This window comes from Seriola dumerili, unplaced genomic scaffold (genome assembly GCF_002260705.1).
Source record: "Seriola dumerili isolate Sdu_G_001 unplaced genomic scaffold, Sdu_1.0 BDQW01000002.1, whole genome shotgun sequence".
Lineage (NCBI taxonomy): Eukaryota > Metazoa > Chordata > Actinopteri > Carangiformes > Carangidae > Seriola > Seriola dumerili.
Genome location: NW_019174257.1, coordinates 1,448,332 through 1,518,409, shown reverse-complemented (window position 1 = coordinate 1,518,409; position 70,078 = coordinate 1,448,332). Strand labels below are relative to the sequence as shown.

At 40.2% G+C, this 70,078-nt stretch overlaps 2 protein-coding genes and 1 long non-coding RNA gene across 4 annotated transcripts in view; 1 reads left to right on the top strand and 2 right to left on the bottom strand.

The window, feature by feature from the left end:
* Positions 1–11,382: 11,382 nt before the first annotated feature.
* LOC111217999 (rho guanine nucleotide exchange factor 18-like) lies at positions 11,383–56,029 on the bottom strand. Of its 2 annotated transcripts, XM_022740121.1 has the most exons (31): positions 55,942–56,029; positions 49,996–50,156; positions 48,614–49,233; positions 48,102–48,258; positions 47,217–47,343; positions 47,054–47,108; positions 45,792–45,866; positions 45,076–45,184; positions 44,513–44,702; positions 35,872–35,939; positions 34,985–35,030; positions 33,334–33,541; positions 32,549–32,655; positions 31,311–31,451; positions 30,714–30,964; positions 30,353–30,478; positions 30,107–30,224; positions 29,727–29,981; positions 29,398–29,474; positions 28,988–29,166; positions 28,677–28,750; positions 28,153–28,338; positions 27,776–27,922; positions 27,275–27,390; positions 26,626–26,694; positions 26,388–26,435; positions 25,881–26,162; positions 25,602–25,751; positions 16,947–17,298; positions 16,228–16,347; positions 11,383–15,727 (listed from the first exon to the last, which is right to left on the bottom strand). In XM_022740121.1, exons 2-31 carry the CDS (start codon positions 50,014–50,016, stop codon positions 15,384–15,386), a joined length of 4,818 nt encoding a protein of 1,605 aa, XP_022595842.1. In that variant the 5' UTR covers positions 50,017–50,156; positions 55,942–56,029; the 3' UTR covers positions 11,383–15,383. The 2 variants fall into 2 exon arrangements, with proteins under 2 accessions (XP_022595842.1, XP_022595913.1); XM_022740192.1 differs by lacking the exons at positions 44,513–44,702; positions 45,076–45,184; positions 45,792–45,866; ... (4 more) ...; positions 49,996–50,156; positions 55,942–56,029 and adding exons at positions 41,099–41,146; positions 41,633–41,655.
* Positions 39,089–42,637, top strand: LOC111218146. The gene is made up of 3 exons (XR_002664974.1): positions 39,089–39,121; positions 39,899–39,980; positions 42,253–42,637. It is a non-coding gene; the product is annotated as an uncharacterized LOC111218146 (long non-coding RNA).
* Positions 56,030–64,411: 8,382 nt separating the features above from the next.
* The window catches only part of LOC111237924 (insulin receptor-like), a 79,828-nt gene continuing 74,161 nt past the window's right edge, over positions 64,412–70,078 (bottom strand). The window contains exons 15-23 of the mRNA XM_022767620.1: positions 68,722–68,878; positions 68,387–68,483; positions 68,052–68,119; positions 67,645–67,874; positions 67,044–67,154; positions 66,721–66,883; positions 66,458–66,587; positions 66,140–66,274; positions 64,412–65,695 (exon numbers count right to left, since the gene is read on the bottom strand). Of these exons, the coding sequence (XP_022623341.1) occupies positions 65,341–65,695; positions 66,140–66,274; positions 66,458–66,587; positions 66,721–66,883; positions 67,044–67,154; positions 67,645–67,874; positions 68,052–68,119; positions 68,387–68,483; positions 68,722–68,878 (1,446 nt within the window). The 3' untranslated portion in view covers positions 64,412–65,340. The remainder of the gene's footprint in view (positions 65,696–66,139; positions 66,275–66,457; positions 66,588–66,720; positions 66,884–67,043; positions 67,155–67,644; positions 67,875–68,051; positions 68,120–68,386; positions 68,484–68,721; positions 68,879–70,078) is intronic.

Genomic DNA, 70,078 nt, shown 5'->3' with positions numbered 1-70,078 from the left:
TTTTTTGCCATACTATACTATGTCATTTTTCTCACTTTAAAGCCTCATTAAACTATGACGTCTCCATATATTACTATTCTATGACGTTTTCTGATGTTTTTATGCCTTATTATACTATGTTGTATTTTCACTTTTTTTGCCATACTATACTATGTCATTTTTTCACTTTTTTTGCCATACTATACTTTGTCATTTTTCTCACTTTAAAGCCTCACTGTACTATGATGTCTTAATATATTACTATTCTATGATGTTTTTTGATGTTTTTATGCCTCATTTCACTATGTTGATTTTTTACTTTTTTTGCCATACTATACTATGTCGTTTTTCTCACTTTTTTTGCCATACTATATTATGTCGTTTTTCTCACTTTTAAGGCCTCACTATATCATGACGTCTTCATATTTTACTANTTCACTTTTTTGCCATACTATACTATGTCGTTTTTCTCATTTTACAGCCTCACTATACTATGATGTCTTCATATATTACTATTCTATGATGTTTTTTATTGTTTTTAGGCCTTATTTTACTATGTTGATTTTTCACTTTTTTTGCCATACTATACTATGTCGTTTTTTCACTTTTTTTGCCATACTATACTATGTCGTTTTTTCACTTTTTTTGCCATACTATACTATGTCGTTTTTTCACTTTTTTTGCCATACTATACTATGTCGTTTTTTCACTTTTTTTGCCATACTATACTATGTCGTTTTTTCACTTTTTTTGCCATACTATACTATGTCGTTTTTTCACTTTTTTTGCCATACTATACTATGTCGTTTTTTCACTTTTTTTGCCATACTATACTATGTCGTTTTTTCACTTTTTTTGCCATACTATACTATGTCGTTTTTTTCCATTTTTAGGCCTTACTATACTTTTTCACTTTTTTTGCCATACTTTACTATGTCGTTTTTTCACTTTTTTTGCCATACTATACTATGTCGTTTTTCTCATTTTAAAGCCTCACTATACTATGATGTCTTCATATATTACTATTCTATGATGTTTTTTATTGTTTTTAGGCCTTATCTTACTATGTTGATTTTTCACTTTTTTTGCCATACTATACTATGTTTTTTTTCTCACTTTAAAGCCTCACTATACTATGACGTCTTCATATATTACTATTCTATGATGTTTTTTGATGTTTTTATGCCTTATTTTACTATGTTGATTTTTTACTTTTTTTGCCATACTATACTATGTCGTTTTTTCACTTTTAAGGCCTCACTATAGTATGACATTTTTTTCACTTTTAAGGCCTTACTATACTATGACGTCTTCATATTTTACTATTCTATGACGTTTTTATGCCTTATTTTACTATGTCGTTTTTTCACTTTTTTTGCCATACTATACTATGTCCTTTTTTCACTTTTTTTGCCATAGTATACTATGTTTTTTTTCTCACTTTAAAGCCTCACTATACTATGACGTCTTCATATTTTACTATTCTATGATGTTTTTTGATGTTTTTATGCCTTATTATACTATGTTGTTTTTTCACTTTTTTTGCCATACTATACTATGTCATTTTTTCACTTTTTTTGCCATACTATACTATGTCATTTTTCTCACTTTAAAGCCTCACTATACTATGATGTCTTAATATATTACTATTCTATGATGTTTTTTGATGTTTTTATGCCTCATTTCACTATGTTGATTTTTTACTTTTTTTGCCATACTATACTATGTCGTTTTTCTCACTTTTTTTGCCATACTATATTATGTCGTTTTTCTCACTTTTAAGGCCTCACTATACTATGACGTCTTCATATTTTACTATTCTATGATGTTTTTTGATGTTTTTATGCCTTATTATACTATGTTGTTTTTTCACTTTTTTTGCCATACTATACTATGTCATTTTTTCACTTTTTTTGCCATACTATACTATGTCGTTTTTCTCATTTTAAAGCCTCACTATACTATGATGTCTTCATATATTACTATTCTATGATGTTTTTTATTGTTTTTAGGCCTTATTTTACTATGTTGATTTTTCACTTTTTTTGCCATACTATACTATGTCGTTTTTTCACTTTTTTTGCCATACTATACTATGTCCTTTTTTCACTTTTTTTGCCATAGTATACTATGTTTTTTTTCTCACTTTAAAGCCTCACTATACTATGACGTCTTCATATATTACTATTCTATGATGTTTTTTGATGTTTTTATGCCTTATTTTACTATGTTGATTTTTTACTTTTTTTGCCATACTATACTATGTCCTTTTTTCACTTTTTTTGCCATAGTATACTATGTTATTTTTCTCACTTTAAAGCCTCACTATACTATGACGTCTTCATATATTACTATTCTATGATGTTTTTTGATGTTTTTATGCCTCATTTCACTATGTTGATTTTTTACTTTTTTTGCCATACTATACTATGTCGTTTTTCTCACTTTTTTTGCCATACTATATTATGTCGTTTTTCTCACTTTTAAGGCCTCACTATATCATGACGTCTTCATATTTTACTATTCTATGATGTTTTTTGATGTTTTTATGCCTTATTATACTATGTTGTATTTTCACTTTTTTTGCCATACTATACTATGTCATTTTTTCACTTTTTTTGCCATACTATACTATGTCGTTTTTCTCATTTTAAAGCCTCACTATACTATGATGTCTTCATATATTACTATTCTATGATGTTTTTTATTGTTTTTAGGCCTTATTTTACTATGTTGATTTTTCACTTTTTTTGCCATACTATACTATGTCATTTTTTCACTTTTTTTGCCATACTATACTATGTCGTTTTTCTCATTTTAAAGCCTCACTATACTATGATGTCTTCATATATTACTATTCTATGATGTTTTTTATTGTTTTTAGGCCTTATTTTACTATGTTGATTTATCACTTTTTTTGCCATACTATACTTTCCTTTTTTCACTTTTTTTGCCATAGTATACTATGTTTTTTTTCTCACTTTAAAGCCTCACTATACTATGACGTCTTCATATATTACTATTCTATGATGTTTTTTGATGTTTTTATGCCTTATTTTACTATGTTGATTTTTTACTTTTTTTGCCATACTATACTATGTCGTTTTTTCACTTTTAAGGCCTCACTATAGTATGACATTTTTTTCACTTTTCAGGCCTTACTATACTATGATGTCTTCATATTTTACTATTCTATGACGTTTTTATGCCTTATTTTACTATGTTGTTTTTTAACTTTTTTTGCCACACTATACTATGTTATTTTTATCACTTTTAAGGCCTCACTATACTATGACGTCTTCATATTCAATATTCTATCACATTTTTTGATGTTTTTATTCCTTTTTTATTTATTTTACGATGTTGTTTTTTCACTTTTTTGCCATACTATACTATGTCATTTTTTCACTTTTAAGGCCTCACTATACTATGATGTTTTTCTCACTTTTAAGGCCTCACTATACTATGATGTCTTCATATATTACTATTCTATGATGTTTTTTTATGATTTTATGCCTTAGTTTACTATGTAGTTTTTTCACTTTTTTTGCCATACTATACTATGTCGTTTTTCTCACTTTTAAGGCCTCACTATACTATGACGTCTTTATATATTACCATTCTATGATGTTTTTTTTGATGTTTTTAAGTCTTATTATGCTATGTTGTTTTTTCACTTTTTTGCCATACTAAATGACATGTTAAAAAACATGTCGTTTAGGAGCGACATATTTTTTAACTATACTTTTACTATAGTATGACGTTTTTATGGCTTACTATACCATGATGTTTTTTTGCATATTTATGACTTACTATACTATGATGTTTTTTGATGCTTTTATGATTCACTACACAATGACAATTTTGAAGTTTTTATGCATATACTATGACATTTTATGCCTTATTCTACTATGATGTTTTTTTTGGCGTTTTTATGCCTAACCATACTATGATATTTTCATGCCTAACTGTACTGTGACAGTTTTTGATGTGTTTACGCCATATTATACCATGACGTTTTTTGACGTTTGTATGCTTTATTATACTCTGATGTTTTTTTGACATTTTCACACCATACTATACCGTGACGTTTTTTGGAGTTTTTATGCCTTACTATAGAATGAGCAGATGACTGGAGGCTTTTAACAGTGAATGCAGTCAAAAGGTGAATCAGAGGCACTGTGCATGTGTGCACGTGTGTGTTTAGCCCCTCTTTTTATAATACTGGAGTACAGTGTAATCTGAAGAAATACACCACATTAAATCTTGAATGCCTTTCTTTTTTGGTCTGTCTCACAGCTGCTCTTACATACTGCTAATTTGTAAGTAATGGACTGTAATTAAGAATATTCAAATGCTTGTACATGTAACATCAGAGGGATATGTTGTACTTTTTATTCCACTACATTTATTTCAGTTTTAGTCACTGGTTATTTTTTGCATACAAAGATTTTAGATACAAAGATCAACTTAATATCAACTTAATTAACTTTTAATCCATAAATTAAATGTGATCCATTGTTGGATCATTGTCCATTGAATAAATTACCCAAAGTATAAAAAGTAGTGAGAATTAGCTCCACTGTAACCAACTACAACAATGAATGCTTCTTACACATAAATGCATCTGTAGAAATGATCCAGTAGTGTAGCTTTATATAAAGCAATATAATGGCAGTTTAATTTTTATTTTTTGTGCTTTTACTTGTAAGGTTGGCTTTTTAATCAACTTAACAAAGACATTTTTTAACAAGTCACAAAATGTTCATAAAGAATGCATCTGCAAACTGTTCAGTGATGACTTCTTTCATTTGGTTTTAAGCATTATAAACGTTTTCATGGTCATGTTCAGGGACTCAGAGCACTGAGTTAAGGTTGGGTAAAGATGGTGGTCTTGATTAAATATTGAAAAAGCCACCCTGGAGTTTAGGCATGAGACATGTTGTGTTGACGTTATTAATATTTAATTCAAACCACAATCTTCTCCTAACCTCAGCCAAAGTGCTTTTGATGCTTAAACCTAACCACCAACCACCCACCCTGACCACCACCCCTTCAGCCTGTGTGTCGTACATGAACATAACACTTTGCTTACTAAAAAAAATACACTGTTGGGTGACGTGGTCCTATAGCAGCTTTGTTTCTTGCACAACATATTTAGCAAAACAGGTGAAATTAATATTATTTGTAGGAGACAGGGTTATGTGCACAGAGCAATATATACAAATTGACACATGGCAAACCGTTTTAGATTACAGGCTTGTTTTTTGACTCCTCTGGAGGGAGACACTTAGGTACAGTGGTGATGAGGAATGTCTAATTTTGTGTTTTTGAGGCATTTTGGTCCTGTTTTCGTTTTACATTGGTGTTGGGTTTCTGTTTTTGTGTTTAGTGAAGGATGTAGACATGTTGAATGAATTAGATCAGCAGATTTTCAAATTCAATTTTTCTTTTTTTCTGCACACTGGCACACAAACCCAATGAGCTTTGTCTCATTCTGGTGTTGCAGCAGTTAGTGGCCTTTTGGTCTTTTGGCAGCGTCTTCCTGTCTCCACTCCCCCACTCCCCCCTCCTCCCCCCAACAACAGTGGCCAGACAGCCATCCAACCCTGCCTGCCAGCTCTGGTGGGAGGCTGGCGACTGCTCCGTTCCAGCTCCTAAATCAGAGAGGCTGTGTTTAGATCTCCCCTGTAGAGCAGCTCTACACTTGCGATGAGCTCTGCTGCGCTCCACTCTTCCAAGATGAAAGAAGGAAGTGCTGAGGAAGCTGTACGCGGTTATCCTCACCCCAGTTCGTCCATTTAGAGCTGAGTTTGGATCTTTCTGGTTTAGCAGCCTGTCTAAATTCTCCCATTTCTCCTTCATCTGCTAGTGTTACGTTAAAAAAAGACGATCAAGGACAAAGAATGTTGTGGTGGTTTTGAAGATGCAAAAGCACTCATGGAAAATAATCAAAGCGCTTTTGATGATGTTGAAAGGCTTGTACTGGACGAAAGTGCACCACCTTGGGCTACATTCTTCGAAAGGGACAACAAATCCTGACAGAGAGCTCCTCAAGATAATACAGAGAGGTTTAAGTGTACCATCAACAAAAGTGCATCTGCTTTACCTGACAGTGAGAGCCTACAGCTCCCTTTTACTTGCCTTAGATTCATGTCAAATCACTATCTGGATTTAATGGCTCCCTGCGGGCTCTTTGTCCTCTTTTACTATAGATCTACACATATTTTCCACTTTGTATTCCCATTTTCTTGAAAGCAGTACACATATTCCCCCATGTATGTTTGGCTCAGACTTTCAGAAACATCTTTGTTGATGACAAAGAAACTTTTACACATAGCTCCTATTGGGTCTTTCCAGGGAGAAAGTTAGCAAATGAAATTGCCCACTTCTTCACATTGGGTTTGGAGGAGGGTTTTCCATGCTTGCTGCCAGGAGGCTATTTGTCTTGGCACCACTAGCGTTTAACTTAAGGTACCAGAAATGTGTGAGAGTGCGTTTGTGTGTGTACTTTCGACTTCTTTGAAAATACCACAGAGACCTCCCACACTGCATCAGCTCTGAACAATACTGCATCCTGAAGCGTGGATGGAAAATGCTTAAAGCGTTTTACTATGTAAATGAACTGAGTATTTTTTGTGAGTGAAGCACTTTGTAGACTTGTTTTTGTACAATAATGTATTGATAAAGTTTATTATTATTATTATTATTGTTACTGTAGCTGTGGGCACTACTTGAATGTATCTGATCTTGGTAATTATTGTATTGTAGTGTAATTATTGGCTTTATATAAATTGTATATACTACTACTGAGTTCAGTAGTAGTGAATTCTTCATTTTTCAAATAGGAATAGTTCAACATTTTGGGAAGTACACTTACATGCTGTCTTGCCAAGAGTTAGATGAGAGGACTGATACCATGTCCAAACACTGAATATAAGGCTAAAGCCAGAAGCAGACCCTTCAGGCATGCAGCTGGCCGCCATTGTCATTAGATGTTGATAATAGGTTGAATATAGGTTTTGACATTGGGTCCAATGTCAGAACAACATTGAATGCCAACATTAATTTAATGTAGATTACTTACGACAGTGTTCTGTTAGGCACGTTGATGTTAAGTTATGATGTTAAGCAACCAAAATCCAAAATCTTTCAAATGTCTCATGCCATTTTAACATATAAAATACTGACATTCTAGTCGTGATTAAAAACCCAATGTTTGCCAAACACATTAGTGTCTCAATTCAGGGCCGCATCCTTTGGCAGATGCAGTCCACGAAGGTGTGGCCCTTCGCAAACATCCGCAAAGTCTGAACGAAAAATGAGTCGGTCTGGAGCATGAAGAATTTTCGCTTCGCCTCACCATCTGTGCCTGTCTTTACCATCCATTTACAAATTGCATATCCTGTCGCCTAGCAACCGTGACAACACAAAACTTTTTTTCACAAAAACTTGATAATATAAGGTCCTTGGTTTTAACAGTTGTACCATTAGCTGTTGATCTGGGCTGAAACTTGATACTTTCATTCAAAAGTGTAATGCTCAGGCTCTCTGTCGGTGTTGTTTGCTGCCATATTATTTTCATTACCGGCACACAATGAATCTTGGGATAGGTTGGGCCATGAATGATCCACCTATTGGATCATTTGTGGCCCAGGAAAATATGGTTGCATTCTCAGCTGCATTTGAAGGAGCCTTTGAAATGGCACAGCCTAGTCACACTGCTGTTGCACAAATGCAGCCCCCAAAGGATGCAGCCCCTGAATAGAGACACAGCTAATGTCAATTAGCTCACATTGAGTTTTGACGTCAACCTAATTTACGTTTCAAAATTTAATGTCTCTCCAGAGTTGATTGAGTCCAACATATTTCTGACGTCATATTTATGTCCAGTGGCAGTTGGGAGGACAAAAAGGGTTAAATAATGGTTTGGTGGTTCAGATCGGTGTCCCCCTGCTTTAAGTGTTTATGCTAAGCTAAGCAAACTGGCGGACACAGGTATCGATCTTCTCATCTCACGCTCTGCAAGAAAGCAAATAAACATATTTAAATGTATTTTCCAAACTGTCAAACTATTTCTTTAATATAAGACTAAGTATTGTTTTATAATTGAGTATCATAACTCTGAGAATCAAATCAGTTATGGGCTGAACTGTCACAATGGCAGCATTCATCACTTCCTGATGCAGTATAGTGAGCACACGGACACATGGGAATAAAACTGGACTGACCAGTCACTCACCAGGCTACAGCTGACTGCAAAATGCAAATGTTGTGAGTACAAAGGGCGAGTCAGCAGTGCGCACACTTCCTTTATAATCCATCTGTCCCTTTCAATTCACCTGAGGCGTCTCTTGTGGCAGAACAAAAGCCCTCCACCTGATCTGATTCCTACCTGACATAACCTTTCTCTGTGGAGGCCTTTTCACTCTTGCCCCCCTCACAGGGACTACCTTTGTTGATGCAAGATGGAAGATCAGGTGAGCAGGTGGGGGGAACAATGATTCTCATTCATCCAAAGCAAAACTATGAGCCAGACAGCATGAAATCGCTCCAAGTTTACATATCAGACTTTACGACCCATGATAAATATCTAGTGTCCAAGGAGACACACTGATGTAAATACACAAAGTTTCTCCCGGCCACCAACCTTCATTGCTCTTTATCAAACAGTGAAAACAAGGAATCAAAATGCCTTATCTTGGACAGACTTCTCTTTTCTAGAATATACCACAGCCTGCCAAGGAGGGTGTGTAAGCAGAGTTTGAAGCAGCCTTGGCTGAGAGACATGTTTTAGTGCCGGCTATCTCTCCGTAATCACCTTGGGTGTTAGCAAAGAGGGCAGATAGAGTCCGCTTTGTGTCTTTTCAACAAGAGGATCTTTGTGTCAGCCAGGAGCAATGAAACAAGACTCAGATAAGCAGCCAACAAGCACATTCCTTCAGAACATCACTTGCAAAAACAGCAAGCTGGAGGTTACGGAGGATGTAGTCTGGTTTAGAAACATTGCTGATGTAGTTTACAAGCAATGGTTCCCAACCTAAGAACCCCACAAGGGGAAGGGTCACAAGATGATTAACAAGGTTTTTTTTTAGCCATGCTAGCAGTGTGGGTCCATGACATTGTCAGTCGGCTGGTCCAGACTGAAATACCTTAAAAACTACTTGATGGATAGCCATGAAATCTTGAACAGACATTCATGGTATCCAGAATGTGTATCTTACTGACTTTGGTGATCCTCAAACTTCCACTAGTGCCACCATTTGTAGCTTGGAAGGAAATGTCTCAATAACTATTGGATGGATCTATATGAAGTTCGGACAATAGCATGTTGACAGCATCATTTAGTTCAAAGCACTTCTGTGCTTAGTATTGTCACCAAATCCAGTAAATAGACCAAAACCAACAATGTGTTAGTCCATTTCTTTACAAGTTCCACCGTCTGTCTGTGGCGCTAAAGTGCACTTTTGGGTATTATATTCAGCTTTACACATTCCACCATACACATTTGTGTGCTCTTGTGAGTAGCAGTAACAGCAGGATGGAGTATGTGGGATTGACTAAAAACAAAAAAATACAGTGCTGACATTCATCATAAAGAAACAACAATGATGCCCAGTGCATCCGTGTGGCTCACTGATGTGATTTTAATAGTTTTTGAACAACTGAAGTCTATGGCAATACTTGTTAGTAGGATCAAAAGGGGCTTGTTGAAGAAAAATATAGAATATTACCAGACCTAGCCTTTAAGCACAGCCTCACCAACACTCCAGCATGGCTGTAGAGTGGGTAACTTTATGTTGTCTTCTGCTTTCTTAAAACTATTCAAACAAGAAAACAAAAAAACATTGTTTGGTTGAAATCATCTCAACCAATGAGACACATGTAAGGGTCACAAGGAGACATTGCTTCATCTTGAGGTTGGGAACCCTGAATTTGAATTCTGGTGTCAGTGGCCAAGCTAGACTCTGTTAAAAGCCTAATGGCTCATTCCAACCTGCATGGTGCCAAAGCACAAGGAAGCTGTTAGATCTGAGTGGAAGAACAAAAACAAATAGAAACCAACTGCTGAGATGGAGTCTATCAAACTAAGATTTTTCTGTGTTTTATGAGCCTGCAGGGAGGTTCGTCTGCACGTCAGTCTCTGGGGAGAATCTATTTGTTTAAGTCTGTGGTGGGAAGAGCCTCTGTCACAGAATAGCAACAGCCAAGACTCCTGACTTCCTGCAAACTGCATCACATAAAACGCCTCCGAGCTGTGAGGCGGTTGAGTTGAGATGGATTGGAGGCATTAGATGAGAGGGGAAGAGACAGGGAGACATGCAATGGGCAGAGCAGTGGAAGGAACGAGACAAAAACAACAACGGAGACAAACGCAGCTTCCCTCCACAGGGGAAGCAGCCTGGAAAAATAATTGTTGAGAGGAGACAGAGAAAAGCCACTAATGACAGCAGACAATAAAAACTGGCCACTACTGTAGCGTCTTCCCAGCCAGAATGACAATAACGCAGGAACTGGCAGTCCTGCTGTTAGCAAGGTCTACAGAGGGATTGAACAGCCTCAACCACAGCACCTGAAAATAGAGCTTTGTCTGGGAATAGACTGTTATTAGGTCGTCTAAACACAGAGTCAATAACACTTACTGCACCTCCTAGACACTGAGGAGGAATGGCTATGGTGCTAACTAATTGGGTGGTCAGGATTATTTTGACGAGCAGTGAGTAGAAATCTAAATAATGAGGCAGAATTATATGTTACACGCTCATGTGGTAGTTGCTGAGGGGAAAAAAACAAGAACAAATCCTTGTAAATACAAATTCACACGAATGGGAATCAGCCATTGCATGCTTGACTAGCCTGAACAGCAATGATTCAAATACGCTGCAAACCAAACAATTAGCTTTTGTCGACTGCGATTTAAAAACTCAAGACAATGAAAACAAAGAGAAAAATCTTTTCAACATTTTTTTTATTACTAAACTCTCTCTAAGGCAGCAAGTTCGTGTCCACATGTCATTCTAACGTCTCGCAGTGAATAAAATAAAACAGTACAAAAATCAGTTTTGCTGTGTGCTACAAACGTCATTAGACAGCTCTTGGTAAATAAAAGTTCACAGACAATAATAATAAGCATTATAAATATTCATTTTCCCCTTCAAGTATGCTACTATCCAAAGTGACTAGTGTAAAATTGGCAGAGGAAATAAAATATGTTCATGGTTATTTACACATTACAGGTCCAATGTGTGTGTATGAGAGTGTGTGCGTGTGCGCGTGTGTATAAAAAACACGATTGAAAACAACTCGGTTAGAAATGTTTCCACTGTGTTTTTGGTGGTGAGTGCATACACACACACACACACAAACACACACTCAGATACACACAGACACACACACACAGTGATGTGACTGACTGGCTTCCAAGTTTTAAAACAGAGCAAAAAGGTTAAGTAGTTCAGTACAGCAAAACAACATTTAAGACTTGAGTTGATCCAAACAGTGACAGCAACAGGCAGCATCCACCTCTCCTGTCGAGGCCCATTATAATCCACAGATAAAAGTCTCGTACCTGGAGCAGAACTAAAGTGCTCTTACACCACTTTTCCTGTTGTTTAACATCTCTCACTCACGGAATTAAAAAAGAGACACGGGGAAATACAGGAAAATGAACAAACATGTAAATAAAAGTTAATTATTTAGCTTGGAAAAAAGTTGTTTTACAAAAACAATGCTAACTCAAAAGTGGACCTACTGGCTTCTTCTACAGCTTTCAACCATATCATATGGTTTTCATCCGTGAATGGAGTTTGTTCAGTTGTCATATGTGAGCTAGAAGCCGTCATGATATTATCAATAGCAATTTCAACACTTCCCGCTCATGTTGGGATTTTTAAGCACTGGCTGAAGACTGTGAGAGATGGGTGAAAGCTCTGGGGGAAAAAGCTAGTAAGTGGACCTTTATTTGGGATTGTTTTGTCAAAATCTGGAAAGCCTTTTTTAATTTGGGTTCAACCCACTGAAAACCAGCAAAAGTATGTTCACATGCACATTAACAGCCCATGGTTCTTTGCGATGATGAAGTGCTGGCGTACATAAATCCAATATTTATTCAACAGAGTTAAGTGAGTCCATGTACTGATCATGGAAAAAAAATCAGACACTATAGTTAGGATGTGCCGTACTCTGGCGTACCTATTTGATTTATTGTCGACTTCATGGTTTGTTGTTTGTGTAGTTTGACACATTTGTGATTTGTGGATGTGAGGCTGCAAAACAAACAGGAAATCCAAAAATTAGACCTGAAGCAGGATATGAACTGGACTACAATGTGCTGTAAACACACTTGTTATGGACACTCCCTGGAGGGTGTTTCTACAAGTAATAACACTTTGTGGATGACCACACAACCAGCACAGTGTTATTCATCCTTCATACACGAGCACAGACAGGAGCCCAGTCAGCCGAATGTCTCTTTGGTTTAACCGACTGAAACGAGCAGATGGTTTCGTTTTTTATGACTGCTACATAATCTTGGTGAAACATCACTCATGAGTTGTAGGACAAATACGACAGACACTGCACCTCGACTTCAAAGCTACAACATCAATGCAGATCAGGAGATTAAATATACACACCTTCCATTTTTGTTGATTTATACAACAGCAATGACTGATTGTGGTTTCATAAACTGCCACGAGTTTATCCAAGCAAAGGCGTACCATACTGTACATACACACATGGGTTTGTATCTTAAGTGTATATATACATATACACAAACAGACTTTTGGCTGACTTTTGCATCTTGATTCATGTCAAATATCTGTTTCTAATACAAGAATGTGTAGGATGAGGGCAGCCGGTGCAGAAGAGATCAGGTACGGTATGTACAACAATATACATAATATACATCAACACTTAGAAAACTTGCTCAAACTCCAGACAAGACAAAAGACACAAAAGACAAAAAGCTCTTCTAATATTTTTTTCTCCAGAGACACAGAACGCATCAATGTGTCAACTACTTCAGGATTTAAAGGAATCTCATGTAGATACAGTGAGAAGTAATGGGATGGACATCCCCATATTTCTTCTGTGAAGAAAGATAAAGACTGAAATCTCAGACAACAGCTGATAGTCTTCTTTTGCTGCAGGACCACTGCACAGTCACAGTACCGCTTTTCGCTCAGGCACAGAGATTTAAGACTCAGCTAATGAAATGTCATCAGCAATCATTAAAACACATCGTCAATGAGACCTGAGGGCCTCGATTAAAACGGACATCTTCATATTTAACTCAAAGATATAGCGGCTTTGCAATTTTACAAACTGTCAAGTCAGCAAACTGAGCTCCAGAGACACAAGCTTTCAAAAAAAATGACTTGTCAATCACATGAACTTTTCATTTCCTCAGTTGGGTGAAAAATGAGGACCAACGTGGAATGAGCAGGGGAAACTATAAACTTTAAAATGCTTCAGTTTTCTGTACACTCCTCGCTTTTGTTTGTCCTATGAGGCTCTAGAAAACTCTGTACATGTATACAGAAGCCACGTTACAATAACTACAGTGGAAGATATAAAACTGCGTTAACACTGTGCTCCGTTATGCACATTCAGGCCTTGTTGTCATTGTCCGACTTATCTGAATGATCTTAGCCGTTTACCTTTGGGATTAACAAACAGGCCTTTATTCTACTGGAGCAGCTAATGCAAAATCATGATGTTCTATTTTCTATTGATGTGATGATGGATTTTAATATTTTCAGTGCATTTCATCTCTGTTGTAACTATTACTTATGTTCTCTTTTAAGCCTACATTTTCTCTTTTCTTAGCATCTGTCCAGAAATATGAAGCAGTTAAAATTTCTACCTTTAAAAGAACATACAGCATTAAATGTCCTGAATTGTACAGTACACTACAGCTCCACTAAAATACTAACAAACAGGTGTTTCTTAAAGGGATAGTTTTTGGGAAATGTACCCTAGGGTGTGACAAACTCATTGAGGCCTTTTGGATGTCTACAAGATAAACTGAATGGTGCCAAATTTAGCCAAGTTTAGCTAATTTCCTGGGTGTGTAATGGGATCAATAGCAGCTCAGCTACAAGTCTGAAACATTGTCCTTTAAACTTAAAAGGTTGAGGACTAATTTAAATAAAGTACATACTCAAATTTACATAAATCTCTGTTGCAAATGTCTGTATTAAAGAAGTGACCTTTTATCAAACAGCTGACAAACCAGCCATAGTTGCAGAAATAAAAAAGCTACTTGTGAAAATGCTGTAATGGGAAATATTGTTAATGGGTTAAATAAAACTGTTTAATTTTTAACCCTCAGTGTTTTTAAGGAGAGCTGCTTCTATGAAATGCAGGAACAGACCTAGAGAAAGCTACACTGACATTACTGTACAGAGACACAAGAAAGGCATCCCTGAGTTTGTCCCACTCTGCTTGGGCTGGAAAAACAGTACAACTTGCCAAAAGCCAAATTATCCCTTAATTGAAACGAAGTAATATTAAACAACAGTGTGAAAAAACAGGTTGGTGACCAATTGCAAGTCAGGTTTCGGAACCACTGGCAGCACTACAGATGTAATCCACAATGTCAGCCATCTGCAATAAGCATGATTAAGCAGAACAAGAAGAACTAAATTAAAAGAACCTTCACAACTGTACAACCAAACAACACACATTTCGTCCACAAAAGTTCATTCATAAGTCTGGAATGGAGTATTTACACTGTGCAAATGAAACATCAAGAAGAGAGTGTCCGTGTATTAAGAGTTCTTCTGAGTTTCTGTTGAATCATTTCTTGTGGTTCCAGGTCCAGTAGAAGCAGAGGTTTAAGGCCGGGACTCCGCCGCTGCACCTTTCACTTTGTACATGCTTCACTAACCAGCCTGACCAGAGTCTCCTGAAATGCACCCAACCGTTTTTCTTTCACATTGTTCCTTTCAGTCAAATTACCTTCAGCCCTTGCAGCTAAAGTCTTTGGATTGTTGCGACTTCATTTAAACCTTTTCATACTTGTTTCAAGACACCTTTGTTCTGCCAAAGGTTCCCTCTTCATACTTGTTTAGAAAAAAAAATTAAATAAAGAAGAAACCGTTTAAAAGAAAGTCCTCTTTTTTGAATAAAATGTTGCGATTTTTTTTCTGAGCCACTGTAGCTCTGACAAAGGCTCTCTGCAATAGACTGCTGCAACTTTGTACATACATTTTAACTACCTGATCTCAACAGTCAATAACAACACACCTGCCCACACTGATCATCGTCACTTTATCACATATAAGTGGCTCCTTGCAATGGACCTTGTGGTTGATTGGGGATCAGTAACCATCCCAAAATAGTTTTTCTTTTATCGTTTTTGTGATCAGTGCTTGATCTGAGGGCAGCAGAACTGGAGTTTAGAAAAAGATGACGTCCTCCTTGTTGAGGTCCTCTGTGGGGATCTTGTACGGAGGCGGCATGCTGTGACTGTGGCTGTGGCTGTGGCTGTGGCTGAGCCCGTGATTTACCGGGACTTGGGCCTGGGTGTTTGGACTGAGGCCCTGCGGCTGCACGTGGGACTGGAACTGGAGAAATCCGCTGCTCTGTGAGTGGGGAGGCATGGTGGAAGTCTGCATGGAGGGCTGAGGATGGGACTGTGCAGGAGGCATGGGGGGCTTCTGAATATTTGCAGGGAGGGAGGTGCTGACCGAGGAGGTGGTTTGGCTGTCTGTTCCTGCGCTGTCTGGAGGACTGAGTTGATCTGTCAGAGACATAAAGTAAAGGTCATTACAGAACAAGGGATTACACTAAAAATAGCATAAAAACTACCGACACATTAGTCAATTGTACTCGTTTAATACAGCAGGGCTTACTCACTCTAACTGAAATCTATCACATGTAATCCTGCCAGTGTTTTTTGTCAGTGGTAATTGCAAGGGCACTGGATTAAAGTGTTAAAATGTCTGTGTCAGCAGTACAGCCTGCCATTAATCACAGTGAAGCATGTGAAATTGATAGGTGTTTACACAGGGTGAGGCTGGGCATGAAGGCTGCTTTAGAGAGGAACGTGATCGGGTGGAGTCGGGTTTGCCCAGGTGGAGAATGTGTGTGTCTCATGTTTGTGTGTCTGTGAGAACAGAAGTTTAATAATGCAGTAGGCAAGGACAGACAGGAGGAGATTGTGTTTGGGTCTGTCCTAACGGAGTGAAGGAGGGAGAGTGTGTGTTCACGAACAGTATGTGTGTGTGTGTAAGTAAGTACCCGTGTGGTGATGCAGGGCTGTCAGCGAGAGCTGCTGGTGGGGGCTGATCGAGCGCTTGGCCTTCTGGGCATTTTCGTCTCGGCCAGACAACTTCAGCATCTGCTTCATATCCACTGAGGCTAAGAGGAGGGGGAGGGGGAGGGGGAGGGGGAGGAGGAGGAGGACCAGTGGAGGGAGGAAAGGGGAGAAAAGAAAACAAGAGACAAACAGAGATAGAAGGTGATTTAATTGTAAAATTAGATTGCATTAGCAAACTGGAGGAGTCTGGCCCGGCCCCAATTTAGACAGCTAATGTGACCCTAATGATCCACTTAAATGATGCTGATCAGGTCAAGCTCATGTCAGGCACAGATGGCTGGGATATCAGTGACAGTGAGGAAGGAAAACCCAGAATACTGCTCTGATAAAGATCACCAGCAACAGTAAGAGAGAAAGGAATAAACCTCAGTGCAACATTCATAAAACATTTTTAAAAGGGTACATTTTATTATCCTTTTCATATTAGTATTAGTTGGTGTATGTTCAACTGTAAGCAGCTGCTTTTAGTAAAATACATTTCAACAAACAGTCCTGTCCGCCCAGGGAGCTGCAGGCCGGGAGAAATAACTGAACACTTGAATGAGTTATGTGGATTCAATCTGTGACTATGCAGTACCGCTCAACCATCCTGCCATCTATTAATCATGTGAAACTCCGTATCTGAAGTCTAACTCCTTACCTGTGCTGTCAGTGCGATGTGAAGCTTTACCACTCTTGCCTCCTTTCCCTTTGCCGCTGCTGAAGGCGGCTAGCTTGGTGGGGATCTGCTGCTGCACCCCGACCAGTTTGTGCTGCTGGTTGGTGGTGCTGAAGAGATGGAGCGGCACTTCTGTCTTCAGTGGCAGGGTGGAGGAGCCCGTCTCGCGCCGCAACATCACTTCAGGGCGCTCTGGATAGTCGGCTGGCGCTACAGACAAGCTGGCGCGCACTAGGGGCTTCTGAGGCAGGGGCAGGTCGGAGGCGCTGGTGGAGCTGGTGAGGCCAGACGACATGAGGAGCTCCCCGTTCAGACTGCCAGACAGAGGAGCCACCTGGAGGAGGAAGAAGACTGTATGTTATTTGCTGAGACATGAGACATGAGTCTTCTTCGAGTGTTGCAAACATCATCATATAAAACTTCAAATTCAGTATTCAAGTTCACAAAGGACAGCTCCCAAACTACACTGTAATTATCCATATTTGTGGCTGGATTCAGTTTGGAGTCAAGAGTTGTGGAAGGTCATGTTTGCGTGTGTGTGTGTGTGTGTGTGTGGTGTGTCGCAGGTGTGTTGTGGGTTATGTATGTTGTATGAGTGTATTTCTTTTGAAGGAAAAAAAAAAAACTTAAAAACAACTTCTTAAGAGTGCAGAAGACACACACACACATACATTCATATATATATATATATATATATAAATACTATTATATTAATAATATTCTGCGTGATGCCATGTGTCATTACAGAAAGACAATCTACTGAGGAGAATGGTATTTATGGGCTAAAGAGGGAATCAGAAACACATGTGAGTCTTTCTGCTGAGCACACACTTTGGTAAGTTTGGTAACAGGCTTTTGATGTATTCCAAGAGGCTCAAGGACAATACACACACACATACACAAACACACACACACACACAAAATGAGAAACATAAAACCCTTAATAGTCCCTGTGCACATAAAGACATGCCTAACAAAACAGGCAGAGCTGTTAGACAAGCAAGGGAACAAGAAAATGGCTCTCATGACATCAGTGGATGAAAGACACTGACTGCATTGTCCACTTAATTGCTAGACTGAAGGAAAGAAGATCTAGAGATTGAGTCAACATCATCATCCAATCTGCATCGAATGAGATGGACCAGGAGGATTTCTACAACAATGGAGTGGTGTAGTGTTTGTATGGGTTGGTAATCCCACGTGTTGCATTACATGAACTATAAAAAGAATCTTTTCACTGGGCTATTGTAAAACGTCCTACACCAACAAAAACCAAAGTTTAAACCCTTCAATAACACTGTTGCACAATGTGCTGCAGAAGGCTATTTGTCAAAACATAAAATACAGTCAGGCAAAAAGAAGTTCAGAATATACTTTGCATCTTTGTACAGCCACATGATAATATTTGATGCTCGGGTTGATAAAAATCCAGGAAGAAAACTGAAGTTTCTGAAAAACCAGTTCCCTGAAGAAATTCTCAAATATATGGGGCCCATTCTTTGCCCATATAGACAAGACATAGCAGCATTTCAGTGTGTGTCTGCCTGTTAAGCATTACAATGTAATATCACTTTTGTAATTACACGTATAGTAAACGTAAAACTTCAAGTTGTCTCCGTGTTTGTGACCCAACTGCAGGTCAGATCAATCACCCCCAATACATGCATAATGAAAACTTTATCCCTTTGGGTCATGGTTTGATCAGTGTGTATGTTGAAGGCTTAATATTGTTTGGATTGGANGTAAGCAGGCTGTGTTGTGGGTTATGTATGTATGTATGAGTGTATTTCTTTTGAAGGAAAAAAAAAAAACTTAAAAACAACTTCTTAAGAGTGCAGAAGACACACACACACATACATACATATATATATATATATATATATATATATATATATATATATATTCTGCNCACACATACACAAACACACACACACACACAAAATGAGAAACATAAAACCCTTAATAGTCCCTGTGCACATAAAGACATGCCTAACAAAACAGGCAGAGCTGTTAGACAAGCAAGGGAACAAGAAAATGGCTCTCATGACATCAGTGGATGAAAGACACTGACTGCATTGTCCACTTAATTGCTAGACTGAAGGAAAGAAGATCTAGAGATTGAGTCAACATCATCATCCAATCTGCATCGAATGAGATGGACCAGGAGGATTTCTACAACAATGGAGTGGTGTAGTGTTTGTATGGGTTGGTAATCCCACGTGTTGCATTACATGAACTATAAAAAGAATCTTTTCACTGGGCTATTGTAAAACGTCCTACACCAACAAAAACCAAAGTTTAAACCCTTCAATAACACTGTTGCACAATGTGCTGCAGAAGGCTATTTGTCAAAACATAAAATACAGTCAGGCAAAAAGAAGTTCAGAATATACTTTGCATCTTTGTACAGCCACATGATAATATTTGATGCTCGGGTTGATAAAAATCCAGGAAGAAAACTGAAGTTTCTGAAAAACCAGTTCCCTGAAGAAATTCTCAAATATATGGGGCCCATTCTTTGCCCATATAGACAAGACATAGCAGCATTTCAGTGTGTGTCTGCCTGTTAAGCATTACAATGTAATATCACTTTTGTAATTACACGTATAGTAAACGTAAAACTTCAAGTTGTCTCCGTGTTTGTGACCCAACTGCAGGTCAGATCAATCACCCCCAATACATGCATAATGAAAACTTTATCCCTTTGGGTCATGGTTTGATCAGTGTGTATGTTGAAGGCTTAATATTGTTTGGATTGGAGCAGTCAATATCTATATACATTTGTTTATTAGACTAGATTTTAAGATTTATGAACATTTCAAAAAAGAAAGATGTTCTTTCTCTGAAATTGAATCCCAGCAGGAAACATAAGACAGAAAAACGTCTCCATTAAAATACAGATGATGAGGAGGAGGATGACCATGAAAACATTTGTTATATCTGATAAAATAAATGGTTCGGCTAGTAAACAACATTTTATCAATTGGTGCCACATTAATTGTCACATTAATTTGGAAGTAAACCAACAACATGTGGCTACCGACACAAGCTACCTTTTATCTGATATTTAATAAAAGGCTGATATCACTATAATCACCAAACAAGTAGGTCAGTTCACCAAAAGTTTTGACTAAAGAAAATTAACTAAGTCTGGAAAACCTCAAACTCCTCTGCTCTGTATGCAGTCCACACGCTACAAGATTGATGATGACGCAGAATACTTCCTGTGGCGATGGGGGACGCATGATGACTGTGTTTTACAAGGCATGAAGGGCAGACTCATCTGACTGTGACAGTGTGTGTGTGTGTGTGCGTGTGTGGAGACTGTAGCTTCCCCCCAGCTCTAACAGCAGAGCATGACGGGGTGACCCGAGGCAGAGAGGGGCCCTGCAGTTGGGAAAGTCTCCATACCTCCTTTCTCTCCTTCCACCATTCTTCCTCTTTCAGCACTCACTCATCTTGGAACACAGATGTTCCATTGTCCGCAGAACAAGGTGATCGGCTTTAACTGGCATAAACAACAGGTTTCCAGGGCAGTAAACTGTGCGGAAGCTGCAGAGCACAAAGAGACTTGACTGACAGCACATAAACAATTAGCACTGGCTGTCTTCCAGAGGCTTCTGTTAATGACAGGCTTGGGCTAGCTAATTACACAGCCCAGTTCCTCTCATCCTGAAAACTGCCTGGATACTCCCATATCACCCATTTGATTAGTCATTAAGTTTGTTTCCATGCAAAAATACCACACACTGGATGCTTTTAGCTGCTTAAATATGAGAATTTGCCGCTTTTCCTTGTCTTACATTATAGTAAATAGATTATTTTTGGTTTTAGATGGTTGGGTGCACAAAACGAGACATCTGATAACATCACCTTGGACTTCAGGAAATTGTGATGGACATATTATGTAGTTTTCTGATGTTTTATAGATCAAATGATGGAATGATTAATCAAGAAAATCTGCATATTAATGTATAATGAAAATAACTAAGTTGTGCCCATGAAACAATTAATTCATTAATTAAGAAAGCTGCAGAGAAAAGTGCACCTTTTAGTCTACATGCAAGTATTTTCTTTTCCCTCACAGAGCAAATGATTGACTTCAACTCTGAGTAATTTGACAATATTCTAGGTGAAGACAGAACAGTACTGCACACAGTGTTCATCCAACAGGTGGGAAGTAGCTACAGTGACAGATGGTGTAGAGAAAAAATATCTGCCCTCAAACTTGGTGTTGTGTCTCAGCCCTGCAAAGCAACTGCAACTGTCATGTTCTCGTAGTTACACGGGCTGATTATAGAAGAAGCAAGCCACAAGCATCTAGGTGTGTGCGTATATGGTGAAGGTGTCGTGCAGCTCATTGGGGTTTTTTCATCAGACCACAGGAACACACTCAGACAGCAGCATTGTAAATCAGCCTGGGAACTGAGGCCGAAGAAGGGAAGAGATAACTCAGCGTGTAGAAGACACTAGCACAGCTCACTGTTTATGACTGACCTTTTGACATTTCACCCTTCCTATGTTTTAGCAACGTTCTCTGTCATGTTCTTGTAGTTACACCAGGTAGCAATTCAGTTTTACATTTTTTTGCTCTTGTTAAAAAGTAGGATGACCAATGGTTATTCACATATCCCTCAAAACGCTTTCCCAGCAGGCTGAGGATTTCATTTTTAACCTTGTAGTTGCCCAGCTTCTACCCTTTATTTTTCAGTCCATCAAATAAGGTTGGAGTATGTTTATTTCTTATTTTTTCATTGAATCTTGCTGTATTGTGCAAGTCCTTTCTCTGTCATTCAAACATCAAAGAGTACAGCTCAAGCCTCCACTATACACACGCTTTATGACTTCACTTTCACAGGACTCTTATGCAATCAAACCCAAGGCTCTGTCCTGGTTCATGTCATGATCTTACTTGGCCTCTTGGGAGGAGGCCATAAGGAGGCAAAGTAAGATCAAATGAGGTAACGCATGAAAGAGATGTTCCTCTGAAGTCAGGACATGTCACAACTGGAACCGTTCTTACTCAAACTCTCACGTTAAGAAACGCAAACAACCATGGAGGCATGTCTTTTTTTATGAGGTCTAATCATAGCTCTATGGGCTTGCTGATGAGTCTTAATGTTGGGTGGTGGTGATAAATGTCTGTTGATATCAGGCTGGCTTAGAGCCTGGAATAGATCCTGAGGTCACAGCTGATGAAAAGATCGTTTGATGTGTTTGACGCAGAGAGGGAACAAACCGCATCCAAATCTCCCGAAATCACAGCCAAGAAAGTCCCACATCCGAGCCAACAGTATAGAACTGCAACCCATACATCCGCATGTGTACAAAACACACTACTTAACTGGTCTAAAACAAATATTATGGGCATGATTTAATGGGATGCCGAGTGGTGATACGGTCTAGATCTGACCTACTTCGGTTCCTATCTTGCACTCTGTGTAACAAACAAACATCACAAAGCAATCTTCCTCACCATCGCTGTAAATACCCGAGTCTCTGCATTACTCATCACAACAGATTAGGTCAATTCAGCCCGAGGTCATTCACTTCACAAGACCAAAGGCTGTGGTTTTCCAGGAGTCACTGTGAATTGTTCGAGGTACAACTCATGGTCAAAGGCCTGCCTTCTGCAGTCAGTAATGAGATGATAAATGCAATAACTCATGTCAGCTGGTTGTGTTTGTGTACGTCTTGAGTTAGGACTCCAGTTAACTGAGGAGTGAGGCATTTTTTTGAAAGGTCTTCTTACCATGAAATCTTTGGAATGACACAGAAGAAAATGGATGGTAGATAGGCAGCCAGATGTCTGAGAATTTTGTGAGTAAAGTTACTGTAAACAGATAAGAATAAAAAAGGGGGAAATGCATTTGCAAAAAAAAAGCACTGTAGCTTTTTTTGGGACATGTCAGGACTTGAGTGGACAGCGTTGTGTCATCCGTCAGCTACTCAGCTTGGTATGCAGGACAAAGATGCACTGGCCAATCAGAGATACTTGTCAGGCGTCAACCGGGTAGGAATGCCAGACAGCAGAGAGGGACTAAAGACATCACTGGAGACAGACTCAATCAGAAAAACACATCTTTATGGGAATGTGGCCACATTCGGTCCAGACCACCTCCGAATGTTGTCTGAGTGATCAGATCTCAAATGCGTCCTTAATGTGTCTTGGATGCATTCACACCTGTACTTGGAGCTGTCCACTCGTGATCAGATCACCCGAGACGCATGTTAATGACCAGGGCCACTGACTCATTGAGCCGGTAATTTTTCCTTTCTTATACATGACAGCATTAGTCAGCGTGAACAATGCCATCATTAGGTGTGTTTTACATGATCATGTGTGTGACTCAGCTACAACAGCCCTAAGTAATGTTAATGATCCTCTCCCACTATTATCAATACCAGATTACTGGTTTTAAAATTTACCCACCATTTTAATCTGAAATATCTTTTTTTTTTTTAATTACTAAATCAGCCATCAGTTACTAATGTACACCACACAGGAGAATCATGTGAAACACCACACGGATAGCTGCAGAGTGGAGGGAGCAAGCCAAATAAACAATTGTGATGTGACATCAGGTGACCTGATGACTGTCCACTATAAAGAAGCACACTGTGTGTAAGGTTTATGGAGTGTGTCATTTTGTCTTAAAACAATGTCTAAATATTGCAGGGTAGTTTTGCAGTACTATTTGTGAAAGTATGATAAAATCCTGAAAAATTCTTTAATATTAATTGCTGCATTAGACAAAGTCTGTTTTTTGTTGCAGGACTGTTGTATTAGACTGCATTAGTTTTAGTCATGTGTACCTAATAAACTGCCAACTGAGTGTGTAAATCTTGATATGGATTTCAAAACTGTCATATCATTCTGTATCTTGGTTTGTTAAGAAGATAAAATCTGTCAAGATAAAATGTCTAGTACTACAGTTGCCTCATGACAATCAACCAAACTGCAACAGTCATACAGGCCTCTAAAAACACTAAAGGCTGATATTAAGTAACTTCACTGAAGCTCCATGACAGATCTGTTAGCACCAGGCGTGAAATTACAGTCAGTGGATCTTTCTCAAAGTTCCTCTCCCATGAAACTCACAAACAATGGCTCGCATTGTAGTGCATGGAGAGATAGAGAAGAGGGATATAAGTGAGGAAACACAGGAAGGAGAGCAGAGAAAAAGAGGTGAAGAGAAAGACCACTCTCTGCGTAGATGGATTGTGTGGTTGAGTGGTTAGACATGTATTCAGTTGTATGTCTGTTTGTCATTACGCTCATCTATAACACAGGTTGTGGGAGCTGAAACCAGTGCTTCTTTTCCACCAGTAAGAGGCTGAACTCAGGAACTAAATATTCCTTAAGCAGCACATTCATGTTTCTCCTGCACCACAGTGGTCATGTTATGCGAATTACACTCATTATTTAAGAAGCAACAATTTGCGATGTCATGTGTATGTGTGATGAGACAGGAAAACTGATGTTAGGAGGGAAATATATAACTTGAAAAGGAGATTAAGGAGACCAGGTCAAAACCAAAATTGAAGACGTGGAACCGCTGTAAACAACTGATGTCATGGCATCCTATTTGTATTCTGCCCTTTTTTAAAAAAGTCTCTAAATCTAGCAACAAATGTGCTGAGTTGGCAACATTGCAGGCTGTAAACACCCACTTTTGCACCAATTAATTCATAAAAAAAGAGCAATGCCAACTCAGTCACGTGGCATTCGGCTGATCAATGGGGGAAATATGATCACTCAAGTCTAAGACTCAGTCAGTCACACACTCACGGCTGCCCCGCTGTTGCGGTCCAGCCAAAGACAACAGAAAGGCAAGATGTGACATGTTTCAGCTGAAAATAAAGAAGAATGGAAACACTGTAAATGCAAACAATCTTGTGTGACTTTAAAATGAAATAAAACACTTGACTATGAAATCAAATGTCACACAATCGTTGCAGCTGATGTATCAAAACATGTAATAATATAAAACAGAAGAGAGACAAGGTACGTAGGTTTGGAAGAAAAAAAACAAGAACACAAAATGGCCAAAGAGAAAGCACGAGGGACAGGAAACTGCTCCCGGTATTACCTCTTCCTCTAAAGCAGCTCGCCCTTGTCCTCATTTCTTTCCTTCTCACACACGACTTCAAAAGGGCCATTAAACCAATCTAACGACCTTCAATTTAGAGTTTCATATTTTTCAAAAGCATTTTTATAATCAGAGTTACCTATAAAATAGACTAATCAAAATGTGTATACAATTAGTCATCAATCAATAAAACTGTGAAAAATACCTTGAAGTTATGATATGAAGTGTATCTGAAATAAATCACATTGTATCATAAACTGAACAAATATATAATTTGTTAGCTTAAACTTCATTTACATGTTTCCACACCTGTCTTTGGCTATGAGGGTTCACAAGGCGTAAATTTCACCAAATGCTAATGTGGTGACTGTTTGTTGACAAACGTGTGAACACATCTGTGTATGCAGATGCCCAATATAGTGTGAACAGAAATGTTAAATGTTGTTTTCACTAGCAACAGTTAGCTTGATAGTCTTTTACTGTATGATGATACAGTATTTTGTTTCACCATTATTTGACTCCCTCTCCACCACAGGTTCCCCACCTCAATGGTCTTCCTCTTGATCTTCTTCTGGTGTTCCAGGCGTTCCTTTTCTTTCTCCACAGCTCTGGTGGACTCTCTCAGTCTCTCCAGGTCCTGCTGGTACGTCTCCCTCTGCCTGTCTAGCTCCTCCTTTTCTTTTGCCAGATGTTCCTGCACCAAAACAACAACAAGCAATGTTGGAAAGTTTCTGTTAAATATTTACATCTAATGAGCAAAATCAGGCGCAGAGCGATGGAGCCAGAAATTCAGGTAGAGGACAGAGCAGCAAGTGCATTTCACCTCCAGCCGCTTGCACTCCTCCTCCCTTTGTCGGAGCCTGGCCTCAGTGGCCTCGACTTGCTGGCGGTGCCTCTCCCTCTCCTTCTCCCAGCGCTGCTGCTCCTGCCGGTGCTGAGACTGCAGCTTGTGGAAGCTGGCCAGCTCTTCTCTCTGCAGGGCCAGAGTCCGCTGCTTCTCCTGCTCCAGGAGCACGTTCCCTCGGTGGCGCCCGGGCAGGGATGCCCGCTCTGTCAAAGAGGCCCGCTGCAGCTCGATGTAACTGTCCTGCTGTGATATGATGGCCTGGGGCAGAGGCAGGGAGAGGAGAAAAATAACATTTGGTAATTAGGGAACATATATTAATATTGTCCTGAGACAATTATTTATTTTCTATTACAGTGAAACAGAAAGTGAATTGAATTGTTTGTTATGAAAGTTATCAAGTTACAAACCCCAAATAATCAATTAAATTTATTTATTTGTTGAAAATTTCAGATACAGCATAAACAGTTGAGAGGTCTGTTTTACCTGCAGACTATAGAGCCTTTGGGAGAGCATCACCACTCTGTCAAAGAACTGGACCAGAGACACAGACGAAGTTATCATAATCAAATAATCACCAGCATTTCCAAAACAATACAAGATTTCACTGGATTAGTAAACTATTCATGGGTACATCTTTTCAGTTCAACAGTCATGACTGTGAAGATCAAATCCTGCGGTTTTTGTGTAAAACAAAGTGACAGATCAGAAATGGAGAGTTTACCTCAGCCTCAGGGAAGGAGTTGGACCAGATGCGGTTCCATCTGGCAGGAGAGCAGGAGCTCTCATCAACCTGAGCAGTCAGACACACAGAAAGTCATACTAATGATATAACATCACAAACACACTGTGAGTACTGTGCTGTACTGCTACAGATAGTAGATGCTGAAAACATTTAGAACATATGAAATTTGTTATGGTAATATATGAAAAGTTTTCTTCATTTCTGTCAATTCTACACATCAAAATCCTAAAAAGGTTCTATTGAGCTATTGTTCATAGCCAAGGTAGTGGAATAAATACAACATTTACTATTATGTTTGGCAAATAATGTCATTATTTATCATGTTTTATGTATGTTATGAGTAAAACTGGCTTTGATTTTCACACACCGCTCATTGTCATCAGCATGTCATTATATTTTGTCTATTTTGTCTGCCTGATCAAGCGCCAGGATTTAGTGGAGTAAATCAATGTTAAGAGTATAATGCTTTATCAAGGCTTTATACATTTATAAACAAATGACATGACCTGTGATAACAGGGTTACAGTAAACATCAGGACATGGAAACTTTCCAGATGACTTAGTCTGTTTACTATTTACAGGAAATAACACTGTGACTCATCCCAGTCAGTGTATGTTGAGCCCTTACCGTCTGCTCCAGGGTGTGGCTGCCACAGAGGTCTTTGAGCTGAGGGTCGGAGCTTGCTCTCTGGCTTCTGTCTCTGTTTCTGGACTCGCCAGAAGAGTTCTTCCTCACACTGCCATCTGGCACCGACACATCAACACCAACACACACAGAAACAGAGAGTGACAAACACACACACACAAAAATGATACACAGAAATATTCACAATTACAAACATTGCACGGAAACCACACACATATACATGTAAAACTGTGACCAACTGTAACTGTCTTGAAATATTTTTCTTTTTTAGTTTCTCATGCTGGCTTTGTTGCCAAGAAATTAGTTATTAGAAAACCATACACATGAATTAAACCAATAAAACCAATTCCAGGAATCAACAGCCTTTGAAGAAATTGTCAAATTTATTATTCATAATTTCAATCTTATGAATGCCTCTGAAATACAACTGCAAAATCCATTAGCTGGTGGACTTCCTCAGGGTATGGAGTGTGCTGCACTCACTCTTACTAAGGATGGTGGGGCTGCTGTCATAGCCCCCAAAAGTATCCGCTCGTCTGGGCAAGGCCCCAGAGCCGCTTCCTTCCTCCAGTCGAGAGGCTGGAGCCTCCTCCCTCACTCCGGACTGCAGCAGGTTCTGGAGGTTCTCCACTGAAGTGAAAGAGATAAAAGTTAAGGTTGAAAGCTGGACAGAGAGAGAGAAGTTTAGGGGAACAGAAGCAAATGCAACAATGCTACAATCCACTTATTTATTACAAAGCTGCAGCGAGCACTACATGAACATAAAGTTGACAAATTGTGTGTAAAATTCACTCAATGCCAAGGTGCCATGCCTCTGTGTCTAAAGCAGATATACTGTACATCATGCAGCCTTGTCCTACCCTCAGTGATAGCTCCTTTGAGCAGGGTCTCCCCCTGCTGGAGGTCTGAGGCGTCTCCTCGAAGCAGAAGTCTAGAACGTGAAGCTGTGTCCTCTAGACCTGCCAAAGACTCTGCCATGTCTGCAAACAGCTGCAGCTTCTCAGTAAGAGCTTGCACAATTACTGTGTCCTTCTGACTCAGCCGCTCTACAATGGAAAACGTGAAATGGAACAAGAAAAGACCCAGACTTTATAAAATGAATCAAGGTTAACAGTTTGTCACAATTCTGTTGTTGAAACATCCATACATGAATATCCATCCATACAAACTGATACTTATATATTTCAGTTTTTTTATTTTAACTGCATTGGCTGGTTTAAAAAAATAATTTCAATCCTTAAACAGTTTGAAGAGCTGTAAAGAAAATCAAAGCAACTTCAACAATTTTAATGTTAACATGATACATGAGCATCCCCTAGTGGTCTGGTATAGCTAATTTTCAAGGGCAATGTGTGTAGTCTGTCAATGCTTCTGATCTGGTTACCTTGAAACTCTTTGAACCTGGAAGCTCGAGCCTCTTCCTCCTCACTGAACAGCCTCTCTTCAGTATGAGGACAGCTGAGAGTGGGAGAGGACAGAACCCGGTACAGGTGGGCAGGTAGAAAGACAAAGGAAGCAAACTGAGTAACGCTCCTATACATTCTGTTTCATCTGGGTCAACTGTGGATTGACATATATTAGAATAACATTTTGTCTACACTTTTCACAATGGGTAAATAATTATCATAATTTTCCACAATTTTGGACCAGCGTAGAGATTTTGTGTGAGTTTTCTCTCTGTGTAACTGCAGCTACCTCTCGACAGCTTGCCGTATTTGTGTCATCCAAGTGTTTCGCTCCTCCTTGGAGGTGGTGTGGATCTCGTACATCTCTGGCTCATTGGAGGAGGCACAGATAAGAAACATGGCTTTCTCCTCATGGGCCACTTCCCTGACTATCAGCTTCTGAAGAGAGATCACTGACGGCTTGCTATCCTGAGTAGATCAAAAAAAGAAGAAGAAGGGATTACTGACCTTACTGGTTACTAGTACTTAATAAAAACTGATAAATGACATTCACAGATGAGCATTACAGATCATGCATAGGATTCTGAAGGTAAAAAATTCTGTTCCCGCTCTTTTCACTGTGCATTATTTATGTATTCCTCTTAAAAGCAAATGCCATTTTTGTTATACTGACAGAATGATCAAAGGTAAATCACTTACCACAGTGGCAAATACATATCTCTGGTCCTTCTCTTGTAACAAGAGCAACACATCTGACAGAAGAACTGCAAGAATATCTGGAAAAGCAAAAATTAGAGATGACAGTTTCTGGCTTCAGCCTGCAAGCTGGAAAAAGCCAGATGATATCAGACTAGACACATTTTAAATGTGTGAGTATCCTTTTTAATGTTAACTAAGTTCACAACAACCTTGCAAAGGACCAGCATGACACATTATTGATTTCTTTTTAATAGAACAGCATATACAGTATATTCACACTTCTGTATAGTAGGTCAGTGAGTATTTTGTTTAATCATGCCTCATCATACCTTTGAGTCTGCCAGATGCAGCTTTCCAGTTGACTGTGCCCTCATGAAGCAGCCATCTCCTGCTTGGTGCCAGGTCCTCCCTGCGAAACACTCGGCCATCTTTGATTTTTCCCAGTGCCTTGAGCTCCACCTTGTTGTATATGTCTCTGAGTCGGGACATCTTCTCATAGAGATTAACCAGCGTGTCCACCTTAATGATGGTGTCCTTAATCAGACCCAGAGCTCGAGTCAGATCCTCATGCTCCTCTGTTCCCGCTAGAGACAGAAAAAATATTTTACAGATTAAGTCAAATTTAAACTATAATGACTGAGGTTATTCCTCACTAAATGCATTGGTGCACCCTCTTCATCAGTGATTGTAATCTAATTAGCAGAAAGACCTTCAGTGTTGTGCAGAATACGCTCCACTAGTACAGGGTACTTGGTAATGCGCTGCGTCACCAACAGAATACACTCGGTCACTCCTAACCTCCGCACAATGGACAGGTTGTTGATTTTCTGAGATGAGAAAGAGCATGATTTAATTTAACATGTATCAGATTGCAAGTGAATTTAATATACTACACTGGAGAGGTAGTGTGGATTAAATCTGACATCAAAAATCAGCATATGATAGTGTGTCTTACCCGTATGATGTTGTGGAACTTTTTATTGTTTTGCAGCTGTTCTTTGTAGTAGCTGACAGCCTCAGTGTGGTGACTGCAGAAATCTCCATAGCTTTCCTTCATCCTCTCTCCGATTTCACCTGAGAACTGGGGAACAAAAGAAACTGTCATCTCTGTCACCTAGGCGGCTCATGGTTCTGTTTTGGCAGTCTGTGTTTGTGTGCTGGCCCACACTGCACCATGGCCGATGTATTATGCTGTTTATATATAACTTGTGTACCATATTGAGAATGTGTAACTATCATGTGATGTGTTTGAAGAAATCGACGCTGGGCATTTGTAAGCAAGTGTGTTCTTGCCAGAGACGCTACAAATCACCTACCTGTGTGATCAGAATATCTGCCACTCTGTTGATGGTGTAGTTCCTGTCGCTAGGTGAGATGAGGTTTTCTCGTCGCCGCTCTTTGAGACAAGACAGGAAATGTGTGTGAAGATCGAGGAGGTTTTCCAAGCGGGGGAACAGACAGTCCAGCCTGCCCGAGTCCATCTGGAGGTTCTCCTTCAGCTCTCGGACGTAGACACGAAGCATTATCTTCAGTGTTCGCACATGGTGCATCTCCGTCTGCATCAGCTCTGTACAACGACATTAAGTTTTATGTTTATGTTCTGCCATATTTTGAGAAGAAAGAATGATGAACGGAATACAAAAGACCATATCTCTGGCTCTGCTGCTTTGATTTCGATACATTTTTTCAACTTTGTATTGGGAGTCCAACAATGTTACAGAATTGCAAAATGCTAAATTTTACTTCATCATTTTTGATTATTTCCCTGACATTGTGTGCAGTACTGCTGCCAAAATCCCAGTTCACACCAACCCTAACCAACCAATGAGCTCATTGATTGAATAGTTGAATAATAATGAATGAATTCATTGAACAGCAATATGTTTGAACACACCCAAAACAATCACGCTCACCATATATCACATCCTGTCTCTTCACCATTTCTTTAGAGTGCCTCTTAACATACTGCTGGTCAACTGCCAAACTCCATGACTCCGCCTCCAGGTCCTGGGCATCAGACTCCAGATCAGCCCGCACTGCTGTATAGTGAGCATCTGAAGAGAGGGGCAGAGACATCGAAAACTATGACCCATTACAGTGTTATAATCCCGATATGGCAGGAAACAGCACAATGTTGGGGGCCCGTGTTTAGATCAGTGTTTTCACAGCAACGTCAGAAGTCAACATAAGCATCCCTGAAACAATCCAGTCTATGTCAAGAATTATAGTCTGGCTCCACGTCAGCTAGGCAGGATGGAGGAACTTCTGACATGTGGGCCTGACCCTGGATTGTGCGGCTGACGGTCGGCCTCTTCATCATTAAGGAGGCACCCACTTTCAGACTGTCGAAAAGTGATGTTGACACAAAAAGAGCAGATCTAGGACAGCAGGTAACTCGAGACTCAATTCATAAATCATGAACAATGACTTTCAAAAGATGATTCCCTTACAAAAGGTTTCCAAATACTTTCTGCGAAGCCTCCAAGTTTAAGAATAGCTCACTGATGACTTCATGTCTCGTCTGTTTGTGTTTTGGCAGCGCTTAAAATAATATATGGAGATAGTGACAAGGCAATATGACCCACACAATCTCAACTCCACAAATGAATTTGTCGAACCAATTTTTTTTTAAAATCTGAAATACGAGGCTTTTCCCAACAATTTTGATCATGTTTTGATGTCAACAATGCATTGTAAATGTGATAACTCTTGAACCTCACATTAATAAGGATTGTGATTAAGCTTAAAAAAAGATGTGAGGGACTATGCCAACCCTGCACTTGCATAGCTCGTTCATGGTATGGGTGTGTCCCTTAAAACAGTAAATCCTGAGACATGCTACCTATGGGTAAAAAAAATTAAAAAGATTGAACACTAGTACGCAGTTAGCCGGTCTGTCTCTCCCACACACTCCAGCTTAATGAGACAGGGTGAGGTCACTCCTGACTCCACGAAACACACTCCATACACTCACCTCCCTGGATTTAGGAAAACTCCCTGAAGACAAACACACAGATCTTAGAACAGGCTAAACAGGCTGAAAACGTAGTTATAAAGAACAGTGTTACCACCATAACAATCTCCTTCAGAGTAAATCATTTCAGCCATGAGTGGAACTGTTGAAATTCAATCCCCACCTCAGTCAACTCACCTTCTACGATGATAGACTCGGTGGTGGAGGGAGCGAGGGAAATGGCGTCTTCATTGCAGCGTTTGGAGCGGAGAGCATCTGTCTCATCCATCTCCCCAGGGAGGGATCTGAGGGATGACAACCACAGGTCCAAGGTGGCATACATGCTGACACTGATACCACTCAAACCCTCTGGCTAGTGGTAGCCTAAATATACTTAAGACCCAACACACATATATACAGTTCCACATAGAATGACACACAGAAGCAAAACCCAGGTAGCTACATTTTTCTTTCCTTCCTTCCTTCTTTCCTCCATACTGTTGCCCGGCTGTCGCTCCCTCTTTTTCTGGTCTTGTTAACACCTTTCCTGATTCTCTCTCTCTCTCTCTCTCTCTCTCACACTCCCACTTTTCTTAGTGATGCAGTGTAAAAGTAGTCCACCTCTGAGAATTGTCTACTTTCAGTTTCAAAAGGCTGTATTATTAGAAAAAAAAGTGTGCCTTGATATGTCAACTATAAATACACATCTCAGGATGACATAGAGAAAATAGTATTTGAGCAGCAAAGAGAAGAATCTATAAATATTCAGCGTTAACATACAATATACAGCAGATCCTGCAAACATCTACAGCATTATAGATTTGAGAGAAAGATTTAACTTTTCAACTCCCAGTCAAAAGGAAGCCTGTCATTCAGGAGCAATCTTTTTAAAAGTAAACTAGATTAAAAAAAAACAACAAAAAAAAAACAAAAACAAAACTCTTATGTGCAAGAAAAGTGACTTGCAGGGCAGAGATACTCACCCTGAGCTGTTGTGGTGATGGAGGCTGTGGCCAAGGCTGGAGGCAGGGGATGCAGAGGAGTAGGTGGTATGGGCGGCAGTCAGCTGAGTGTTAGGTCCCCACTGACTAACGGTCATGCCTGGGGTGCTGAGAAAACTTGGGTGGCCATCCAGGGTCTGTGATGAGGCAAGGCCTGCCTGATCCCGCTCTCTGTCCCGGTCTTTTAGCGCTGGGGAGGAAAGATGAGAGACGGATGAACTGAGGGAATGAGAGGGGACGGAGGGGGAACATAAGGAGAAACTAGGAGAAGGGAGAGAGAAAGGAGAGGATGACCAGCGGAGAGGAGAAGACGACAAGGAGGCCAGTGGGTGCTTGTTTGATTCCTGCCCCTGTCGAACCCTGTATTTTTTCAGCCAAGATCGAGGAAGGGATCGGAAGAATCGGCAGGTGATCAGGTCGTGGTGCATCAACACTCGCATCCCCACACGTCCAGACAGACTCCACAATGAGGTGGAGGAAGGTGGGGAGGAGGAGTTGGATGATTTAGCCATTCTGGAGCACGCTTTGGAGGCCCTCGTGGTTTGGATAGTGCCTTCGGTAACTGCTAGCTCCATTGCGAATGTCTCAAATTAAAAGGAGTAGCAAAAGGAGATGTTTGATAATCCAAACTCCACAGTATCTCTGCCACAGCATCAGTAGCAGAGAACAGCGCGTAGCCTGGTTTTATACGCAACGCCCCGATCGTTTATCTCTTGTAGAAGCTTCTGGAAAGAAGCACACCCTTTTATGTTTCTCGCACTTTCTGATGACGGACTTTTCCTCAATTCCTGTCTCCGCTCCTTTTCTTCCCGACCCCCTGCACAAGCTACTGATTGGCCAGAGCAGGGCTTGAGGAGAAATCAGGTGTGGCTGACAGGACTCCAGCTGTTCAAAAGAGAATAACAACTACAGGACAGGAGATTAACTTAAGCTGTTGCTGCCTCTGCAGCTGCTCATGTCTCCTGTGGGGTCAATCACATGCAACAGGACCTGCTGAATGTTACAATTAGAACTACCTGAAATTTCCTGGTATGGACCAATTCATGATAATGAATCAAGACATCTATTCTGAGACTGAAATGAGTGAAATTACCTCTAATCTAACCTTTTACTGTAACAAAGAAACTGACAGATATTCTTTCAAATTAACAAATTGTAAAGATCTGACTTTGTTTTGCTTCCCTTTGTTCTTTGTATATTTATATAAATTCAACTTCTGTGTATAGATTGTACATAAAACATTACTAAATCTATCCCGAATTCGCACAATAACTGAACCAGAAGTAAATCGCCTGACTGTTCTTAACAAAAGCTAATCATCACCTTTGCCTACAGCCTGTTGGAGGCCAATCTCCCCCTCTACGCTCAGTGTGTAGGCAGACACACATACTATTAACACCCACACACCCATATACACAACACACACACATACTGTAAAAAAAAAAAGAAAAAAAGATTTGCAGACTGAAGAAATAGGATCCATAGGGTCCATCCTCATCTTTTTAATCCTCTGCAAACCACCCGAGAGGCAATCAGCTCTCTTTAATTTGACACAAGGGGACTAAAGCTGCCTTCTTTTCCATCAATGCATTCCCCCTACTATAGCACGTCCGCACATGCATGTTCTACTTACCAAGGTTAGGAGATCCTGATGAGCTGGTCTTCGGTAGAAAATCTCTCTGTGTGGAGAAAATAAAGACAGCATCATTTCAAGGCCTTTATCTCAGGCTTTTATCAGCTGAGTGACAGATTACAAAATGCCTAAAAATTTGCACACTCACTGTAGTTTCTTTACAGGACGAGACTGCTCTCGTGGACAAGGACTTTGCATGACAAGCAAAGTACATCTCAGGCAGACTCATATTCAAGAGTGGACAGAGGCATGTCATCTTCAGCGGAGTCATCTTAAAACCCCAGGCTTGAAAGAGCATAAAAACCTCTCTGCCAAATGTGGAATTATGCTTCTCTGTAGCTACATATACACCTGATGCTAGATAGAAGGTTCAACCACGGTTAATATGCACCTCCTCAATAATTTTACAAAGGAGCATAAAGCAAGGAATATGTGGAGAAATCAGACTGATGGATGAAGTAGAAGAAAAGCTCAGAAAGCTCTTCAAATATGGATTTTACAATCTAGCACAGTCCCAACACTCATTTAGTGTTGCAGTGGTGCTACAAGGATCAAAGGGTTAAATTTAACCTATAAATTATACAACTATAATTCAGATTCAACCAGGAATCTACAGCAAGACTGCCAAAACACTACGACAAAGAAACTTAAATCTGACTGTCACACAAATACTGGCTTTTTTTTTTTTTTTTTTTTAACTACCATTTCTATTAATCTTATTTTTCTTTATCCTGAGTTCATTTCGTGCCACTGATCCAGTGTCTGACCACATACACATGCATATAACTAGTCACTATATGCTAAATAGTAGAGCACAGTGGAAGGTAGTAGGACGACTTTCCTGTTGTCTTAGTCCTTGTTTTTCTATGCCCCAGTGGAGTGTTTACCTTATTCTTGCTGCTGGTGCAGTCACCCAGCAGAGACTTACAGTTCTTGTGAACGTTCACGGCACAATCTGAAAAACAGCAGGACAGGAACAGAGGATCAGTGTTGCATTAGTCTTGCTAGGCCAGTTGTATACAGTATACAGATTGTACAGTATACAGAGGCTACAGTGGTGACTTTTGGATTGAATATGGATGGGAACAATGAAACAGTAAACCAAGTCGGAGGTTTCAAAACCAACCCAACCACTGCCGAAGGCGGTGTTCAAAGTAGAGGGCTGTGATTCAAACAAAACACTGGAACAAAAGCCTGGAGGCACAGTATTCTTACAAAGTGACCTCATGGGGCTGCTGCAGCAGTAACTCTATGGCTTCTGTCTGGCTTAATAAGTACATGATACAGACTCTCACTGTAAGGCAGGTCAGGAACTGCCTTTTTCTCAGTAATACATTTCACTTTTTGTTCACTTCTCTTCCTGTATGGAAAACAAAGCTTTTGTTGTCAGGTGTAGATGGAGTGGCTGATTGTGTCTCCGCTGATTAACACAGATACAAATCAGAGATGTTTTGGAAAAACACACTGAGAGCAGTAAGTTCTTTCCTCCGTGTTCTACTCAATTACTGGAAAGACAAAGCATTGCTAAAACAAAACAGTTCAATCTTTCAGCCTGGTTACATACTGTATAAGGTAAAGATCAGAAGCCTATTTCAAGGGACTAGGCTGGCCAAGCAAATTAAGTCATGACCATGCAAAGTCTGATCCCAACCCAGCCAGGTAAAACACGTGGCCTTCAATGCAAAACATATACAGATGTGCAAAAGTGCAGAAATGCATATACACACTAAAAATGAGAGCTGCTTCTCTGTAAAGAGAGGCTGAGCAGTGGGAGCAGGGTGGATGAGTTTAACAAATTGACTGAATGTAGTGATTAATGACAACAGGCCAGCTGACTGCATTACGTGGGTCTATACTGGAAAATACAGGGGCCAAAAAAAAAAAAAAAGAAATTAATTTTGTGTGTCTTATTGTGTTTATGATACTACTACTACTACTCAGATATAATTTTAAGATAACAAGGGTCTCAATGTTTTCATTATTTTTATTTTACCACTTCATTTTGTTCCCCTCAAACTTGCATTTTACTACTTCAGATTTATCATTATATTTTTTTGGAATGATTAGTGATCCAAGTTAAAAATTAATGAATTAATAAATAAAAAACTCAAATTTGACTGGCAACTACTATTTAAGACAAGTGAACAAAGTGAACGTGGCAGTATTAAAAGCAACTTAAACCCAAACTGCCCCCTCTACATTTACCATATTACATGGGCCAATAGGCACTTTTGTGATTGTTTGAATCTTGTTGACAAAGGCTCTGCTTATGTTAACAACACAGAGTAAACACAACCCATGCTAGCAAATTCCACTAACTGCTGTACAGCCTACTATAAAGGCTTCTATTGCTTATTTCCCTTTTGTGTACTGGCACAATGAACACAATGACAAAAACACTCTTTCCTGTACAGGAAAAGCATGAAACATTAGGAGAAATGATAATTTGTGTGTGCAGTGATTGAGGAGGACATAAAGAATAGATACACATATTATAAGAGTCATTTATATTGCAGAGTATTAGCATAATCTATCATATTTTGCCCTTTTACTTTTAAGATCTAGTACTAACCAATCTATTATTTCCACTTCATTCACAATCTGTAGCCTACCCCCCTCTGCCTCCTTCTCTCTGGTAATAAATGAACAATTGCTGGCTAAGCTGAAGGAAAAGAAAACAGAAAGTGGCTTCTGAATAATCTTCACCAGCAGTGCTGTGTCCCTCTTTGAATTGGGTCCAGCAGTACTGAAGTAACGCAGATGCAGAGCAGTGCAACATTTGCCCAATAGCACAAAACATCTAATACAAACAACTTTTTTAGATGTTATTGCTTCAGATCAGACGGTCCTCTTTGGATTACACTCAGTTTTGAAACCAGAGAAAATTTTTTTTTCCTTTAGAGGAAGAAATGGGCACTGAAGTCAGTAAGTCAACAAACTCATCAGCAGTAGCAGATAATTTTCCACCTCGCTTCAACTAACGCGCAAAATAACACATATCTCTGCCAGCCTGGCTCTTCCAGACAAAAGACATCAAGCACAACATACCGTCAATGTCTAATCAAGTCAACCAGGACAGTAATACATCGTCTTACCATCTTCAACAAAGCCTGAACACACTGACCGGGTAAGGCTGGGAAAAGTATTGCTAAGAACAGGAAGAGATAAGAGGACCTGATGGATAAGCAGATCTAGACGGAGTAAAAAGCAATGTCATTATAACAATATCACTTCAAATCATCACTGAAGAATCCAAGAGTAAGCCATTTCTGTTTAGGAATATGCAGTTGAGGTAATTATGTTCAAAAAGTGTTCAAAAGAATTTTTGCTCAACGAAACTAAAAGAAAAAATCTCTCAAGATAAGAAAGAACACTGTGTATTTCTGTTTACTGATATCAGAGAGCTTATCAGCATTAACAGCTACAGACCACCCCGATGTTTGGTAATAGCACCATGTGTGATACCTACGGTGAAAATAAAGAAATGCTTCATTAGAAAAAAGTCACAATTGACAGATCAGTTCTGACGTCAGGCCAGCGCATACTGTCACTGTGATTAATGTCATCAGGTGGACCACATGGGTGAGTGTCAAAGAGCTCTGCCACTCTTGAGCTGTGTGATAAAGTTCCAGTCATTCAGTCGTGACAACTGCACTGTGGTTTGCAGCTGATCCACGGGACACTCAGCCCCCGTCAAAAACCACCACCACACCCAACATCTGCTGACTGGTAACTACCCTAATCACACAAGAGAAAACTTGTGGTGTACAGCAGCACACACTTCAGTGAGTCAATCAGTGAACTAGAAATGATGTCTAGGTCAGCACTGTGATCACCAGAATGACAGAATGATATCTTTCTGATGCTTGTCCTAGGCAGCCAAAAAAAAAGAAGCCAACAAACAAATCAACAGACAGGTGAAAATAAAATACAACAAACAACTTTAAAATCACGTGCTACTACTCAAACTCTACAGAAAGAATGTAATGCTCCATGTTATCTTATGGGAGCGCCAGATAGCAATGGGTGGATTCTTCGAGGGAAACGTTTCCTCACACGATAGGACACTTAAAAGTTGTTTTTGACATACAGTCTACAAACACTGTCAAATTCAAAACAGGGTGTGTGAAATTGTAGGTAAGTACACTAACTGTGTATATTTTACATTAGTGATGAACAATAGGTTTTTAGATGCTGGTTTTGATTTAATTTAATAAGAAGATGTAAAATTGCAGACACATAGTGTGCTTGAGACAAGCAATTAATCACGGATTTTATAAACTGTATTTTTGCTAATTTTATGTTGGACACCTGCATTGAACAGTAAAACTCCCCCAAACATTTGCACCTTCACAAAAGCAGCTAAACAGCAACCTTTTGATAAAAAAAAAATCAAATGATTCTTTACATGTTGTTGTAATTTTTTTTGAGCATCCTCTAAAAAAACGTATCAATCTGTCTATACACAAACATAGACGCATATCATTTCGATCCTAAATTGTTATTTATTATCTATATACATTATGTGTAACATGCTAAAACATACAAAACAACAGGGTGAAGTCCTTTAAAGTAAACATTCCTACCTCCGACTGAATTATACGTTCAAAATCATGTAGGCTACTGCAAGTGTGCTGCTTTTTCAATGAGCCGCAGCATCTCATTTTAAGTAATGTGGTCGTCAACTCCTCACATATGCCAGCATGTTCAGTTTAAGTGTATGAGGAGTGTAAAACTGCATGTCTATTCTGCTTATAAACTAAGCCCATACAGTCACTTTAGATGGTGCAGTGCCTCCATTTTGAGATAAATGCAATATGTCATATTAATATTTCTCGTAGTTTCCTTTCACTATTCTCAAATACAAGAAATAACCACAGTAAAACCACTTGTGCTCCATATAACCCTCTGTAGTTCAGAGAAAAACCCTACTACCACAAATGGGTTTCAAGTCCAACCTGGAGGAAAAGAAGCCACAACAGCCATTTTTAAAAAGGTATTACTTGATTACACAGAAGCCAAAAACTGACATCACTTGCTTCCTGTGTGTTAATGTTTGCATATGAGTTCAAGAGGTTACTTAATTCTATGAAACAACAGGGACAAAAACATCAACACTTTGGGCAAACTGAAGCAACCAGCCAAACTATGACATCATCTCATGAAACAGGAGGAACTGGGGCTCAGGGAACTGTTTACTCAGTGAAGTGAAACATCTCTGTCACATTTCTCACCCAAAAAGAAGGGTCATGATTACTATTTAAGACCAGTAACATACAGACAATACTCAAAGGGGGAGGTAGAGGGATATCATCTATCTATTTATTACCCCTTCAAATCATTACCCCTCTGATGATTAATCTGCCGACTAATCAAGCCTATAGGTAGCATGAAAATTAGATGATAACAACAGTTAAAGAGGTGAAAATCTACTAAGAGGCACTCAGAGGAGACATGGAGGCAGTCAAAACCTTAAATCTAGTCAAAGGCAGAGAGCCCAAAGAGTCAGGCATGCTGGAAGGCAAAGCAGTGATGCATGGAGAAGTGGTGTGCTAACAGGGTGAGATGGGTGAGACCCAGAGTCAGTGGAGTGGGCTGTTATGCACTGGCAGACCTGCCAAGCACAATTAGCACCATGTGATCCAGTCAAAGAGAAAACTCAGTCAGAACAGAGAGGTAGAGGAGTGAGGGGATAGGCTGAATGGTCACCCCGTCAGCCTGGGCCATTCCTATTGCCTGATGCTAATAAAGCACTGGTAGAGGGCATCACCTGCCCGGCTGAGGAATTACAAGAATTTGACACTGAAGAATAACACCATTTAACACATCGGGGATCATTGAGTCCCATAATACAGAGCCAGTTAGCTGCCTGAGTCTCTGAGCCAACTATAACGGGGTGGGAACACCAGAAATACAAGACTGTTTAACACAGACAGACGCACCTCGCCATCTAACTGTAAATGCGAATATTGTTACTTGTACTAACCTCTGATTTCCCCACCATATCAGGGGAAACATCCGAGCATGCCAGAAACATTTTAACAGCTGACTCCAGATATAGTAGTAGTAGTAATAGTTATCTTGGAAGCTAACGTTAGCTTAGTTAGCAATCACCTGTTGAGCTTCGTGCAAAGTCTGCAACCCATGAGCAAAGACAAACTCCTGAAAGGACACATAAAGTGAATTTGAAGGGAAGTTGTGCAACATTAGGTTACGAGGATAAACAGCGCTGGTGTGGCTGTGTGTTCGTTTATACAAACTATCACTTTCAGCTAATTAAAGCCAACAGCTTACCCAACTAACCTTGTTTTTCAAATAGAAGCGGTTGTAGGCAGGCTAACAACGCTAGCGTTAAGTGGCTAATAGCTAGTCAGCCATACGTTCAGTCTAAGCTTATTTTAAACAGTTTGCGAGAAAATAAATATCTATGGAACTTTAAAAGTGGCTACACTTTGTTAACACACTGACTCAACCCCGACTAAACAACAAGCCTGTAGAAGACAAACGCAACAAGTGGTTGATTGGCTATTATTAGCATTTAGCTGGTTAGCTAGCGGCCAGGATGTCTGAAAACTCCCATTGAGCGAAACAACGGGAGTTATCCACCTGATCCCGCTTCGGACCATCGCTACAGTAGCTGCCTCTTACCGTTCAGCAAGACCCGAGTTGATCTGAATCAGCTGCATCCAGAGGGAAGTGTAGTCTGCCCGTGAGGTACATAAATCAGTTCAGCCATTGAAAATCAGTGGCAACAAGTATGCCACATTCTTGGTTTTGTCCAGTTTTGTGTCCTACTCTGCACTGGGAACAATCTCTGGCACACAAACGACGCATTCCACAGGCTGATTCTCGGCTGAATCCCCACAGGGCTTGGTTCAAATTAAAGGGACACTCACTTGTTTTCTCACGCCTGTGCATGTATGTGTGTGTATGTGTGTGTGTGTGTGTGTGTGTGTGTGTGTGTGCGCACCAACAATGCCAACAAGTGTCAACATTTAGGATTTGTGACTTTATCGGTGATGAATGGAGAGTTGCCACAGAGAGAAAGAGAGTGAGATAGATGTGTTATTGGTTTCTGGTTAATGTCTTAAAGAAGCAGCGCTGTCTGAATCACACTGGATATGTGGTGCCCTGTGTCTTGTGAAATATGCCAGAACAACTTTGTTTAATAAGCACACTATTAAAAACAATCATACATTATATCCCTTCCTGCCAGACTGTGAGATTTATAAATGTTCTGTACATATTATGGCTTTTGTCTCCCACAGACAAAAAGGAGCCAGGGAACTTATGAGGTTACAGCCATGAAATAATGAAGTGGGAGCACAGAATTTCTAACTGCTCTTCTCCTTCACTCCTGCAAATGATCCACTTCAGAGAAAATGAAATGGTACTAATATTGAGAATGGTACTGTTCCGCCTTGGAAACTTTATTTGGTGATGTGAAATTTATCACCTGACCACATGGCTTATGAGAAGACAGTCACCGAATTACAGGAATGCCAACAAATTTGGCCACAGATGTGATTAAATATCATTCTGGCTGTATCAGGATGATTAAAGGAAATACCCTGTGGAAGTTTAAAAATATCACTTAAAAGAAAAAAAATACTAAAAATAAAAGATCCAATGTTTGGGTCTAATGTTTTTTCTTCTGCCAAATAAATCAATAGATCATGTGCTTAATTAAGCATATGTATTCGAATATAATAAAATTTTGTCCTCCATCTCATTTTATGCTACTTTATAACTGCACTGATCACATTTCTGAGGCAGCTGCTGCACTTTCTACTACACTTATCTGACATCTGCAGTTTCCAGTTATTTTACAGATGAAACCATGTAAACATAGAATCAGTTTACAGAATATGATGGATTGTGATAGATTAAATTACCTATAATCTAAAAGTATATAGACTAGTTAAAATTAGCTTTGCTTCGACAGCTAAAATGCTGCTTACACATGAATGCATTTGCAATATTTTTCAATGTATATTGTAAAATTAATGCCAAATATAACACGAAAAATTCTGCCATACGGCATTTTGAGAACATTTGCTACTTTTTGAACATTTAGCTTCTTTTTTCACTTGTAATGGTGTCTTTTTACACTGGAATTACTTCTGGTATTGCTACTTGTAGTTGTGTAAACATGTCAATACTGTCTTCACCACTATGTGCAAGTATCTATACGACAGCTGAACTTTCATAAGATTTAAATTTGTTGCCACACATCTTATAGTTCTTTCAGTCTGTGCGGCAAAGCCGAATGGAAACGATTAATTAACATATTGGCTAATTCTGCATTTACAATTTGTTATTAAAGTTAAACAGTTAGACATTATTTTACGATTATCTCTGTTAACACTTTAGAACTATGCTGTTGTATATGAGTAATTAAATTGTACTTTAGCACAGCCACATACGTCTGTTACAAAAGCTATGATACTAATGATAATAAACAACAACCAATTTCTGCTGGATTTGAACACATTTCTTATTTTAAACTTTTGATTTTTCTGTTGGTAAGTTACTATCAACAGATATTCATGCAGCCTGACCTCTCGGATAAGAGTTTTTCCACTGTGCTCACCGCTGCCTGTACCAAGCAAACAGTTTTACATCTTTCATTAGGTATTACGGGCTTATCAGCTGACCTGCTGGCTGCAAAGGAGTGGCGCAACAGTAACAGAAAGAGGAACCGTGGGGCATTGAAATGCTCTGTACAGGTCTACTCCATGAATGGACACATAAAGCTGTGGTTGCCTCCAGACAAAATAGGGCCTGCTTTCTCATTGTGAGAGTTCATCATCCAACACACCAAAGATACTGGAAATGTGAAGAGGATTACAAGCCGGAGCAACAAAGTAAAGACATGCTGTAGATTCACATAAACATCTGTCAGAGGATGGTGATAACAAATCAGATAACACGTCTAAACAAATGAGCTGAGTTGTGAAACACAGGACATACACAGTAATGATGCAGCGTGAAAAAGAGCACAGAGGGAATTGCAGACATCGTCAGTGTTTTTGTATGAAGTTTTTCACAAATGCTGTTTGATGAAGAACTGAAAGGGAACACCATCTTCTTTTAGCAGAAAAGTGCAAAAGGAAAGCTACAGTCAAAATGACGAATGGCACTTTATGTAATTATGACTCTCTGCTATTTTACGTTCTGTGAATTTAATGCTGTAATTTCAACACAACAAAGGTGATAACGTGTATGGGAATACCATACAGTCAGAAATAGCCTCCCACCTAAAGAGAATATTTGGGTGTTTCCTGACGAATTCATGAATGGTTTAGGATTCATTACGCTTTATGGCTGCGTGCGATTGTGTGTGTGTGCGGCTGTGTTTGTGCTTGAGTGCTCCAATAACTGGTTGAGTGAGCGTGCGTGTGTGTAGCAGCATGGGTATGAATAGATCCAAGTTTGTTTGTGAGCGCAACACCTGTGCACATGTGTTTGTGTCATATTGAGGACAAGCGTGGGTGCATGTACACTTGTGGCTGTGGCGTTACTCACTCATGCACTGCAGGCCATGCTTTTTCTGCAGGGACTTGCTGCACAGTGAGCAGGTGGCACAGCTGGAAAAAGCGCCTGGCACCAAATGATGCCCACTGCTCATCCTGCTGCTGCTGCATACTTTCTCTTTGGCTTCCCTCTCCTTCTCCTTCCACTTCTCTTTCTGCTGCTCTTTTTCTCGGTTCTTACCCTGCAGAGGAACAAGAAAATCAAACACAGCGGGGAGTTTTTATACGCAATTGTGTGTGTGTTCTCTTTCACTGCGGCACACACTGGATTGTTGGGTATGACACACAACCACATCGCAGGCAATATTTATACATTGTGTGTGAAGCAACATGCACCTCAGGATATGGTCTTCATGATATTAGAAAATACAGCAGAGGGCAGTCACTGAAATCACTTTTCTGCATTCCACATTAAAATGTGTTGCAGCATTTTTGTCCCAGGATTCTTAGTTCGTAAAGAAAACTGTAATCCTTATCAGGTCATATATGTTACTGCAGGTGGGATGGTATATTGTAATGAGTTCGAAGCACTATTTGTCTTTGCTTTGGGTTTACCTTATCTTTATTGAAGGAGCCAGCCATCCTGTTCCTCAAAGAGCTAAGGGTCCTCTTCACCTTGGTGCCTTTCTCCACCTTCTCTGTACGATCCTCCTCTTCCTCATTCCTGGTAGAAGAGGCAGTGAATGCACCAACATAAGGAAACAGTCTCATGGCTGTCTTGTCTGCAGGAATTTAATCATCATCCTTCCCCACATTTGAAAATCACCAGTAGTTACTGATAATTGTTTATTTGGTCATCTTGAAACTATACTTTATATATATATTTTTTTTAATTCAGGTCAAGACAGGACAGGGTCTTATTATGTTATATTATGTTATACGACATATATCGTAACTGTTATGCTCTTTGTTAATAGTCAATCTGAAAAACAACATATACATAAAATGAATGAAGGGAAATGGGAAATTTTGTAGTAGAAACATTTACAGTGATGAGAAAATTTACTGTGTTGTTTTCATGAAAGGAAACCACATTACTGCAAAAGCACGAGCAGCTGTCACTTCGCTGACACTTTATGTTTTACCCTGTTTGGTTTTGACCACAACCTGTTATAGATAGCTAATGAAACACTTCTATGCGAAGGGACGGGACAGATAGCAACCAATTAAAGATCTCCGAATTCTGTGAATATTTTTTTGCCCAAAATTGTCCATAAATGTGAATATTTCTGCAGCAGTGAAAAGAGAACAAGAACAAGGACCGCACTTACTCATTAGAGAGGAACTCGTACCAAGTGACATTTCCTGATTCTTTGACATCTGATCTGTTGTTCCTCTGCTTTGCTCTGTGACACAGAATGAGATGATTTAAATGGAGAGAAAATCAGTTTGAATGGTGAACTGGCACAAATATGATAGATAGATTAGACGATTTTTAAAGTCTTAAACATGCTGAAACATCATAATAGGAGACTGACATCACAGCAAAAAGAAACACAATCTGAGCGTATGAGAGTAGTTTAGCCAACGGGAAACTTTAAAGGGAAGGGTTTCCCTCCATCAGCTTGGTTTCAGTGTCAGGTGACGTCAACTGATGATTTTGTGAAATAAAAAAATGTCCACAGACCTTTTCCAGCTTTAATGGTATACTGTGTCAGTGCACAAACAGGCGCATGCCAGAAACATTCATGCACAAACAATACATTGTGTACACAGACACACACCCACACAGTGCAGTGCTCCCCTTGGTCATAATGTGGCCTGCTCTGCTGCTGCTGCTGCTGCTGCTGCTGCTGCTGTTTCGAGGACTGAGATTACGTTTGAACAGCAGCAGGAGCGAGCAGACCTCCCTCTTCTGTTTACTTACCCATGGTACAGCTTTAGCTCCTGCAGGACTTTCTGTACCATCAGCCTAAGACAAACAAGACACTGAGGCTGAGTGTGGGCTGCGAGGAGTGGAGGAGAGGAGAGGAGAGGAGAGGGAGCGGCTGCTGGGAGCTGGGTGTCAAACTGAGATTTAGAGAAGAATCCTCCCTCGTCTGCTGCGTCCACACAATCACCAGACACACACAAACACTCACAGTCACACTAGCACACATTAACAACACACACTCACACACACACACATTAAGGGGCCATCTAAGGAGCTGGGAGAGAGGACTGTGGGAGGAGGAGGTTGCAGACATATGACATAAAGCAGAAATGTCAGGAGGAAATGGGGAAAGCCCCTCTGTTACATGGGAGTTAGATAGCTGTAACAGACTATAACAATTTACAATTACAGAACAGTATGTGCACTACTGTACTGTGCCATTCAAAATGCTGCAGGTACAATTAAGACCAACAGCTGGATCCTGTGACTCAAACTGGAAGAGTAAACTTTTTTTTTTTTCTCTCAAGCATCATTACCCGTCAGTCAGACTGAAGCATCTTATAGAAAGGAAATAGATTCTTCTACCACACATTCCAAGTGAGAAAGGGCTCCATGATCTAACTCAAGTGGCAGATGTAATTGATGTCGGTGTAGACTTACATATGGCTCTGTCCCTCAGTAGAATGTAGGTTTTCTTCTGGGTCGAACTCCTCCGCTACACGAGAGAAAGAAGTAAAGGTCGAATATGATGAAAACAGCTGCCCGCTGAGAGTAAAACACATAAACTAACATGTACTCTACATGAACAAACACTCAGCCTCACCTCCTGCTGCCCTTGCGGCCTGTTTGGATGTCTGCACAACTCGAGAAATGTGTGCAGCTCGGGAACATTCATCTGTGGCGAGGATCTCTGAGCGGGAATACAGATGTCTGCCAGGCGCACCATCGGCCTGAAAACATTGGAGAATAAACACACACAACGTACATCACGTGCACATTTGATCTGTTTGGACTCCCCTCTCTAACACACAGCAGACTCACTCATTATTAGTTGGTAGTTTACATGTTGTCACTTTTGGTCACTTGATAAATAAGTTATTTTTCTGCAGGTTGTCACGACATTGCAAATGATGCACATTTAAAGTCTCAGCGTTTGGTTATTTTTTCACATTCCAGACTGTGACCACCCATCAGCCTTATTCCCTTAAAAGATCAGTCTGGTGATATTCTCCAGTTTTCATATTGTCAAAAAAAAAATCCAATCTAAAGACCGACAACAACAATGCATCGATCTTTATTATCTGTGTAGCCAAAGCCTGATATATCTTATTGTTGTCCAAAAACGGATACTGTAAAAAACACATGAACGAGCCGCAGTGTTGGACTGGGTGACGTGTTTTTTCTTTGTGATGAACTCATCTGTTTTTCTCATCTGTTTTAGGAAATGACTTTTGCCTTTAAAAAACAAAAAAGAAAGAAAAAAGTATATACTGGTGACCCATTTTGAAAGATTTACATCCTCAGTGGGAAACTATGTGTATGGAGCTGAGTGCCACGGGCAGAGTAAGGAAGTTGGAAAGTACTGAGAAACTGAGAAATACACTGTTGGTTTTTGTCTTGAGAGATTAGATTTGTTGGAAATGACAATAGTGACAAAAACATCTCTAGCCTTATCTTTTAGGTATAGTATGTCACCGTTCATCATTACCATGCTAGTGACCCTGGCTCTGGGACAGGGGAACCTCATCCCGGGACCATCCGTCTCATCCTCAGGGCAGGCCGTGCAGCTGTAGGTCTGCTGATGGCTCTCCTCATCATCCTCTCTCTCTCCATCGCTGTCCATGGCCGTGGTATCCAGACTCAGTCTGACAGCACAGCAACAAACACACAGGAAGGGGGTTAACCAGCTTGAAATGTTTTTCAGTTTTGGTTTTCATAACATATTTTGGTGCGCAGTTCACTGTGCATACCTCAAAGTTGTCATGACAGCATTATTTAAAGAGCTAACTAAACCACCAGAAACCATTAAATAGCATAATGAGGGCAGAGCTGACGAGAGTCACAGTGAGTGATGCGGGGTGATACTAAAGCACAAAGTCTCATCATGTAGAAACCTACGAAGGACTTTGGCAGGAAAGTGCAGTAATGACAGTGCTCTGAATTTTTTCCATTCAACTATTCATCTCTCTATCCCTCCCCTCCCTCTGTCATCCATCTCACCTCCTCCGCAGGTCAATGGGGGACACAGGGACGCCCCAGCTGTGTCTTCGGGACGTTGACATGGATCTGACCAGGATAGGAAAGCTGTCCTCATCTGGCTCTCCGTCAAAATCCATTGTGGTTTCCTCCTTTACTGCCTCTGATCCCATTATCCCTTTTGCTGTTTCCACTGAACCCAACAGTCCATTCAGATTTATTGTCAAACTAAGCTCTGTTGAAGGGTCTGAGGAGACACCACTGTCAATGAGACAACCTGGCAATAACTTAGGACTAAGCTGAGTGACCACAAAGCTGTGAAGAGGTTCCTCCGCAGGCTGTATATAGTAGGGCGGTGATGGTGCATTGACCTGAGGGGAGAGTGCGGTCAGAGAAGTCTGTAGAGGAAGGTTGATGGCAGGAGGGTCTGTGTTTAGAGACACTTGTTGGTCAACCGTCAGGGTTTTGCTCTCTGGGACTGTGGTTACAGTGGATGCAGTAGACTGTGAAGCCGGTATCCCTCCCTCCAAGTCTTTGAAGTACTCAGAAGCCCTGAGAGAGGGGCTGAAGCCCAGCAGGTCTTCCACGCTGCCACCCACTTCCACACCAGGGCAGTCGTAGTCACTGACTATTGAACACGCATCCTGCAAGTCAGAAAGGAGGCAAAGTGGAGCCATGGAAAATTTTTAAAGGAAGGGGAGAGAGAAAAAAAGGAGGATAGACGTGGAGAACAGAGAGAAGACAAACAAGATATTTGGAAAATCAGCTGCAATTCAAAATCCTATTAACAAGGTCAAGTCTGCAGCCATGCTAGTGGCTCTGTGATGCTGAGCGAAATGGTCACATCAGCATGATCACAGTGACGATACTAACATGATGACGTTAAGCAGACATAAACACAAAGACCTGATGGTGACACTAGATGGAAGATCAGGAGATCAAAGTTATTACTCATCATTCTCTGCTGACTTGAATGTCTATACCAACTTTCTTGGCAGTCCACCTAATGGTTGTGAAGATTATTCAATAAAATTCAAAAGTGTCAACCTCACAAGGGGAGAGGTCATGGTATCATCCAAGTCATTACAATTTATCCACTAGGGGACTTTGAATACTGGCGGCAAATGTCATGGCAATCTACCCCATAGTATTTCACCTAAAACTGCAAATGTCAAACTCATGGTGGCGCTAGAAGAACAGTGAAGGGAACACCAAAGTCATTAAGAAACATCTGGGAACAATGAATGTCAATCCATCTAATGGTTGTTGAGATCTTTTAGTCTGGACTTATGTAGCGGACAAATTGACAGACTTGACGTTGCATTTCCTAGAGTCATGCATGACCGAAAGAGGAAGGGGAAAAAATGAGAAAATAAAGATGACCCTAATGAAGAGTACAGCTTCACCTGGTTGTCATTCGTTGTCATGTTATCAAAGAAGACGTCCTCAGTGATGGAAACGGGGGATAGTGAGGAGGAAGATCCGTTCCCACTGGGAGCAGAAGGCTGGATGCTGAGTTGGGCACTGGGAGAACCACAGGACTGACTACATGGCTTGCACTCAGATGCTGAAAGATAATGGACATGATGTTTGTGAGTCCCAAACATATCTTGAAAACACAATAAATTCGACAGCAACCATGAAGAGAAAAACAACACAAAGAAGAGCTGGTTTCAGCAGCTGCTCAACACCTGTGTATTCAATTTAAGCGTTTTTGTGTATGACGGAAGAAAAAGCCCCCTGCTCCAGCCTCTCACTGAAAGCTCCTTTACATTTCCACTGCATAAACAGATTCCTTGATTCACATGATGCCACAAACCACCGTCACCACTGGCAACTGCTCAGTGAGCCAGCATTAGTCTCCATGTCGGTGGTGGAGAGCCGGAGATTATTCCCTCACTCAGTTTTTAGTGGCCTGAGAAGCTGCTCACTTGTGGTAAATAATACAATATATAATAGTTAGTATATGCTATATGAAGGAGATTTATAGTAAAGAGGCAAACTGAGAGTGGTAACACATATTTGAGGAAAGAAATGTTCATTATTGAAAAATTTCTTTCATTATGGAAATAAATCTGTCAGTGTCTAGTGGTGTCTGAAAAGTCTGTAAAGGCGTCTGAGTATGTCATGCTCAGTGTTAGGGTTTCAGCCACACCATGTCCATCTGAGGAGGGAAGAGCCACAGTTACGACAGGTTACATAATCCTCATTTCATAAGGGAACGCCTCCTGTGAACCCGAGCCACAGCCTAAGCCGGCCTGGCTCCACGGGGCCTGACTCAATTCTCCTTGAACACATTTACCCTGTTTCTATATCTGAAGGTTAATTTTGTCTACATGACCAGTGTAAAGAGGTACTCTGCAAAACAGCTGCTGCTAATGCTATACAGCACCTGTTCTATCTGTTGTTTCCACAAGGAAAGGAAGGGTGAATGGGGCTGGAAGTGAGGAGGCGCTGCATGGTGGACATCCTCTGGACTATAAAACTGAAACATAAACATCGTAGGATGTGGGGCACCAAACATAATAGAAATACAATCCACTGTGTGAATCTATTTAAGTTGGCCAAAACATTAGCATTCATCTGGTGTTGTCTTTCTTGCCCACTGGACAAATGTAAGTCCAGTGTTCACACTTCCTTTTACCTCCTGTTTGGTCTCCACCAACTCTTAAAGGAATGGTTGTTGAGAGCTGTGGGACTGGACAGTAAAACTGCAGGCAATAAAACCCAGATTAAAGATGCTAAATGCTACATCGACCCCTTTCGCATTAAACATAGACATTTGATTCATTGTTAATATAAGAATATCAATAAGAGCAGCTTTAAAAACTGAAAAACTGTTATATAATCCATCATGCTAACTACATTACATTGTACTGTCGATATATTCTGTGTGCTCATGTTGCTGCCACTAAACCACCTGCCGTTCTCCCACCTGTCGGAGTTATCAGTGGCATTTAGAAGGCATCAGAGGAATAGCATCTTCATTCATGAGGCATTGCTATCTACAGTATGTTGCCAAGATGTTTAACATGCTTAGTTGAGTTCAAAGCTTTTATCTGTGAACACAATATCACAGGATCAATTATCTTTAATAGTCCCTCATACTAACTTCAAAATAGTGACAACGACAACACAACTGGATGGAGATTTTCATATCCCTTTTTCCATGGTTTTGTGTTGTACCAATTTTATCTTATTGTATTTGTGCAATTTGGTCTCTCTTGCAAAAGAGATCTTGATCTGAATCAGACTTCCTGAATGAATAAAGCTAACTAACTAACCATCTATAACTATCACAACAAGCAGGTTTGAAATAACAACAAAAAAAGCTCTTTCAGACTCAAACTGAAGATCTCTATATACCTCTGTGTCAGTTTATCTGTGTTATTACAAGCAAACATTGACTTTCCAGTAAGTGGTAGTGTTGTGCAGTGATACAAAATACAGACAGGCCACACTCTAAATCCTGCACCATGTCCCGCTATAAACCAACAGCATCCACTCCCCCTCTCAGCGCGACAGCCAGAGATGCTCTCAAATAAACACAGAGACAGACACACTGTAGATCTATTTTCTATATTACTAAATCACTGGCCTAGGCTGTGGGGATGGCAGTGTCCCCGCTGGAGGGAGAATTTGTTTGCGTCCAAATCCCACTTGTGTTAAGTGTAAACTTAGACACTCGGTACAGACACTGCAGCGGCTGCTTGATGCTGTCTTGGAGAGCTACTGTAGCCTTTTATGGTTGGCCTCTCATATCTGCTAATACATCACACAAGGATGAAACATCAGTGAGTCTGTGTGTGTGTGTGTGTGTGTGTGTGTGTGTGTGTGTGTGTGTGTGTGTGTGTGTGTGTGTGTGTGTCATAACTGTTTTGGCACTGTCATAGTCAGCTGTTTTCCCTACAGTCTGGCTCTACATAACAAAGGGTGGTCCTCTGACAAAACTAATGACTATTATCAACTAAGAAATCAGCAAGTGATTTTAACACCTTGCCTAAAACTGTTTAAATGAATTATTATTATTGTTAACTCAGTATTACACTTATATATTGTAACACTTTTTTCTTTTTTTTTCTCCACATTGAAGAAGAAGAGGGATCCCGCTTCTGTTGCTCTAAAGGTTTGACTCATTCTTCTCCTGTTAAATGTTTTCGTGAACTTATTTCTGATGGTCTGAAAATAGAGGTTGTCATATATATATATGATGGATTGTAAAGTTTTGATTCTGGGCTTTATAAATAAAATTGGATTGATTGACTTGGTTTGACAAACAGCCTTCAATAAATCAGCTATTATAGTGAATTTATGTAAGTTAAGTTTTATTTTGGATTGTTCTTAAAAAATTAAATCAATGCTCTAGCAGGTTTTTTTTATTTCATTACTTTAAATTTGTTTTGTATTTTGTTCAAACTGAGGGAGAACAGCCAGTAAACACAACTTTAAATCTATATAAATAGTATAAATAGTAATAAGTATTTATAGAACAGTACATGAGAAACTTATTTTTAATTATGTGGAATGTAAATGACAAACTTGTGTGTGACAGTATGAAACACTGTTTGTGTTCAGTCTTTCTTCAGTCATGTGAAAAAGCCAGACTGAGCAAATGTGACAAAAAGGAAACAAGGGCATGTGTTTGCCACAAAGGTTAGTGTACACAAGCGCTAAGTGGGAGTAACAAAAGGAACTTGGGCATCATATGATAAGGTCGGTTGAATTTTTACAATATATATGTAATGAGTTATTACAATGCACACAGATTTAGAGGAGATACACGTGTCCACAGCCATGTTTTCAACCGAGATACTGACTGGTACAATAAACAAATTTTGCAGTATAGCTGTCACACTCACTTACACACACACACACACAACAGAAACCACAGATGACAAGATAAAAGTCATCCTTGTAATGCATCTAAAGATACATTATTCAATACTTGCAATACTTTATTGACTACTTCGCCTTTGCAACAAAGTGTGTAGATTAAGGTCTCTGTGACCATTCAGTACCTAGATGTGTGTCCATGTGTGTCCGTGTGAGTCCATGTGTGTGTGTGTGTGTTCGTGTGTGTGTGTGTGTGTGTGTGTGTGTGTGTGTGTGTGTGTGTGTGTGTGTGTGTGTGTGTGTGTGTGTGTGTGTGTGTGCGCGTGACAGATGTGTGAAGGTGAAAACAGAACACAGAGGCTGTTAGATCTGAGGTTGAAGCACAGATCAAAACAACTGTCATCTCGCAGATCCTCTTTGATCAGAAATTTGTCTGACTACAGTTTCAAAGCGCCAAGCTAGAACAGACACTACAACTGAAGCAAAATGGAAGCTTCCTACTCGGCTTCTTTATGTCTAAAATGTCATATTCCTCTGATGATAACAGCATGGGAACAGAGGGCATGAAATAACTCAAGTTCTGTGTGTTATAGAGCAGGATATATGAGAGAAAAATTAACATCTATGGTGTGTATGAAACTCCACTTGTCAGTCTTTTTCTCAGTGAACTCTTAGAAAAATTTAAAATCACACCAATGCTACATTAAACTCATTAACAAAAACTCTTCATTGACTAATACAGGTTACAGTGGCAGAACTATAGACAGAATGTGATACTTTTCCAATAAATAATCAGAGGTTTCAAATTGTAACATTTGTGCATTCTCACTCACATCATATACAATGCAACAGGGTTAGAAATGACTCACTAAACTTTGCTCCAAACTGCCATGTGAAAGGCTGCAACCGTCATTCACCACAAACCCAGAATCAGGTCAAAATGGTAAACAACAATGTCATGAAAAGAACTGAATGAGAGGTGAGAAGGAGAGAAATGACAGAAAAGAGCCAAGAGACACATATCAGCAACATCCTAAGGTCACATCCAGTCCACGACCTCTGCTGGATGACACCCGCCTCCCCTCTCTATCCGTTTTTTTTTCACTCTCAGTCTTCACTCACTGTGCTGTCCAAAAAAACCATAAAAATAACAGAACTATAACCTCAATCTAAAACCAGATTTCCCTCATACCTCTCTTGAAGGACCATCGCTTCATCCAGAGTTTGGAGAAGGAGGGCCAGGAGTTGTTGAGAGGAGAGTCCGCCATAGGAGCAGCGCAGTGGGGAGGCCAGCTGGGAACTAGAGCTCACGCACACTGGAGCTCTTGCACCCAGTGAGAGGAGGGTTGTGGGGGTGAGGGAGGGAGAGGGAGAGGGAGGGAGGGAGGGGAGTCGAGAAAAGAGAGAGAGAGAGTCCAAGGCTAGGTTCCAGGAGCTGCTGGTTGGGGATTACCTCCCTAAAGACTCCAGTGGAGTGAGAGAAAGAGCAGGAAAGGAAAAAAGGAAAAAAGGTGACAGTGGGAGGAGAGGTAAGAAGAGAGAAGGAGGCGTTAAAGATGAAGTGGTTTGATTCGGACATGTTGAAAATTTTGAAATTCTTTACGATAAACTATAAGTTTCTACGAAAGAAAAGACAGAAGCTTATTTGCTGTTTCAAGCTTTCAGTTTTACTTTTAAACCATCATCAGGAGCAGGTAACAACAACTAAGAATACATGCCACTGTCCTGTTGTTTTGGAGTAACTCTACTTTTCTATGTTTGAAATATCTGTGCATCTCCAAGTTTATGGAGGAAAAAAAGTTATGGCAGACAAAGATCTTCTCTGCAGAGATTTTGTAAACTGACTGGAATGACACAAGAGCAGGAAAATAGTGTTTGGAAGTGACACAGGAGTGAAAAGTGGAATAAGAAAGGGAGGTAATGTGTTTCTGTTTAAGACATTTAGAAATGAATGCCTCAAAAAGATAATGTGTCAGTAGTTGGTTCAGAAAAAGAGAAGGAAGCAATTGCAAAGAAAGTGCAGGGCAATGATACATGCAGTTTTTTTTTTTTTTCTTATTGTGAGTCACAGGGACACAGACACAGACATCTTGTGTAAACGCTTTAAAAAGCAAAGTGAAGTCTTTGACAGCAAAATGCTGAGAGAAACTGCTGGAACAGAGGAGTGATACCTGTACATACATCTCACTGCTACAGCTACTAGGCCTTTCGCTGACAATTGTTGCAACTGCTGCGCTTCTTAATTTTGCACAAGTGTAATCACGGATGACTGTCAAGTTCAGCTCAGTGCGCATCAAGTGGAAAAGTCTCCCAACTTTCCCACAGACAGGGGAAGAAAAACACTGGCCCAGAGATGGCAAGTGGAAATGTATTAGACAGAGAACACGACTACAGAAAACATTTGAGACAACTGCATAAACAAATGCATGGAACGAAATGGGCCCTGGTGTTGAGAGAACTGCATGAAACCGGTAAAAGTTCATGACAAGACTCAGAAAAGCCACAGAAATTCTACTTACATTTGATGATATGTAACAGGTGGTGACTTTAAATCCTTTCTGAGCACCATAATAAGCCACAGAGAGGAGAAAGGTGGGTTACAGATCCTTCAGGTCTGACTGTTGTGTGAGAACGTCGGGTTCTTCCTCACTCTTGAGTCTCGAGAGCCAGCAAGCAGAGGCACAGGCACAGGCTCTCAACCCTGCTTCCTCTTTTTCTGTCTATGAGGCGCAGCTGATTGGCCCATAAATGCAGTTTCACACATCACTGCTGCTTTGAAACATGTTATGGCAGCTTATGGGCTCCATGACAGCACAGCACTGTAGCAAAAGTGCACAGGCTCTTAAAACTGTTAGATTGTGTCTACAGCTCAGATTGGCTTCATCATACACTCAACTAAACTAAACGAAAAGCAATGCATTCATGATTGGATGCCAGTCAGCGTGGTGCAGCCGCTGCAGCTGCACAGGCCTGAGAAACAGGGTTTGGAGGAACAAGCTGCATTTACAGTGGTTTCAGAATCACACCCCGGTGCAAACACTGTTCACTGCTCGTCAACATCTGCTTTGAGGTCTCAGTGTGTGGATGAACATGTGAACAGGGTGGTGCAGGAAACGTCGTTCACAGACAGTGAGAGTGAAAAAGAAAGATTTCATAATGTGTGTTACATTACAGTATGCAGTACGTTGCTGTCCTCGGTTTTGTGGTGATTCTGCACTGAAAAAAAAAACTGATTGAAAACACAACCTATGAATTACATTTGTTTTTATTTGTTCATTTCCTTCTTTCCTTTGCAGTTGCATCATTATCTGATGTCAGAGAAGCAAGCTGACCACGGAAAAGCGAAATGAAGGAGAAGCACTAACTTTCTCAACTACTCCCAAGGTGCCTGTGAGGAAAGTACCAAAGTTGTGTGATCTGATCATTTCAGCAGGCAGCAGAAATACTAAAAGTAAAGTACCGCAAAAATCCACTGACGTGTTCCTCTTATTTTGTCTCCTTGGTCTCTGAACTGTCTTGTTGAGTGTAGTGACAACACTGAGTCCTATAAGTTCTGCTTACCAGCCTCAGTCCATAGTTAAGAAGCGCGAGAAGACAATATTCTCCAATAATTTTATTCATAATTTTAATATAAACAGTTAATTGTTGAATAATTTACACACAGCAAGATTTTTATTTTCATATCATTGCAACATTTTCTGTACATGTCACTACTTGACTCTCCTTTGAAAACATAGAAAAAATAAATTGTCAAGCGTTCATTTAGTCATGGCACATTTTTGATCCTGTACAATATGTATGTATTTCTGTGTGTGTGTGTGTGTGTGTGTGTGTGTGTGTATGTATGTGTGTGTGTGTGTGTGTGTGTGTGTGTGTGTAATATGTTGATATATGTGATACATAAAGATAATGGCACATTTGGATCCAGTGTGAGGGATGAAGCGATCTCTGTGGGTTGCGGGTTTTGAGGGTTTGGACTGTACATACACACATATACACCTGCTGTCTGCATACGCACCGATGTCTCAACATAATGTATACACAACATATCCCAAAATTAATACATCAGCATATTCATCGGCAATAAAAATGACATTAATAAAAAGAGGTATCCTGCAAGACTACACACAGCATTCTGGGGACCACCTATGTGCACCGAGGAGAGAAAGAGACTTGAAGGACGCAAAGAGGAAGAGGAGGAGGAGGAGCAGCGAGACAAAGAAAGCCGTGGTATAGACTTCAACCGAGGACAACACAGACACAACTCCACTGATTTCAACAACGTACAGCACAGGGAACAGGATAGAGACAAATCTATGGTATTGGTGTGTAAACTGGAGCAGACCACTGGACCGACAGATGACTTACAAGTCAAGAAGAGGCTGCTTTTCCTCAGCTTTTTGTCTTCACCACACCTGCAACGCCCCCCACTGTCTGTCTGCAAACAGTGGCGTCTCTCTCCCTCATCAATAAAACAAACACGAACACTTCATCATCACACTACTGACACACAGTACTTAATTCATTAACAGCCGGAGTTTCTCCTTTTACGCTCGGCCTCCGCGAGGGAACAGTTCGACATTTTGGGAAAGAAGCTTGTTCACTGTCTGGCAGGGATTCAAAGAGTGATGCCACTCTTTGCCCGTTAAATATAAGATACAGCTTATCTTAGGTTAGCTTATCTGAGCATAACGACTGGAAACAGGGGGAAACAGCTAACCTGGCTCAGTTCTAAGGCACCTATAAAAAGCTACTCAAAAGCTTACTAATTAACACGTTATGTTTCATTTCTTTAATCTGTTCAAAAACATCTTTCTTTTTTTTTTTTAAGGGGGGGGGGCGGTTAGGTTACATGTCGGACTATTTCTTGAACTGGACCTGTTGCCAGGCAACCAGCAGAGTCTCCAAGAAGCCCTGAATGCCCTGTAAAATCGCAAATTGAGGTTTTTACTCTACTACTTTTGTACAGATTGAACAAACGAGATATAATGTGTTAATTAGTGAATTTAAGAGCTGCTGGTAGGTGGATTTTGTTACCACTGGTTAGCTGTTTCCCCCCTTTTCTAGTTTTTTTGCTAGGCTAAGCTAACCGGCTGATGGCCGTAGCTTAATGTTTAGCATAGAGGCATGAGATTGATATGGACCTAGAAAGCAAAAGAGTGTATATTTCCCGAAGTGTCAATTTCCTCCTTTAACACCTCCAGCTTTACAGTTGAAACTTAAAGATGCATGGTTGCCGAACCATCAGTAAAGTTTTCTTTTTAGCTTATTCAGGATTTTATCACTCATGTTTCCTCTTCTTCGAAAGGATGTGCAGTGGTCTTTTCCAGTTTTTCACATACAAAAAAAGAAGAAAAAAAAAAAAAACACACACACACACATTTGCAAACTAAACACAGCTCTCTTGTCAGAAACAATTCCTTACAACATCATCTGTGATAGGTGATGTATTTGTGACACAAGAAAGGCTTTATGGGTGACATGTTGCTGTGGCTGGGTGGGGTGGTTCAAATGCATGACCTCTTGTCGGCCAACATTCAGAACATGCATCGGATTAAGAGCAGGGTTCACTGCGAAACATTTCAGGCAACATACTGTTTATGTCTTGTTACACAGGGTTAAGCCCTCAGACTGGAGTTGTGCTGCTCCTGTTAAATACATTGACAGACTTGACTCTGCTGTTTTCTGTGTAGTGGGTTGTGTCATGAACAAAAAACAAGAACAAAACAAAAAAAAAAAATCTATCTTTTTAAATTTAGAAAAAAGTTATGTACACATTGATAACAATGTTAAATTCATAATGTACAGGAGTAGTAAAAGTTTACAGTCAGAAAAAGTAATTGTATTTGCCCTCCCTACTTTGGCTAAAAAAAATAGAAATCAACATCTCTAAAATGTAATACTTTTTTCTTTCCTTTAAAACAAAACAATAATACATACAATACTTTGTTCTCACCCTGCGCTGCATTACTAGCATGCTCTGTCCAACCGCTTTTTTTTTTAGGTCATCAGAGTTCAACAAAACAAACCTAAACTTCCCTAAAATCAAGTGCTTTTCGTTTTTCAGGAGCCAAGGTGATCTGCTGCTATTTACAGTTAAGAGCTTATTAATCGGTTCTTTTTTTTTTTTTTGAAAATCATGGAACAACTGAATGCATTTCAAATGGAAATCCCCAATTGTAATGCAATCACTTGTTGCTAATCATGGGTTTTTGCATGTGCTTTGGGGCGTCACTGTCAAAACAGACTGATGAGAAGCAAAATCAGTAAACATCAAATTATCAAGCTGTCCACTGGTATAGATAATTCATATTTCCATGCACAAAGCAAGCCAGAGCTTAGCAGAGTAGAGACAAGTTCAACATTTTTTTTTTGGTAAAAATCATCAGTCATATAATCCCAAATTACAGTATTTTCTCAGCAAGCAGTTCGAATGTTTTTCACTGCCGTTACAACGAAACAAAACAGAGCATATAACAACATAATTCATGTGTTTTCATTTTATGTTTGGAAGTGGAAAATCCTCTTTAGTGATTGGTGGAGACACGCCAGTCAGTGGCGGTTCTGCTCAGGGGGGGTGGGGGTGAACTTGGGTGGGAGGGGTCAGGTGGCCGTTTAGTTGCTGGAGCAAGGCACTATGGGTCGGGGCCCTGTTTGCTTTGCCACCCCTGACCTGCAACGCTCCCATCCAATCGCTAGAGGGCAGTCCAAACCACATCACATCAGAGAGAGAGAGAGAGGAGGATTCCTGATTATCTTCAAAAGGGGGAGAAAATATTTCAGATTTGTTAAAAGGGTGTTTGGGTTTTTGTTGTTGAATACTTGTCCTTGGGCTTATCATCTCCATTCTGCTTTATTTGTTGCAAGGATGCTGAGAACTTGCGCTTCAGTCAGAGTAGATAAAAGGTAGGTAGGTAGCTCTTCTTCCTCCTCATCCTCTTTATCCTCCAACCACAAAGCATCAGGCCGCCTCCCTGAGACGAAAAGTTACAATCTAGATTTCATGTCTGTTAATAGTTCTTATGGCACACAGGATTGTCCCAGTCCAGCTTTTTTTTGTCCTTTGCAGAGGGGGGAGAGGGTGTCCTCCTCCTTAAAACTTTTTAACCAGCCCAGATGTCAGTGTCCTGATCAGCCACAACAGACCCAATCCATGGCATTGACAGAAAATAAAGGTCATCTCTTGATATTCACAGTAGAAAAAATATACATACAAAACAAAACAAATCTGAACAGAGAAACAGACAAATGAACCGACAACGATTGGAGGAGACGTGGGATTTGAACGTTGACTGTTTCGACCACAAAGAGACAGATTGACAGAGTGAAGAAGAAGAGTAGGGTCTTCTGACAGACAACAGGATTAGTCTAGATGTGATTTAAAAAAGCATGAGGGTCCATGGCTGAGCCTGGTTAGCCTTGGCTGCATGTAGGTGATCACAGATATGCTTGAGAGTCACAAGACTTTCTTTTTTTTTTTTTTTTTTTTTTAACTCATGCTAATGTCACATCCCCAGAAACCAGTAGAGCCACTACTACATACAGTCCAGAGGATTGGTGCACATGGAAAAGGGGAATGCACACAATAAAGCTACATTGCTTCTTCCAGCACCCAGGGGAAGCCTCTTGTGAGTACTTTTATAAACTGTAGTAAGCATCAAAAGGACAAACTGTCCCTAAAGCCAATTTACTGTCTGATGTTCCACATTTAATAAGTGCTAGAGGCACAATTATGAGGAATAACACTTGAATATCTTGCGAGCTTGTTCTTTAAAATGCTACACCAATGACTTAAAAGTCAGAACATGTAAAAAAAACAAACAAGTGCCAAAGTATGACGGGCAGTGCTCCCAACAATATCCACATCCTGCAGGAGTCTGTGAAAACTTTCCCCTGGGCACAAGAAGAAGATGAAACTGAGAAAACTAAGAGGCAGAGGGATTTAATACACCACAGTGGAAAGGAATTCATCAGCAGTGTTGGTAATGTTCGATAAAAGTGATAATATTTGAAATGATGGGATATTGAGTGACTGACGGGGATGATTTAGGCTCTTTAGACTGATTCCTCCATATTCACTGAGGTAGACTCTGGCCAAACACAAAGACGACAACAATTACTTACTCACTAACAAACTAACTACCTAACTAACTAGCACTCCTGCCGCTCACCACCAGCTGCTCCTCCTGTACAATAACAAACTAGGCCTTTACATCGCTCCACTCTCAAACACCTTTAAAAAAGCTTGACTAAAAAGCTAACTGTGTTCTTCTTATACATTGACAATGATCATAATAAAATAAATATCTGGTATTTCAAAGATATGGGCACCATCTTAATTAAAAATTGCATATGCGTGTGAACACCACCACAAGATAAGCAACCTAGGTCAAGGTGGAGACGAGAGCTACGTCCCACTTCCATACTACATACTAATTCTATCTTTTTTTTTGAGTATGTAGTGTGTTTGTACTGGAATATTAAGTTCACTCAAAGATGTAAAGCATACGAACTGCCAGACGAGTTTACTGTTAAGATCAGTGTAGTATTAGTACGTAGTGTGGAACTGACAAACGGCTAACGTCCACCGTTTTTCTGTCATGTACACACAACTGATGGGCATCAATTTTTTTTTTTTATAAATCTTTTTACTCTGCTTTTATTTTCCAAACTATGTCACAGATTATTTACAAAGTAAAAAAAAAAGCCAAAGATTGTGACTCCTAAGAATAATTTGCTAAAATCTACATCATAACCTCAGGCGTCTCTGACTCTGGCCAATCCACAGTGTCACCGCTAAAGCACTGGGTGAACTTTAGTGTTCAAACCTTACGCTGGCAACAAGCAACAAGCTGAAACACACAAAAAATAAAAAAATAAAAAAACTGCCCCCAAAGACTTTTCTTCCAGCAAAGAACAAAGCCTACAAACACAAATGTAGATGAGCTTTGATTTCTATGCTTCTCCTGCCTCATGAGAAAAGATACAGAGAGAGCACAGAGGCCTGTGTGTGTGTGTGTGTGTGTGTTAGTGCGTGTTATACTAGCCAATATAACTAGCCTGGACGTGGCTCTGGGTTTGAGAAGGCACTGGTAAAGTATGGAGGCAGCTTCTCTGCTTTCTCTGACTCCAATTCTGTGGGTTTTTGTTGTTGGCAGAAAGCTGCCAACACTTTGGCTATACTATAAGTGCTGAATGCTGTTCCGCTAGATTGGCAACCACACTGGTCTGCCCCCCCCCCGCCCAAAAAAATTGTTTTTTAAAAAGTTCATCATCTCTAATCGTCTGCTGACTATCACCTCCCACGTCATCGACTGATGTGGTTAGAGAGTGAGAGCAGAGCGTTTACAGAGGTTCTGCTGTGGCCTTTGGGCTCCGATGGAAGTCGTAGTGAATTAGCGATCTTGAGAGACACAATGAGGGCTCAGCAATGAGGACCAATAACTTTTCTGTAGCTTTGTGTAAGGGTACAGTTGAAGGGAATGTTTTTGATTCCCAGCAGGAGGAACAAACCAGAAAAATGTAACAAATTCCTCTTAGAGTTATTGTTTAGCAAAATCCATCTGCCGCTGTATCTCTAGCAATCGATTATTAAGAAGGACAAAAAAGAAAACAAAGTCTTTCATGTGTGCACTCATGGGGTGTGGTGATGGTATCAGCTTTGCCAGCAGGCGGGCAAAAACAGGGGGGACGAGGGAACGAGCAGTTCCAACTAAATCCTGGAATGTCAGACCTGAGTGAAATAGCTGCTGCACACCGTGTCCTGACTGCCTAACTGCATGTGATAGCAGAGAGAATAATAGGATTAACAATCACTCACACTCCCTCTCTCTCAGACGCACTGAAAGATAAGAGAGACGGAGACACTCCCCCCCTCTCTCCGCTACCTGCTGTGGACTCTGAATACACTTGGAACTTTCCATATTTCTCTCCAGCCCTTGACCACAAAACGTGGAAATTTCCACCAGCCTGATTTTGAGCTACAAGTTCAGCAGCCAATGGGAAGCCTCAGGAAGACTGAGGAGGGGGAGAAAGAGAGAGAGAGTGCAGGAGGTGTGTGTGGTGCATAGCAGACCTAACAGAACGACAATGAGAGGAGACTGTAATGAGCGAATCTGATTAAAAAAAACCTTCCATCTTACACTGAAGTCCTGACCTGTGCCAGATCTCAGGTCAGACGGGAAGGGAACACTACTGCTTTCTGGTTTAAAGAGCTGGTGGTAATTCCCACCCTGCTCCGACTCAAGCAGCACAGACACAACTGAAAAGCCATTACAGTTACGCTAACATAAGGAAGTACAATCACTAAGCCGGGACAAGCTCTTGATACACTCTCTAACCTCACTGACAGTTAACACTGACGACCAGCACAATCACATGAAAAGACATAAGAAACCTGTGATAACAAACACGTACAGACTTCGACTCCAGCGTGATCTGACCAGAGAAAGACAGCAGACACGGACACAAACACACATCAGGTGCACTTCAACCTAGAAAGACCTCATTCTCCTTTTATATAAAGCTTTTTTTTTTGGTTATTCCATTGGTTTTTTTTTTTCGTTTTGTAAAGTTGCCTCCAAATATTGACAGCTCTCAGTGGGAACAAAAAATGCAGTGAGTTGACAATATTTCGGGGCTTTCCCCTTTCCCATCCAGACGGAGCGAGTACTCGGGGGAGGAGGGGGCTGGAGGCCTAAGACACAGAGAGCACTGATGGTATATTAGTGTGATTTCTGGGGCTATAAAAATAGGAAAATTGAAAAAAACCCAGAAAGAAAAAACCTGGCAAAACAAAATACTAGCAAAGCTTCTGATGACAAATCTTACAAATATGAACTATTTACAAAAACATCAGTATATCATATTATATATATATATATAAAATATTGGTACAGAAATACCAATATTCTATATATACTATATATATATATATATATATATATATATATAGTATTATGATTCATTATATTTCTATACCCACTAAAATATATCAAAGCAGCAGCTATTGGTCAGTCTGAGGAACTCTTTTGTCCAATTCTTAACTGTTTAAATATCCTTCAGCCATATAGTGAGGACACAGAAATAAAACTGAGAGAGAGAGAGAGAGAGAGAGCGAGAGAGAGAGAGAGAGAGAAGAGAAAATAACAGTAAAGGTAAATAAATTAAAACTATTCACCAAACACCCGATGAATCTGTGTGTAGTTTGGAATTCTGCAGAACCAAAAAGAAAAACAAAACAAAAAAAAAAACAAAACAAAAAGAAAACATTCCTCTAGGAATAGATGTTTTGTTCTAGGATCAAGTCTTTACAAGTCATCCCACCGTTCCAAACTGATTAAGTCATTGTTCAAATGGAAATTAGTATAAGCGCTGATAGACACTTCTCTTTGTTTATAGGCCACATATAAAAAGGCCACTATCTGAGTAAAAAGATTTCACTTGGAGAAAACAACAAAGCACAGAAAAGTGGAAATGCAGATTACGTGGGGGAGAAAAGGAGGGACGAGTCTTGAGGAGGTTGAGCATAAGCAGCCTTCTTGGTTGTCTAAGGTTTGTTGTGTTCACAGTTTGTTTTTTCTCTCCGTTTCCATCACGATGAGTCCCGGAAACGTGGCAATAGTGAAAAGCAATAGATAGGTAATCTGGTAATAGATAGTCTGATGTGTTGTGGAGGAAGTTAAAAAAGTGTTACACCATGTTTGCATCCCTTGCTTGCCTGTGTTTGGCAGCCATGAGGAAGAAAATAAAAAGTCCTGAGATCTGTGTCTTTTTTGAAGGGCTTCTCCAAGAATAAGAAAATCATTAGAAAATGATGAGAGGAACATGAAGGATACAGAAAAATGGACTGGAAGAGAAAGAAGGATGGTAAAAGGAGTAGGGAAGGTTAAACAAGTTCGTTTAGGAAACAGGAAATGTTAGGAAGGGCTGGATCTGGGCAACGATAAGATTCGTCCGTTTTTCTTGCCACCGTTCATGTGTGTGTAGGGGACGTGCTCCTCATAGTTCCCCCTGAGGGCCACCGAGGGCCCGCTGTCCCTGCCTAAACTCTCCTCTCTCTGTGAGTATGAAGACGGGTCCAGGGGGATGCTTTCCATGTTATCCAGGTCCAGGTCAAACTCTTCCGTCTCAGGGACTTTGTTCTCCTCGCTGTAGAAGAAGGAGACCTCCTGGAAAGATGGGTGCAGGTCCTCCCGCAGCATCTCGATGATCTCGTGGAACATCGGCCGCATCTTAGGGTTGTACTGCCAGCACATCTGCATTAAGTTGTGCCTGGGAAGAATAGTCAAGATATTTAAAAGAAAAAAGGGAAACAGAGTATTTAACAGGAAAAAAAGATTTAAACAGGAATGAGAAATGGCCACATAGAAGGTAGTGGACCATGTTGAAACGGATTACATAGACATTCAGAAATGGAGGTAAAGGATAATTACTGGAGAGCTAGATTATCCCAGATTTACCAATACGTGAGGCAGCATGTACCCAATGTAAACAATGACTATTTGACAGTGTAATATATTTTGGAAATGTCAGTTAGTTGAAAAACAACATTGAAAACTTTGGAATGATAAAATTTCCGCCTATGTAAATGTGTTGCAATACAGAAAAGATTTCCACATAAATCATAACTATAACTTTAACTTGCAGCCAAGACACTGCGTCACATTGTCTGGTTAACTTCATGTTAAAGGGTAAAACAGATTAGTATTTACTCACATTCTCTCAGGGCAGTTCTCTGGCCGGTCTAGGTATCCTCCATCCATGACAAACTTTAGAACCTGTTCATTGGATAAACCCTGGTACGGCTGCTCTGCTAACGTACTGATCTCCCACAGCACAACGCCAAATGACCTGCAGTAACACACACACACACACACACACACACACACACACACACACACACACACACACATACACACACACACACACACACACATACACACACACACACACAGCAAATGTGATCAAATGTACCAAGAATGTAATCAAGATTGCAAAGACAGACTACACAGCAACTGCTCAGGTGTGCCTTACCAACAGTCAGAGTGGGCAGTGAAGACTCCGTCCTTCAGAGACTCTGGAGCCATCCACCTGACAGGAAGCAGGCCCTTCCCTCCTTTACGGTAGTAGTCAGTCTCATAGATGTCTCGTGTCATACCAAAGTCTATGAGAAAGAGAGAGAGCTCAACACACCTTCGCTGTAAGACCACAATAAAACATTTTCCTATTGACAATGACACTTTGTAACAACACCATAACACAGAACTAACAAGGAAAACAAACGCAGGATACAGTACCTCCAATCTTGACAGTGAAGTCCTCTGCCACCATGCAGTTCCTGGCTGCCAGGTCTCTGTGGACAAACTTCTTGGCATTGAGGTAGGCCATGCCGTCTGCAATTTCTGCAGCCATCTGGATCATCTCCTTCAGTGTGGGTGGTGGACGGCCTGACGGGTTGTTCTACAAAACAAACACAAAAAGACATTTATGCAGTCTGTCGGTGATGAGTGGACATATCAGAACTGAGCTTCCTTTAGCTGTAGTTATTACTTCAACATTACTCCACCATACACTGGGAGGAATGTTTGAAATGCAGAGATGGGATTTCAGTGAGACTCACCTCAGAGTCTGGCCTGAGACTCCGCAGGTAGCTCTTCAGGTCACCGTGGGTCATCAGCTCCATCACTACCAGGGTGGGCTGAGCTTTGGACACCACACCTAACAGACGTACCTACGAGAAAAACACATGCGGTCATGCGCATGCAAACTGTAATATGTTTACACCGGCTGACTAATATGACTAGTAAACACAAGGAGTTGATGTTAAATTGTACAAAAATTGTCCATCAGTACACAAAGTCAATTCTCTCTTCATCAGCAGGAAAATTGCTCGACATGATCTTTCCAGCTGACAGCACAACATATGGCAAGTTAATTTGGTGCTTAGTATGTTGTTTAATAAAACAGTAACAGTAGGCACAATTGCTTACCAAGTGTAAACATTTGTTTTGGGAGTCAAACTGTGTGTCAATATGGCAGCATCAACACAACAAGTGAATCATGATTCTGTGAGTCACACATGTTCATGCCGTTCATGAAAACTGTAATATACTGTAATTCACAAGTGTAGTGATGGCTGCCTCAGTGTCCCTGTTAGTCAGTAGTAAGCTGTCAGAGGAAACAGTTTGAAAAGCGTTTTTTTTTCCCGAAGCGTGTCGTACCACATGGTGACAACTGAAGGCCTTCATGACTGAGGCTTCGTTGAGGAACTCGATCCTCTCCCGCAGGCTGGCCGATTCATTGACTGTTTTGACGGCTACGCGCGTGTCCGGGTCTCCTTTGACGATGTCCTTGGCGATTCCCTCGTACACCATGCCGAAGGAGCCCTGACCCAGTTCTCTGAGCACTGTGATCTTCTCCCGGGGAACCTCCCACTCATCAGGAACATACACTGCACAAATCAGACAAACAGACAATTACCATTTTGATTAAATGAACCTGTCACAAATTACCATGAGGCAGTATCTATCTTTATGAATACAGTGTTCATAGATTTCACGATATGCAGAGAAATCACAACATGTTGTACTTCTTAATCTTAGTCATTTTCTTGTGATGCTCTTCTTACCGTCGTTAGCACTGATGTACTCAGGGTTTGAGGAGGCGATGAGAGGTCCTGTGGGGCCTTCTGTTTGCCTGTAACACAACCATAGAATGCATCTAAGAAGCTGAAAACGCTAATAAAACGTGAACTTTCTCCGGTTTGTTTTGACCTTCTTGCTTCATACATAATCTGTCTTGTTTATTTGTAGCTACTGGGCTCAGAGTATTCAAACAGACTGCATAAGTTTTTAAACAAGACAAGCACTGTTGCCTCTCTGATGTCATAGGGTGTGACCTGCACAGTTCGTGTCCAACAGGCTGGATCACTCTGATAAGGAGCCTACCAGTCTAAGATCTTACCTCTTCTTGAAGATCCAAAAGACTCCACCTCCCACAAACAGCAGCAGGATGAAGCAGATGACTGGACCAATCACAATCCAAATTAAACCCGGATCCGCTGCAATAAACACAGAAGTGAGGAGTCAGTTCACGCAGTAAAGAATAATAATGTGTCAAACAATAATTACAGAGCTGAAATAGACCTTGGTTATTAAACATCCTCGCCTGCTCTAACCAGCAGTGAGTCAGTGGCATCAACGTATAAGCAGTTAATGAACTTCCAGGTGCATGAGAGTGATGCATGACTGTTATATATGTGAGTTCAGTTAAGTCAGACATATAAACTCCCGCCTTACGGTTGGGCATGAAGAAGTAAGTGGTTTCTGTAAAAGAGCCGTTTCCTGCCAAGGAGGTGGCGCGGACCCTCACGCTGTAGTTTCCAGGCTGCACAAGCGAAAGTTTCGTGCCACCTGACTTGAGGTAGGCTGGCCGTGACACACAAGCTGTGTGAACCTGAAAGAAAAAAAAACAACAAAAAAAAAATAACACACTTCAGTATGAGGAATCACGGGGGATAATGACAAGTGCTAAAACAAGGGAATGAAGATTATTCAAAATTGCAATGAAAAGGCAAAACAACTTGGTTGATAATAAGATAATGTCAAAGATTCACGCTAAATATTTTCATGTTGAATCAAAGTTAACTCCATTCAACTAACTGGAAGTGATTTTACCAGAACTGTATTTTCACATTAAGGTTCTTTGCAACCTTTGTCCTGTTCAGCAACAGTAATCTGAGAAGCAATGTCCTGACAATAGAGCAAGTGCAAGTGTTTTTGTCTCTCATCTCAAACTGATGGTGACTTCACTCTTGAACCTGGAGTCGATCCACTACATGTTCTCACACTGGGAAGCACATCAATAATTATGCATTGTCTCACTGGGTCTGCAAAAATAATGGTGGAAATGTTTTGGAAGTGGAAATACTATGGAACACAATGTAAAATACAATAATACAAGTAAAAATGTAGGAATCAACAAATGTATGTCCATGAGTCTGTCAACCTGATGCATTCTGGGAAGTAAACTTTTTTCAGGGCACTTAATTCTGAAATGGCTTATACAATTTGGAGTTTAAATATTTTATTGTATCATATCAAATGTATAGTACTCAGTGCTCAATGGAAACTTATATTGAAAATATATTGTTAGTGGTCGATGTCAATGAAGAAAACCTCCAAAACTTGGTTTTATCATTCACAACTTTAAGCATGTATGCCACTTAGATGGCCCGTCAGTCAGAAGTCTGCTTAGAAAACATGTTAAAATTCGCCATAATTCACCGTATGTGTTTAGTCTCACCATATGCCACCACTGCACAATAAACCAAATAATTCATCTGAACCTCTGACATGCTCCAAACACATTTTTATATAAATCCAGATCAGTTTGTTTCCACTGCAGCGTGTCAGTATTTGCTGTGTTTTCAGTGCAACTTAGTGCACTGGAGATGTCGTCTGAGATCAGTCCATCCCTGCCACTGCATTCTAGTCTTCCTTCCTGCCTCTGTCACTATGGTAACAGAGCTGCTACTGGTTCCTAGGGTCAGGCAGTGCAGCAATGAATAGCAATGAGAGATGAATTCACACATTTACAGCAAGTAAACAACAACATGTTGTTTACTTACGCACACACATACACGCATGCACGCGC

Bases quoted from the DNA above. Each gene is read 5' to 3' on its own strand.
- LOC111217999 (XM_022740121.1), bottom strand. From the start codon at position 50,016: ATGACAACGAATGACAACCAG. The intron at 44,703-45,075 runs GTAAACCCAAAG...GTTCCTCTGCAG, and splicing joins GCTCCTTCAATAAAGATAAG to GGTAAGAACCGAGAAAAAGA. The intron at 29,982-30,106 runs GTCTTTCTGCTA...TTCTGTCTCTAG, and splicing joins TATTCTGCACAACACTGAAG to CGGGAACAGAGGAGCATGAG.